General features: G+C 32.9%; 1 protein-coding gene across 1 annotated transcript; it reads left to right on the top strand.

Moving 5' to 3' along the window:
- Nucleotides 1-42,112: 42,112 nt before the first annotated feature.
- On the top strand, nucleotides 42,113-59,110 carry LOC124368604 (neuroligin-1-like). The gene is made up of 5 exons (XM_046825844.1): nucleotides 42,113-42,358; nucleotides 50,328-50,476; nucleotides 54,386-54,489; nucleotides 56,632-56,772; nucleotides 58,647-59,110. Exons 1-5 carry the CDS (start codon nucleotides 42,113-42,115, stop codon nucleotides 59,048-59,050), a joined length of 1,044 nt encoding a protein of 347 aa, XP_046681800.1. The 3' UTR covers nucleotides 59,051-59,110.
- Nucleotides 59,111-72,089: the final 12,979 nt, after the last annotated feature.

Raw genomic sequence — 72,089 nt, 5'->3', positions numbered from 1 at the left:
GCCCACCACATATATCAGACCGCCGAATCAACGGTTAGAACCGGTCTTTCTGATAAGCAGCGTGCGGATGGAGGACCGGTGGTCTGATAACGAGGAGTCGAGATTGAGTGACGGAAGAGTGAGGACGTCTGATCGGCGAGTGGCGGTGACGGAGATTCTACTTACCTGTCGCAAGTCTTAATTATTATTTGTTTTAGGTATTGTGTGTCACACTATGGATTGATTTAATAATCAGGGGGGGGGGTTAGGTGCCGGAAAATTATAGGGGGTGATTGTAAATTCTAAATTGTTAGTATGTCGGGGCGGGTTTTGTCGTGATGGGAGGTTGGCGTGGGGTTGGTGTCGGTATGTGTAATTTATCTTTGGCGGTTAATAAATTGTTTTACGATTTACCTTTACTGATTCGTCCTTAAATTATAACTTAAAATTCTTATCAAAGCTGGCAGGAGGATATTGTGTAATTAGGATTATGGTCGCTCCACGGTCTTCATCGTGCAGGCGGCTACAAGCCTGGTCCTGCACGGTGACACGTTGCTTCCAAAAAAAACCCATACAAATCGTCACAAAGCAAAAGGTACTCAGTCCTTGTATTATTATGAATAATGTAATCAAGAAAGTAAAAATAAAAATATACAACTACTCCATCAGTTATTCACTTTGATTTATAACATTTCATTGACCAAAACTTTTATTTTTGAAAATATTTTATTCGAAATGTTTTATCTTTATTCTAGACCTATATAATTAACCTTACTATATGATAAAAATTTAATATTTTCTGTAATAATAATGAGATTTTATTTTATTTTCTTGATATGTTAATATATCATGATGCATTAATTAAACATTAACTGTTTAAAACTATTTCTTTGTAACTGAATAAAATGTATAATTTTTTTACGTTTTATTGATATTAAAATAATAATCCATTAATATAATTTATAAACATATATAATAACTGTTTTCTTAAACTAAACTATAAATTTAATAAATAAATATAGCAACGGTTTATTTATTTAATACATTTAAAGGAGCGACTGAAGTTTGCAGGAAAAGACAACCTTGAAGCTTTGAAACTGTTTCCAACAAATATTTGTGATGTTTCACATGTTTCATAAGTGTTTTAGGTTATAGTCAAGATTTAAGCATAATTTTTCTAAGTTAATTTCTGTAAGAGGGAATTAATTTATGTATACTTTTAAAAACTGTTTAGGTTGTAGTTTAATACCTTAGTACATAGTTATTTGATACAGTTATTTATATTCTATGCTACTTGGTTGCTATAATCATATTTGCATGTACGTTTATAATCTGTTTAAGGCAGTACTTAAATAGGCAAATATTTTAATATTAAGTCGAGGTTATGGCTTTTTAAGGTAATGCCTTCGGCTTTATTATTAGCAAGATATGAGTCAAACAATGTTACAAATTAAGGCACGAAAAAACTGCCATTTGTGGAGTGAGATGCATAAGTAGCTCAGTTACTAAATATTTTAATGTAACAATAAAGTCACGTGACACATATCTGGCGTAGGTCCTCTGAACTTACTGAAATAAAACACCGGTCCTCTTCACACCTCGTCCAGATGAATGATTTGTCTCACGTTACACTAATGCAATCTAAGGTATTGGTCAATGTTAACTTTCTGAGAAGCTCAGTTGTTCTTGTAAACGTTATTACAAATTGTTAAGTTACACGAGTGTTTGAAAGATTTGAGTATGAAATACCAGTTTTTAATCTACATATTTCTCATTTATAATATTAGTCTTTATATCAGGACTTACTTAACTACTCATCTAATTTTTGATGTTGCCAACATGAACACTATTCAGTCACAAGCACTTAAAAAACTCTAACACATTAAGAATAACTAAATAACTCATCTACTTCTTTAAGCTGCTAACAATAACACTATTCAGGTACAACTGTAATTCATTGAGAATAATTCAACAACTCAACTCATTCGTGATATAAGAAAGAAAACTTTTCAATTCCAAGCACTGAACAACTGTAACTCAAGGCAAAGTCAACATCTCATCCCACTCGTAATGTTGACAACAAGAATACTATTCAGTCACAACTGTTACTCATTGACAATTGTTCAACAAATCATCTCATTCTTAATGTTGCCACTAATAATATTATTGGCTAGTTACAAGCACTAAACTGTAACTAATTGAGAATAATTCAACGCATCATCTTATTTTTAATGTTGTCAAAAAGAACAATACTCAATCTCAAGCACACTGTAACTCAATGTGAATCCAAAGCGACGAGAAACTAGGTTATTAAGAGTTTTTATTGTAAACAAAGAAATTACGGTCGCCTGTGCGTGACCGCGACCATCTATTGATCTACCATGATTTAGAACCAGAGACTCAAACTCGGAATATTCATGTCCCACACTTTATCTAGTAATGGCTGTATCAGGACCTACAATGAATTGGTCGCTCATCCAGTCTCGTGCAATACACTTACCTCGCATCTAATTGCCAACACCATACACTAAGTATCTCTAACATGTGGGTGTATTACAAGGCGTAACATACACTGTTGTATTTAAGAACCCCATAGTTTACTGAGCTTAACGTATATTGGTTACTTATTCAACAATATATTCTGATTATAGAATGGATAATCAAGTTACATATCAAATAGTAATGAAGCCTTCATACTTATATCCTTAATCACACGCAAAACCAAACTACACAGAGGCCAACACATAACTGAACATTAAACCCACACATACTGATTATCATCCACGTGTGAGTCTTACTGAAGCCCAACAGCTGCACCATATCTCTAACCATACTTGTCTGATATAATAGTGCGCATATCTGGGTCTGTGTTAGCGATCCATTTGCCTAGCACTGTCAATACTATTGACCTCCGTCTCTAATGGAATCAGTCTCATAGTGCTGCCATCGACCAATCACCCACCGTCAATTAAGCTAACACCTAAATCATTTATGCTATATTCGTATTTCTAACCATATATCCTTTATTAAACACACCCTTTAATCGAGGCAATCATAAAACCCGCTTTATCAAGTAGGGCTGACTTTTCAATCGACAAGTCTTGTAACAAAACACATATGCCTTAAACAGTTATACTTAACGATTAGAAACTCCAACCGATTTTAATGGCGCCCAACTTGCCTACATATATAAATAGTAACATTATTTTTGACTGGACCAAAGAGAAACTCCGTTTTTTAATCCTACATATAAATTATGACTGCTTGCTCAACAGATAACACAATACATTTTCGATCCAATTGAAACTTTTAAGATCCAAATACTATTGCGAAACCACTAAATTGTCGTAGATCATGAGAAATTTAGTGTAGTATAGTATTAAAAACTGCACCTAGTCAATGAAAATTTTAATTTTGACACAAAATAACCACTACACCACTATCACACTGCGTATGCCTACCACAGCACGGTCCCTCGTCTTATGCGCTTGGGAAAAGCCTCTCTACTGTAGTTCTTAAGACTGCCCCTCCAGACCTACAGGAGGCAAGCCCTCTCGCTTGCATCTGAGTCTGATCCATTTACTTTCTAAGTCGTTATATTATATTACTGCTTATAGTGTTGTATACCTTATATTCTATATTTTGATATTGTTACTTGATTCGATTACCTTATATAGTCTATTAATTTTATTTATCATCACGAGCTTATTTGTTGCTTTATATTTATATACATTGACATTGTTTCATTGTACAGTTCAAGTCCATAACTGTTCGAGGGGACAGCCACGCTCGCCACATCGCTGGACTCGTGAAGAAACAGATCGGTCCTGCAACCGCGGTGAGCGACGTATGTGTACCCGGCGGCCGGTTTCTGGATATTGTTCGAACGGCATCGGAGCCCCGGCCCTGCTGCGAGGTGCTGATCGCCGGCACTAACGACCTGGCGGTCGGCGGGCAGCGGAATATTAACCGCCATCTGGAGGGGTACATCGATGCTGGATCTTCCAGCACCGAGATCATCCTCACCACACTGCCGCACCGCCACGATCTGGACCCGACCCACCTGTCTGCTATCAGACCGTGCTCGTGAATGCCTACATATTAGAGTGTTAAACTTCGATGACATCAGCCGTAGGTATTTCACGAGACACGGCCAACATCTCTCCTGGCGGGGCAAGCGGTTACTGGCTGGGATGATCGTGGCCACGATGAGACCGGCCACTCAAGAACCAGAAATGAAGGCGCAGCCGCGACTCTGGGGGAATCCTCACGCAACGGCTGCTTCCACCACCAGCATGCCAACGCCCGCTGCTGCCCGAGGAGAGTCGGCGACCACCCCTCAACGGCCAGCTAGCATACAGGATGTTTCCTACGCGGACGCCGTGAGACGCTCCCCCACTCCAGACATTCTGCAGATCAAAGGATGTTCTGCAAACTTAAAAGAAAATTCATTTTTTTAGGGGGCCCACTTTACAGCAAAGGACTAAATTGACAGACCAAAATCGGCAAAATCAGACAAATTAAAAATTACATGTTCACGGTTTCCTAAGACTACTCCACCAAAACGCTCGGTACGCAACCAACAAATTGGATTAAATTCAGCTGATGTGTTAGGAGCTGAAATCAGATATACTCGTCGTAACCGAGAACGGTTTTAACAACGAAAACCTTGAACTATGCAAAATTCCAAATTACAAATTGGCAGAAGCGTACTGTCGCCAGACCTCTAAAGGAGGCGGTGTAACAATTTTTCTGGGACAAAATTTAGTTTTCACAAAATTTCCAATCAAAGAAACGAATGCGAAAGATTTCGAAGCAGTTGGGATCAAAGTACAAACTAACAGGTCAACATTATTTGTGATAGGCTTTTACAGGTCTCCCAGTGGAAATGAAGATCAGTTTTTTTTAAATTTAATTCGAAGTGTTACTCACTGACCTGACTAACCATCAATACGATTAAGTCTTGATGGCAGATCTCAACGTGGATGCGATGGACAAAAACCATCCATCCACCAAGCGACTAGTCGATCTGCTGAGGTAATTTCGTCTTGAACTGTTGGTCAAAACTCCAACGAGAGTGACGGCTACAACACAGTCGGCTATTGATAACATCATCACATACGTTGAAAATGTCACAGTATCGGTGGTCAACACAGCTATCTCAGACCACTGTGGCCAAGAGGCTATCATTAGTGGAAAACAAATCGATAGAGAACCAAGAATTACCAAAACAATAAGAGACACGAGGCCAGAAAATATTGCTCTCCTCAACGCTTCTCTTTCAAAATAAAAGTGGAATTTTCTAAATTCTTCACACCCAGTAGAGCAGTAGTTTCAAATTTTCAACACTTGCTGCCATACAAAAACGATCAAACCTCGTCCCAAACCTCGTCCAAAAAAAAGGTAAATAATACTTAGGTCACTAATGGCATTCTGGTTTCGAGAGAAAAACTCAATTTTCTCTCCGAAATAAATAGAAAAAACAGCCAATGAACAGTTCAAAATCTTTTTTCGAAATTATAACAAAAATTTCCAGAAAGGTGATCCAAGCTGCAACAGCGTATGATGTCTCAAAATCAATTATTTCTTCAAAAAACGTTTCTAAAACTGTATGGCGCATCATTAACAATAAACTTCAAGAATCCAAGCAAATCACAGTCAAAATTGGGGACACCCTTGTGAGTGATGCTTCTACGGTTGCCGACGAGTTTAACGGATTTTTTACGTCTGTAGCTTGTGGTCGGTGGCCTCGTCCATCGCTGCCACAGGGGAATCCCACGCGTAGTCAGAGTCCAACAGCCTCAATGGCTCTGACTCCTGTAGTTGAAGAAGAGCTCGATAAAATCATTCAATAATTCCCAGCTAAAAAATCAAATGATCTAGAATCGAGATCCATGTGGTTAATAAAACAATGCTCAAGGCATATCGTGAAACCACTGACTCTATTGGTTAATTTGTTTTTCAACTCAGGAGTTTTTCCCTCTCTCCTAAAAATTGCAAAAGTGCATCCAATTTTCAAGAAAGAAAACCCCTCTTCAATAAATAACTATCGGCCCGTCTCAATTTTACCTGTATTGCCTGCAAATGTTTTATCAATCTATAAAATACAACAAATCAAATCAAACAAATATTGCAAACACTGCAACAAATCAAATATTTTTGCAATTTTGCCTGCAAATATTTGAAAAACTTTTTCTAACAAGAATACTTTGTTTCTTAAATAAAAGCAACCAGCTTTCTGAACTCCAATTTGGATTCAGGAAAAATAAATCGACGATAGACGCAGTGGTGTGTCTGGTTGATATGGTTGTAGAGGGACTAGAACGTAGGGATCACACATTAAGTGTGTTCCTTGACCTTTCTAAAGCATTCGACTGCTTTGACCATGAAATACTGCTTGACACACTAAATTCACATGGAATCCGAGGTGTGCTGCTCTTATGGCTTAAATTATTTTTAAGCCAGAGAAGTCAAGTGGTTCAGATCTCAAACCAATTTTCTAAACCAATTCAATTGAGTTATGAAGTCCCTCAGGGCTCTATACTCAGTCCAATCCTTTTCCTGTTATACGTCAACGACGTACATTCATCGCTGCTGCATGGTAAAATTGTGCAGTATGCTGATGACACGACTCTCTGTTTCAGAGATTACACACAAGAAGGTTTGGAGCTACAATCCTTTGTCGATATCAACAATTGTGTGCAATATTTCAATAGCCTCAACCTTCAAACAAATTCTTCAAAATCCAACGTGTTGAATTTCACACTGCGTTCAATGGACTCTCAATGTGAGTCAGCCGTCATGTTGGCAGATTCCATATTGGAAAAAGTCTACTGCTCAAAATTCCTTGGAATACTCGACCGAGGGTTGACATGGAATAATCACTTTGGCCATGTGGGCGCCAAACTGTCCTCAGGAATATATGTTTTGAGGTTCTAGGCCCGGTACTGCTCCAGTCAGTTATTGATTGCGGCATATTATGGGCTAATTCACTCTCACCTTTCCTATGGAGTGGTGTTGTGGGGGGCCTGTGCAGGCAACAATTTCCTGAGGGTGTTCAAATTGCAAAAAAAGCTATTCGTATCATCGCAAAGTTGAATTTCAGACAGTCGTTCAGGACAGCATTCAAAACTTTGCAACTGTTGACTTTGCCCAGTCTCTACATTTTAGAAACATCTTTGTTCTGTTTGTCTAAATGTGCACTACCCAGGGGACGTGACATACACGGGTATGAGACTAGAGGCAGAGATAACTACCGTACTGGAAGCCACAGAACGGTGGTTTATGAGCACTTGCCTCCGCAGGCAGGTGTTCATTTCAACAGTTTACCAAATTCTATTAAAAACGCCCACACGCCCATGGCGTCAAAAGCTCATCTTAAGCGCTTCCTGGTGTCAAATGCATTCTACAGCGTTGACGAGTTTCTGGCGTTTAATTGGGAGACCGCCCAATTCGATGACTGACTCCAGCGCTGGTAGTGGGTTGAGATTGGTGATGGATGAATGAGACTGGAATACATGAAAATTATATAAGTTTGGACGTGGTGATAATGTGGTATGCGAGTTTTAATTGTATAATTACTTCTAACGTTTGCCAAACAATGTGTAATTGTGACGAGCAATTAAAGATTTGATTTGATTTGATTAGTGTTATGTTTGCTATATTGATATTATTGTTAATACTATTATTGTTATGATCATTTATAAGATTTTCCTTGTATTACCACTATTTATTGAACCACTATTTCAGTATACTAAGTTTTGCATATTGATTTGGCTTATTGTTGCACATGTTGGTTGGCGTGCTTGCAACATGTTATTGTATTGTTCCTTATTCATACTTTCATATTGTTTTTCTATAACTTATATTACCATCTTAATATTCTTATCTGTACAATGGTGTATTACCGTTAGTAAATAAAATAAAAATAAAATATTTTGATATAATATTTCTATCCTATCCAATTCGTATTTTCTTGACAGTTCATAAATTTATTTGTATCAAAAAACTCAATTAAACCCATTAAAGCTGACTTTATACAACTAATGAACCAAATGTTACTCAAAGTTCATATGCACTTTTATTTCCAGTTCCCGAAAAACCTATTACAGGTCGATCCCATCGAACTAAAAACTTCCGCTTTAAGTTTTTTTAGTAGAACTTATTGAAGATTGTTCTGTACATTCAGTTTAAACAGCAATAAATATGAAGTACTGATGTAATTCTTTTGTTCCATAAGAATAAAAATCGTGAAAGCTAGCTTACAAATTTCCTCCCATTATATAATGACGTATTCCTTGAAGATGAAAAGTCTCACTGCATTTGATATAATTAAAGTTACAGTATTTGATTATTTTAATTTGAAATATCAGTATTATCAGTATTTGAATTTAAGAAGAATCACGGACTCACAAGCCATAAAACTTCGCAAAGTCGCAGATAGTTTACATCAACTTCACTTGCTACAGGAAGAGAATTGCAAGCCGTTATAGAGTTACACCAGTGCGGTGATCTGTGCAGTACATGCCCTATTTCCAGTTTGTTGTTTCTCTGCAATGAGGTTCTTAAATGATAAAACTGAATCCATCTTAAGCAAACTATCCAAGGGCCAGTATGAGATATAACTGGTTGTATTATAGCGAAAGTTGTATCCTTCTAGAATGCTGTTTTAGTAATCTCTAGCACACGTCTTTGTAAACCCCGTGTTTTGCATTTACCGAACCATAGTGCAAATGTAGAAAGCAGTCGTAAATTGGATAGGGTGTACATAGAGTACTTTATTAGCTTTCCCGCCGTAAAGGCTAGTATGCACTCTATAGACGGAATTCATTGCAAAATATATAATCATTCATTTGTTTAGTTTATGACAAGTGATGAAACCATTAATACTGAATTTCCAACTAATTATATCTGCCCTACTTGTCACCCACTTAATGCTATTTTAAAACTGTGAATGAATAACGTGTACATATCGCGCTATTACCAATGAAAAATAATAATTCAAATTAATATAAGGCTGAATGTGGCTAAAAAGTTAAGATAAAACTTTAAAGAAACTTATTCTGACAAATCATGGTAGATTGCAAAGGCAGGCAGAAATCACTGTGATGTAACGATGGATAGAATAAAAACACAAAATAACACTACTAAGCATTATAAACATATCTTAGTAGCATAGCTGCATGTCAATTGTTTGTAACACATAACAAATGTTCATAGCAGCATTATTAAGTTATAATTACATTTTTGGACTAGACTATATAAAGTTCATGTATAATAATTGTTATAAATTTTGCAACATCTTACAAACTTTTATATTGATTAATTTCTTTAGTGACATATTAATTCAAATCACATTAAACTGTTTCTTTTAAATCCTTTATTGTTATTGGTACTTTTTATCATCTTTAAATAAAAAATCAATTTTTAGATGACAACTTATTGACATAAACGAACTATTGATAGCGTTAAATCAGGGAATGACTTATGTGTACGAGGGCTTTGTATGTACCTACAATCAACAGAAACTATACCAATGTAATGAACTTTCCAATATTTGCTTCAAAAAACTTTCCTTCATGTGATGCATAATGAAACATATTATAATGGTTGTGGCAAGATGGGTAATTTAAGAGTATTCATTACCAACCAATGGCTCATGCAGTACATGCGACTTGTATTGGAAGAACTAAACCAATTACTCACATACAACAAGATTCAATATACATTTCAGAAGGCATTGACAATTAAGCTGCCATTTACAGGGTAGTCGACATGTGCACGATTCTTATTGTAACTGAGCGTTTCGGGAGCATCAAGTGAGTTTTAGTATACGAAAGAAAAATATTACTTAAAACAATAGGCCTTATTTTATTATATTTTACATTAATTCTAAACAGTTTATTTATATTTTCAAAATAATAATTATTAACTTTTCACTTGATGCAAATAAGAAACGGAGATTTCAAGCATTGAAAAAGAACTATTATATTCCAAACTAAAATTTGTAAATTCTGAAACGCTTTCATAGTGAGTTTGGTCCATAGGCCCTTAAAGCATTCAGATTTGGCCACAGGTATACTCAAAACTAACTGATCACGACGAGGTGGATTCGCTGAAATTAAAATAAGGGGTAGGCTCGCCAGAACCTTGTAACGTTTTTAGGTTAACTAGATGTACTAGCTTAGCCTTAATTTTAACATTTACAGCGTTAAATCACTTAATGAAAAGATTGATCAATGCTAAACTTGATGTCGATACGTCTTTACTAATACAGTAATTCAAGTTTTTGAAGTTTTGACGGGTGTATCAAGTTAAAGTTATTCCATTACTAAATTAAACGTTATTCTAGGAACTGAAATATATGGTTTATTCTACTCTTTAACACTGCAGGTTTGATCTTCTACATACTTCTTTTATGAGTATTGTTTGTTTCAACTCTGTTCTATTGATGAACATTTTACTTATTCTTCTAACTTTCTATAATAATCCAGGGAGAGAAGGGATGAAAATAATCACAAATATATCTCTATTCTGTTTTTCTCCTTCTCGGACAATTCATTCTTTTGTTTGCACTTGTTTATAACTGAACGAGGATCTCCATTCAGTCTAAAATCCGATTCAACTTTCTTGAATTGCTCTTTTAATTCACCTTTATCTGAGTACAAGCTCAAATATCGATTGTTGAAATTCCTTCTTTGACAGGTTCGATGGTTTGTTTGATACTTTCCAGTGCGTACGTATGTTTCTAAGGAGAAATAAAATTTGCGTGGATTAAAACATGTTTCCTCATAAGATGCTAAACTGAACGGTTTTACAATGACATGTACTTTTTAAGCTGTCGCATTATTAACACTGTGGTGTTGTTTCTACGAGGTTATAATGTTACATATATTTCACTGTTATCGTGTACCAGTGACTATTTGGAGTATTCAGAAACCTAATTTTAGGAGAGGAATAAATGTATTTTAGTGGTTTCTACTTACAAACCACCGAACAGTTAATATTTAAAACTTTTTGCAAAACGAGATTAATTAAGATCGTTTTATTTAATACTTAAATGAAAATTCTTACTTGTTTATTGGTGCAGTAGCACTTACATAATAAATGCATGCAGTAATCAGGGGTATTTTATGATAATTTGTAGAAAACAACTAACTAAAAAAAACATTACATTATATTGTTTAACTTAAGTGGTTATGGGGTATTCTAACGGGTATACAAGAACAACTACTTAAGCTTTTAATTCTAAAATCTGAAAAACATTTTAATAAAAAAATTAATGATTTAGTCAAAACTGTTTGATTACATAAAAAAATACATTTAATGTAACATCCATACCAAAACGTTATTAATACACTGTAGATAGACCACAAATCCACAAAATATCCACTGACAGTCACCACTAAACAGTTTATAAGCTGCGAGACGATTCCCGGAATATACATTAAGCTTGCCTTCTCCCATCACATACTATAAAAAACTATTATACATTTCTCTACTGGAGCTATTTATTTTTCAGTAGTTGGATTTTGTGGAGATTAAATGTTAGAAAGGGCAGTGTGGCCCTAATTTCGCCTCTGTACTCATGTATAAATAAATAAATAATGACTATGACTATCAATATAAGAATACTGATTTAAAAATTTATCAACAATCAACAATTTAAAATAATATAAGATAGTAACATATGTTACTCAAGTTCCGTACAGTAGTTACTCAAGGACCTAATTTCACATCTGTACTCATGTACTAATTAATAAATTACAACATCTGTAATGTGTAAACCTTTTTAAGCCGATAAGATTTTCACTAATAAATATTCTCGTTGAATGCTAATAATGGAGGACTGCCATGGGTTAACCCAAAATTATTAATGTTACATAGCTTTAAAAATTTTAATTTATCCACTAACACTAGGAAATTAGCTGCTTCCAATAGAAAAAGTATATATTATATTTTGTTTACTAATTTGTGTTGTTTACTATTATATTTTGTTTACTAATTTGTGTTTACTAAAGTCTCGCCCTAAAACCAGCGCGTATTTAAATGCTATTTACTGTATCAGGAAGGGAATTCCACAGGCTATAGGCAAAACTGTGTAAGAAGTGTTGAACATAGCTGTTCGATGGACAGGAATAACGAGTCGATAAAACCCATGGTGGGTATTGTGCGCACTTACATAAGACATAAAAACACATCGCTTGGACAGGTAACTAAGAGATCCAGTTTTAAGAGTTGCGTGCAGAAAAATAAGGATGTGATAGTTACTTAGCTCCCTCAGTTTAAGAATGGATAATTGTTTAAAATATAGCGTTACCTGATTATCCCATCATACATTGAAAATGTAATGGAGACAATAATTGTGTGTACATTGAAACTTGTCAGTGATTATTATCACATTGCTGTAATATAAATAAAGAAACATAAGTGACTTATCATCTATAAGCATGAACCCTAAACGTTTGAGGATATGAACTCAGGCAGAATCACAACTGGAAGTTCCATTAACCTGATCAGTCCTACTTAACGTTTTGTTTATCAGCAGCCTAAAAATGTTCACCTTATCACAGTAGTTAAAATCTTGACCATTGAAAGTGAATTTCTTAGTTATTCAAAGTCAATCTGTGTTGTCAGTTTACAGTTTCCTATGATGGTTTTGTCTTGCCATCATTAATTTTTCAGCGATGCTGTGTACTCATAACATTAATGGTTTAAGTCAGAATTGATTAAAGTAATACTCTTGTCAAAATCACTAATTGTATAATAGTTATAAATTTGTAGATCATCTGCGTACAAGTGACAATGGTAGTTTGTAACAGAAGTAGTAACAGTATCAATGTAAAGAGAAATCATAACAGGAAAAACATAGTACTAAAGAACTCCACGAGAGACGGATATTCATCAAGAATACCTGCCACCAGCTTTCTTTCACACACGGCAGACAAGTAAGACCCTACCAAGTTAACGCAGCCATTCAAGAAACAAACCATTTACAACTAGAAAAGAAGAAGACGATGATAAACAAAATCAAAGACGTTAGAAGAGTTACATAATAACAAAGTGGTAGCTTGTCACCTTTCCAACACCATACGTATATCTTCTGCTAGTTTAAGGAAAGCATTAACAATACTGCGATTAGTTTGGAAACCAGATTGAAAATTAGAAGAATATTATTTCTGTCAACGAAATAATTCATCTGATTGTAAACTAATCGTTCACGGCATTTTGACACAGAGGATGTAGACTGATAAGACGGAAGTCAAATGGTGATTATTGAGACGAATTATGTGCAAAGGAAAAACAAGGACAGCCTTCCATAGTTGTGAGAAAATAGAACTTAGTGACTTGTTGAAAATGGTAGTAATCGCTGGAAGAATAAACGGCAGAGTAACTTTAATAAACTTGATACACACGATCGCATGATAACTTGATTCCATGAGACACGATGGCAATGCTAGTTGTTCTCAAGACAGCTCACATCACTCAAGACTCTGTAACTGTAGTGATACTAATTTGACAAGGAGGGACATCACAAAGGGAAGTAATAAGCTCATAATAATATTTTTGAGCGCTAGATACATCTACTGATTTTTTTACAAAGAAATTATGTATGGAATCGAGATTATAGGTTAACGGATCAGAATTAGAGAAGTTTCCTACTCCAAGCTGTTTTAATTTGAACCATAGTGACTTTTTTGATAGTTTCTTAGAAAATAAAAACTACAACAAAACCTTACGTTTTTATTTCAGAGTACTTTCTGAGCTCGATTTCTCAGTTGTTTATACATCAGCCAACCATCAGGATTGTTGGTTCTTTGATCTTGCGGAAAGCGAAGTTACTATGGCTTTCCAATTTCCAATCCAAACAGGGTCAAGCAATGTTACTTCGTGCCAGGGAAGAACGTCAGCAAACGGAGCTTCAAAGTCTATAAAATTATAGTGTATGTAGGAAATAAACTGTGGTTTCACTTTGTAAAATTCAGAGATTAAAATATTTACAAACTCAAATAGAATATTAAAATTATCATACTCAAATACTAACAAATCCTACTTGAAAATTTATTTAAATAAAAGTAAACAAATTCTCTACATTGAAAGTCAGATTACAACGCCAGCTGAGAGTGAGAACCTTATGAAGTAGGAATTAAAGTTATTAAAATTAATTATTAAAATTAGAAGTTACAGAAAGAAAAATATATTGCAAATAACCACTCAAACACTGCATGTTTTACAAAGCAGCTCATAATAATCTATGCTCAGAAAACCCAGGCAGCACTTCCTATGACATTATTATTGTCATAAACCCAGTTTATTGTTCCATAAAGGGACCATACATTTTTCAAAAAGTGCAATGCAAAATCCCTTTTGAACAGTTCCTAATCATACACTCTCAGGTCTTCCTGTACTCAAGTTTTATTTTCTCCAAATCTTTATTTTTACATATAAAACTACCCGACGGCTCCAGTAGCTTACAAATTTGATAATATTAGACCCTGGTCTCATTTTATATTTCTCTTATCTTTCAACTTTGCTCACTCGATGTGAATGATCAATGTCATTGAGAGATATGTCCTCATTTAGTTTATTTTTACAAATATCACTTATGACCTCATCTGCATTTTTACAAAGCTCTTCTGGTAAACCAAAAACACGTGACATTCGCTTTTCAAAGTTTCTATTTCGGGCTCTAAAGCCTAGACCCAGTCGAAAGCGTGCTTTCATTACGTGCTCAGCTGTTCATTGATTGATTACGATATCTTTGTTGCTAATAAGTCAAAAAACTTCGAGATAACAGCCTCATCGCATATAGCTCTCTCCACAGCACTCTGCATAGCAGTCCTGATATCAGGGCTTATCTTTGTGGACAATGAGCTGTCTCGTAAGGTCCTTAAAACTGTAGCTGGAATCTTATCTTTCCCGATATTGAACTTTGAAGTGTTTTTTGTTTGAACCGGTGAGTGATCAGATTCCAATCTAATGTCTTTTTATCAATTAAGCACCTGGAAAATGATTATAAAAGACTGTTTTACATTAATAGTCCTAAAGATTGGTATTAAGTGTTAGAAAACCTAATAAAATTTGCCCATGAAAACCACTTTAAAAAACTAAATATCATGAGCAAAGCAATAGCTTGTGAACTCTAGTTATCCATACTGAATTCTATAGGAGATCCAATAATATGCTTACTAAGAATGTTTAAATAATTCAAACTTTGATGCAATAAATGGACGGAAATAAAATAGATAGGAATATATACTCTTTCATGTTGTCGTAGGTTTTATGAATAAATTTTATATTAAACGGCTAATATTTAATTTACTAAATCTAATTTAATTAATAAAATAATTTTCTTCCCGATCAGCCTGGAACTCGTAGGTGGATGACTAGATGCTTTGTTCATTTTGATTCTTGTTGCATCTCTAATATCTGGTTTAGCTAGGAGATATAAAAACATATATCGAACTACCTACTTACAAATATTTGTCAATTGGTAATATCAGGGGCAATGATTTCATATGTGGATATTATCACCCCATACCTGCCCCATGACAGTGTGCGCACCTTACCACCTCGCCATTGAAAATTCACTATTCACGTGTGTCAGGTCAAACTCACAGTAACGTAAACGTATTTCTATGCGCGTCCACCGAGGCAGACAATAGAAAGCACGATTTGTGTTCACGTACCGATCCAGCCAACAGATGATTAATATATTCCACATCATTTGATTTCAAATACGGAAGATTTATGGATTAGGAACGTATATTTCAAATAGCAAAAACCGGGTATGACGTTTCATAAAAACGATTTATACATTTTGTGCAAACAAATCTTCGACGACCCATCATTTCCTCTCTTCTAGCTAATGCATATATTTTGTATTTCCTTAATAATGAAATATTTGCTTCCTTAAGTTTGTTAATTGTAAGATATATTCCTAGACCTATATAAACTTTATTTACAAACATTTTTCAATATTAGCCTATAATCTATTTAATATTCTGTAAAACATTATCGTGGCTATTCGCAGATTTTATTTTCCTACATTCATTTTAATCAGGGAGCGTGGAAAAATATGATATGTGTTCTCTAAAATACTTATTGCTGTGTCAAAATAGAATATGTGTTAAACCTTCATTTTACTAGCTATTATTATTAAACCGTCTTAAATACTTTACTATGACGTATCATGTTACCGTGAAATTACTTAATTCTATGTATTCTTGTTATATTATAGATTTAAGGGTTGATAGTATTTGGTGTAAAGTGTGTAGTTTAATCGTTATATGCCTCTAGGCATTTTTTAGTTCTTTGCTCTTCACAAACAGTGAACATAAATACACATATAAATCGTACAAAAAAACAACAAAACATTACTTTTTACCCCAGAAACTGTTTATTAAGTAAATTAACAACAGGAAACTCTGTCCTGATCGCGGCGATCGAAAAACATTACTCGAGGTAGTACCTATGAGGTAACATAAAACAATTCCAGAGGGTCATTTGTGAACGTGAATTGCAGAACTTTCCGAGAGGGAAGTACAACAACTGTTTGTGACCACGGACGGTTCTAATTCAGATAGCTCCAGTTTGTCATTATTTAAGCTAAGGCTTAAGGTATAATAAACATTTCCCGAAATTTAAAATCGTGTTTTCACGGGTGCGCTATCTATCTCTAGTAACAATGTGCAATATTAATACTACTGCAGTTGAGGTACCTCATCCATCTAATTACCATAGTAAATTGTGAACGCGTTCAAGGACGCGAAAAGTCCTATTTACTTTCGCCTTGTTATACCGGCTATGCTGTTAGGGAGATGTGAGGGGAAGGTACTGGTTTTTGTTCTGTTGTTCTGTCCACAAAAGTATGAATCCCTTTGTTTCTTAATAAATAAATATATAAATTAATTGGTTTTGAAAACGCTTTAAGGTTTAAGTAATTTAATAACAATTTATTAACTTATTTTAATTTATTCTTTTCGTAGCACTGCTAACACCTGCTTTTAATTTTGTGTAAGAAGTTTTTCGATTCGATAATGCTTGCTTGCTAGATACCAATATATTTATGTTTAAAACGTGTACGGTAAATTATGTAAAATATTGAAATAGTAGGGAATACAGAATTATTATTATGTTCGTATTAACTCAGACAGTGATATGAATACATGATGTTTTGTGAACGTGCCCACCCTGCCAGTGACAAGAACAGAGTTTATAGGCACGTATCGATCAAGTTTGTGATGATGTATACGCACGTAACCTTTTGCGAGAACTCGATGTTCGTAAACGTGCCACCTAGTCAATAAAATGAACATTATTTCCAAGCAGATGCTACACAGTTCACGATTTATACGAACGTGTTCCTCTGGCTAGTGATAGTAAGGGAAATTGCAAGATCCTGCTCAAGTAGCATATACGAATTACATGAATTTATATGCCTATAGAGCGAGTAAGATGAAGAATTGGTTATCAGGTATGTTCCTACCTAGCTAGTAATGAGCCTATACGATATAAGCGTATGTTCCCACTCAGCTAGTAATTTCAACATGAAATACACACAAATACGCACTCTGACAGTATTAAAAATAGACGGTTTTACCTGCGACGCCTGTCCTACCACAAACTAGAAAGAAACACGATTTATGTTTATACGAGTCCACCCAAGCCATCACAAGAATACAATTACGTCCCATCTCAATGAACAAGCAGAAGAAGACAAAAGAAGCCAGTGGTAAGAGCATACAATTGTTACGGTTTTAATAATAGTTAAAAAAAACTTGAAATTTTCTAGCAAATAAGGCCTATGATAAGAAAAGATGACTACCCAAGTAGCGCAACGTAAAGAGCATTATTTACAACTTATATGTACAAATAGCCAGTGACATTACCACGATGTTCATATAATTAACTACCCAGTCAGTGAAAACAACGCCATATACATGTACATGTTTAGCAATCGAGCCCATTAACAAGAACATGATTTACGTACAGCGGTCTGTAAACTGTGCTTCAGGGATATCAGTTATGTAAGTTATTTTAAGTTCTCAGTAATAATTAAGGTTTTAACAGTATCACATTTTATTATCCTATATTTTATATTTTTATATCTTTATAAATTTTTATATTTTTTATATCTATATTTTTAGAACAAAATAAAATAACCTCTTTCTAAGTTTGTAAGAAGCATCAATATTTAACGTACAAACCCCCCCCCCCTACCGACACCGCATTATTCCTTTTTAACCCTCTCCCGGTCGAATTACCGCGATGCGCTTTTGGCGCTACTGGGCTGAATTAAATAACCGCTCTGCCGCGAGGGGACACCTATTATTTTAATAAAACTATTATGTATTATACATCGTTACGAAGATGATTAAATCCTCTATAATAACGTTGTATTTATAAAAAAAGTATCAACCTTATGAGGAAAATTAAAATCAAACAAAAATGATGCTATCACGCTAACACCTTGAACCTGCCATCTATGAAGTACAGAACCAAATGTAAAGACTGCGAAAACAACTAACGAAATGATTTCAGTAAATAAGTGGTTATAAAAAGTCCCAAATAGTTCATCAAATTACGTAAGATAGCAGCACAAGTCAGAAAGAATTGTACTACTGAACAACTAGATCACCGTCAATGAAGTGATCAATGAAACGTTTCAAATTATTAATCCTAGATAGCGTCCAAGTCATAAAACTATGAATAAACAAGGCAACAATGACACTGCCAATAGATATTTCCAGTATTAGTTCCCCAAACAACCGTAATGACATCAGCACAAAGCAGAGGGCGTTGATAAAGCAGTTGGAGGCGTTTGGACTTTAGCGCCAGGCGCCCTGCCGAGGCGTTTCGAGGCGTTTGCCCGGGAGAGGATTAATAACCGAAATTCAATACTCAAAGTTTCAATACTATAAAAAGAGTCTACATTTTTAATACTTAAAGTGCCTTATTTTCTGATATAGCAATTCCTCAAATATTTATCAGATAAAAAAGTTGAATTTCAATAACAGCAACTTTCTATTGAGGAAAGCTATTAAAGGGTGCTATAACATAAATTAAAACTAAGAAGTTGCACAATAATTTTTTAAATAAAAACACATCTTCTACTCCATGGGTATTTGAATCCACTTAACCATGAGGTGTTCAGTCAAAATCAATGCACCAAAGAAAAAACATTTCAACTAGAGGGTCAATATTATCTGTAATATATACAGGGTGAGTGGCTCTTGGTGTGACAAAATGTTTTGGGTTATAATACAATGTAAGTGTGATACAATGGCGGTTATAAAAAAGTCTAACTCCAAAAATTAGGTCTGAAATGAATTATGTTCAATTTTTCTGAAAACCCCGTGTTTTTGTACGTAAATCTGATATTTCTCAGTAACGTGTAGGCATATGTGAGCAAACTACATCATTTTTAGATTCTCCGTTAAATTTTCAATTTGAAAAATTTATCGGATCAAACGGTAAGAAAAGAAAATTAAGCTTCAGGTCGATTCAAATGGCAAATAAAAACTGAAATATCATTGAACCCCATTTTTTTACCACACCCTGTACACAAGAATGTGTCAAGTGATATTAAAAACTTTGCCATTTAATAGGCTTTAAAATGGTATGCCATATGAACATAGTTAAGTATTCGGTTACCTGCTTTTATCGGTTTGAATATTAAAAAACATGCAAACTACAAAGAGATTAAAACAATTAATAACAACTGTACCTAATTTGTATGTTTTATAAAACTGCCTCATAAAACAAGGAATTGAAGATTACAAAAAAGTAACGCAGTTTAAAATAATTTGTAGTTGCTAGTTACGGACTAACGGTCACATCCTTTATCAATGTTTTAATTCCTTATCTTATCACTTTCACCAGTATTGTACATTCATTCCTTATCTTGTTTTGTAAGACCAGTGTCCACATGAATTACTTCTACCTCCAATAAACTATTTTTCTGCTCAATTTAGTCAAGTGTAGGCTGTCATGGAGTTCACTACTCGAGAATACGCTGATATTCACTTTATTTACGGGTTTTGTGATGGAAATGCGCGTGCTGCCCAAAGAGAGTATCAAGCTCGCTACCCTGATCGCCGACTTCCTAGTCATTCTGTGTTCTCAAGACTCCATCAACGTCTTGTGGAGGGAGGTACAGTTCACAAAAGACCTAACGAAGTTCATGATTTAGGATTAGATGAAGTAGTTCTAAATTCAGTTCGGAATGAAGTTAGTAATACACAACTTGCTAGAGACGTAGGTGTATCACAATGGAAGGTTTTGGACATTTTGCTTGAGAATAAGTTCCATCCATACCATTTCACGCCTGTTCAAGGTCTGAAAGCAACTGATTATGCTCCTAGAGTACAAATTTGTCGTTGGTTGCTAAACAGAGACATAGAGCAGCGTCATTTATTTCGAACAATTCTTTGGACTGATGAGTCATTGTTTACAAGAGCAGGAATTTTCAATTGCCATAATATGCACCACTGGGATCTACAAAACCCACACAGGTTTGCAGACCTACGTGCAAAAACACGGGTTTTTTAGAAAAACTGAAAATAATTCATTTCAGACCTAATTTTTGGAGTTAGACTTTTTTATAACCGCCATTGTATCACATTTACATTGCATTATAACCCAAAACGTTTTGTAACACCAAGAGCCAATCACCCTGTATATATATTGTCCCGAGTTAGCGAAACTAGACTTCACCCGAAGTCTCATCAACCGCAACAGGAGGTCTCGGAAGCGCGGCCCTCTCAAACTCGGAGCAAAGCATAAAAAAAACAACAACATGCCACTAGTGGGAAGAGAGACAAAATTTCCAGTAAATAATATAATTAATTAGGTGGCAAACATTTTTACACAAAAATACAATAAACTGCAGCACAACGGTACACCGCGTTAACTTACAAACTAAATAACAAAGATAAATAGAATTCTAATATTGCCAATAACATAATAAATAGAAATTTGACATATAAATAACATAATAAATATAAACATAATAAAGACGAGGGGAGTAACCGAGTAGCTCACTATTATTTTGCTGACTCAATTTCTTGTTTCGGTAAATTATATATTTGCCTAAATAAGGTAGGTAATAGAATAATCGGTCTAAAGATACTGTTTTATACCAAGGCCAACTGATTCTTCGTATACATGCATTTATATGGACTGTATACGAGTTATCAACAGTATTTTTTCTTAGATTCTGTGTTTAAAAGTCAATATAGTTAGGCCTACTGCTTTATTGACTAGCAGAAGAATATAAGTGTTACATTTTCTGTTAGGTATACGTAATCCGTAACCCTGGCTTGCACTTTATACGTTAATTTGAATTAGGGATGCACAAGTGTTTGATTTTATTAAGTTATTTAATAATTACAGGCGAGTTCGTAATAAGGCGAATTCTGTTTATGTTGGTTCATTTAATCCTTTGTCTAGTGGAATTTAGCATTTCCAATAGGCTAATTATTATGTAAGGTATAACTGTTAGTTTACACAACCTAAGCTCCGATTGCAACTAGCAGTATGAAACAGGTTGGTTGATACAAACAACTATAACTGAATATTTCAGTTATAAACAGGTATATAGAGACCCCCTTGCTTATCTTGTACTACCGATGTACAACTTTTCATAGTGACACGAAATTAAATTATCTTTGATTGGAAAGTAAGTATATATAAACATCATTTGTAGAATCCATTATAAACTATATTTAAGTTTCAGATAAAACATACAACTAATCATGAAACTAAGGATTGGTGCGTTCTTCGTGAGTAAATTGTTTGTACATTATTGAAAAACATATAAACATTAATGGTATGCGAGATATTTAAAATTGTTTGTACAAAACAAATAATTATTACTTGCATTCGGGGACTGAAACCCTACAATATTTTCAATCGTTATAATTAAATTGTTGTAAGGTTCTATTTTGTTTACATTTTTAATTAACAAAATATGAATTTATATTCTTTCATAAATGTTAGTGTATACACATAAAGCTCCTAATTTAAAAACCTCTCTTATTTAGTTTGATCAAATGATGTATGTATTTTACCAGGAAAACGTTATCTTATAAATCGTCTGGCTGTAGAAACTATTCGCTTAATTTTTTCAATTTTTCATACACACACATTACTGCTATTATGTGGCTTAAGTGTAGTAAACAATTTAAACCAGTTGTATGGAATATAGCTAATATTTAAAGTAAGAAAAATAATAATCAAGTGATTGACAAGATGTATATCTAGACAAAGGTGTAAGGTACAGTTAGAGTTTTGTTATCATTATTGTAATCAATGTTAAGAGTGACTGTAATGCCAGTACATTTAATTATTATATTACATGCACCAACTTATAAACTAACAAAATGATCTCTTATATTAGAAACACATGTCGAAATTTGTATACGTACGTAACTATGCAGATCAATATATAAAACCCACGAGATTGCCACGATACTACGAGTAGAAAGGGTAATCGAATCCCTTTTCGTTCGTCTACTGTAACCAGCCCAGGAAACTTCCAAACCATCTGCATAAAGTAATTTCCTTTCCACAGCCTCGATCGTTATATCTTGTAACCTCTGTCCCTATTCCAATAATAGTACCATAATCAAGATAACTTTGGACCAAATAATTTTAAGAGGATTCAATCCCTCTTATTTCCTTATGCAAAACACCCAGAAGCTAAGAACACTAAAATTGAGGTACAGAACCATTCTAATTTTAAATACACACACTTGAGATTATTTTAAGTATAGAACATTTTTAAATTCAGTAAAAAATTTTTTCTATTTTGTTGAAAAGTTCAAAAACCGTATATAAGCCTTTACTTCTATCAATCGAGAAATAAACTTGTTATATATTTAAGTTCGTCATCAGCAGTATCATAGTAACTAAAGTTTAAATCAATATTTTTATTTGAAGTAACATTCTATATTCATATTATTACGCACAGAGATAGTATCAGGACTGGGTTTAGGAGGAACAGACGGCCTACACACGTTTTTTCTGCTTAAACTCACGTTCCCGTTTTTTAAATATGTAAAAGTAGTTTAAATCTTCGTGCAAGGCTCGGTATTTGTAAATGTTCTTTTCAATTTATCAATTGATGATTTTCCTTTAAATATTGCTGTGATATATGCTGATGACACAACGGTTTTTCATCTGAATCTTAGTTGAAATCATCAAATACTATGGGAATCAGTGTATTGTGGATTAGTTGTGGGTTGGTTCTAGTCTAGTTATCTGTTTAAAAATGTAAAACAAAACGATTGATCCTTATGTTAAAATCATCAAGATATTTTCAAATCAATAAAAGTATTGAGAATTAATTTAGAGACAAATTGAATTGGAACGCAAAAATGTTGCAAATATATGTAATAAATTATCTAGAATGATCTATTTATTTATGGAAAGTGAAACTATAATTTAATTTGGTTGATTGGAGTGCCGACGCCCGGACATTCTAAAGACATCGAACTTTCGATTTGAGTTAGAGATAGCGCTGGTTCTAACCTTGAATGTGACCATGGCACTTTTTAATCTGCACCATCGATCTTGTACTGTATTGATTCTCCTTTTTATTGTGTTTTATAATATATCCTCACACAGGGCAGTGACAATTGAAGGTGGTCGGAATAAGGCTTAAATAGGGAAGGGGGGGGGAAATTATATATATATATATATATATAGATATATCTGGTGAACTCTTTTATGTTACTTTAAAAACTCTTTTAATCGAACTATCAAATGCAGTATTATTTTTTAAGGGCATTGCCATAAAGTGGCAAGATTTTATAATTTTCCTATTTATGTAACTATTCCAATTATGTCAGCATCCGGTAAACCACTTTTTACAGATTTGAAATATTGAAATGAAAAATATCTTTTGTTTAAGGCTGGTTAAGGAACGTAAATGATATACGTAGTTACAATACCCTACTTTGACTGATATCCCTCAGGAAACGATTGACTAAAACAGGTGTAAGGCATTTTAAATTTACTGTGTGAAAGTTTATAAATAACCAATGTGTGTTGTAGTTTGTGGGTCTTACGCAACGGGTTTAAATCTAATTTATACGAATGGGCTAGTTAAAGAACCATTTTTCACAATTTATGGACTTTTTTGAAACAGTAAGTGCATTTATTGCATATAAAATGAGTAAGGTATGAAACGTTTATATGACGTCTTGAATACTGAGTGTGTGAACTTTACTAAGTAAGTAAATAATCGGAATTTCTGAAAGTTTTAGCTCAGGCAAATAAAAACGACTTACTTGGTGAATTTGAATTGATAATTTTTTATACCAACTTTACTCACTTACATATTCGGTTTTTAAATATTTTTTTATAGAAATAGTATACCAAATAATTTAGAACAAATCAAATACATAAGACACTTTAGCAAAGTTTCAAGAACTATAGAGAGAGCGCGGACGACGATGTTACCTACATGTAATTTTAACACGACTTCTGACCACCTGCTCAGCAAGTCAAAGCAGCGATAATTGTCCAGCGGCCATGGTCAATCAAAAAGGACTAAGGTCTGTATGAGAGGCTAGCTGTATGGGGTCAGCAATTTTTCTCAGCATTGCAGGAGACTAGCTTCACAATTCCAGCTCCAAAATTTGTACAAGTTTCATTATGATAATATTAGGTTCTAGTTTTAAGCTCAAACCCTAAATTACAGTGTCTTATAGACTGTAATTAATTATGAGACCAATAGTGATACATAATATTATTAGTGGACAGTTAATATACATTTTAGTTAGTAGTAACGATTTACAGAAGGGGCGTTACAAGTGTTTTCTACAATGACTGAAAACTACTTGTAATTATAACTTTTTAATTGAGTAATGGCTGTATTATGACTGTATATTTAAGCTTTAAGTAATAAAAAGCAACAAATATATTTATTCTTTGATTACATTTTGGCAATTTGATAACACTGACAAACAAATTTACTAGAAGTAACCGTACACACGAAAGCAAAACAAATCACACGTCAAAATCAAAACACGTTTTCGATTAAAAAACTATTTCTATTCAACTAAAAGGTCAATAGCTGATGTAAAATATATAAAAAGTAGGCCTACTGTCAGCTGAGAAAACTATATATATTTATATGACATAGTAATGTGGTGTATTCGGTTGGTTTGGGTGGGGGGCTGTTAAATGCAGTTGTTTTTAACAGCATGTAAAAGCAATTCTCTGCATTTACTGAGTCTGAAATAGAGAGAGTACAAAATATAGCGGTTCATAAAAAATTGTATGAAATGAAAAAAACATAATATTTAAGAGTAGCTACAATATAATAAAAAACAAAAACTTAAGCACTAAATTATTATTGCAGTACATTTCTACCGCTGGAACCTCCAAAATATTCATATATTAAAAATTTACCTTCTGGCGTTCTTCAATATTGCGATCTCAAGACACGTATTATCAACGATGTGACATCTGCAGGTTTCCATGTTTAGTAAAATATTTGTCAACTTTGCGCTTCAACGAAATCTCTGTCACATATGTTTTAGGTTATATCCACAAGGTCAACATCATATCCAAATGGATACACTGCGGCATTAAGTACTAAAAATAAAATCAGTGACTTAATAATTCTCAGTAAAATACGAAACGAGGATAATTTCGATGGCAGTGAAGTTATATAACATACAGTGTAGTGATTGTCCCGAATACTAGGCTACCTAGATAAATGGGTAGATCATTATTTAACTTATATAACATACAGTGTAGTGATTGTCCCAAATACTAGGCTACCTAGATAAATGGGTAGATCATTATTTAACTTATATGGACATACAGTGTAGTGATTGTCCCAAATACTAGGCTACCTATAAATGGGTAGATCATTATTTAACACCCGTTTTAAATAACACCATCCAAATAATACTACTACACAATGTTCAAACTTCGCTAAACATGTAATACAATGTGGACACATATACTGCAATATAAATTAGAGTCTTAAAATAACTCACAAATACAAGAAAAGTATTTTAATGTTCTTTTCCAATTTGCAGAATATTTTGACAATTGTGAGATATATAAAAGCAGTGAAAATGGAAATCCAACAACAACGTACTGAATGATAAGATAATCTCTCAAGCCAATTTATTGTTTGACACGGCTATGTACCTGAAAAAACGGGCGTCAACATGTAACTATCACGCCATAGCGATCTTTGCTTTTTTATTATTAACGTGTGATTGTCCTGTGTAAATTAGTTGTAATTTGAACGTGCAACGAAACGCTAAGGCATAAATACCTGAATTCATACTCCGAATAAATTTTCACAGAGACAACACAGTTGTTGACGAAATGTGTTTATAACGTTACAATATTAAGGAACGTCAGGAAGGTAAATTTATAATTCATTCCTGATTTATTCTCCTTTACACAGGCAAATCCCATTTAAACAAAATGATTTTTGTTGTTAAAAGAATCGGGTACACCTCCTAAGAAGACCCAAGAAACCCCCTATTTTGAAATTATGTGTCCTCAGAAGATTTACTTGGAACCTTTTCTACAAAAAAAATCAATGGCCAATTGCAGAACAAAATTATCAAGCTACAACTACGATTTTTTTCGATTCATCTTGTATCATCAGCATAAATCTTTACACCCCACTTCATATTAAATGTTTGCCCTATAAGGGAAGAAATTCAGACGTGTCCGGGCCAGCACTGACGGTCGTTTTTAGTTAGCAATTAAACTGTTATAATAGATTCCACCACCTAATACTCTACATTTTCTTTTTAATAGGCCGTATTTACCCGGTGAAGTACATTAGGGAAGAGTACAACAACAAAACTTCTTCAAAAAAGATGATGCAAAATTATGAATTAAAACTATTTTTAAACCTGTAAGGTAAAAGCGTATATTAAGTACATTAAGAACTAAAAATATTGCTTCATGTATAAAAATTTATTTAAGTTTTATAAAAATAAAATAAATATTAGATCATTAAAAACTTTACATTTAATGACTAAACCAGTTACTCTATTTGTGCTACTGGAATAGTCACACTTGAGCATTGGTCGTATTAGCCCCTTTATATGTACCCCTTATAAGGGTAATATTTCTAACAGTAAATTAAGTCCAGCTACGGCAAGGAATAGTTCAGGAAGAGGCGTAAAAGTTTACACGAAGCACGTAGCTCCAGTTACAACACATTTACACTGACAGCGGTGACTAACTTGTTTTAAACCCGTACTTCACTGACAACACCAATTAAGGGGAAACTCCCACCTGTGTGTCACTGTCCTGACTCCTAAGGGACCACACACACGATCAATCTAGAGGTACCTCTTCACGGTTTGTAAATAGTGACCATTCTCTTTTTGAATGTAACATCTATTCTTATCAATACTGCGTCGATGAAGTGTAAAGCGGAAACGCAAGATTCACTATGGTTTCCTTCTGTCGCTTAAAAAATACCAATAATGTAAAAAGGAATTGTTACTGGTTAAATATACGCTACATCCGATGTTCTTGGAAACTAAATTCTTGGCGGATTTATTTTATTTCTCCCGTGAACTAGGTAGCTGACTATCTTGTTCCCGAGTAACATCTCGCGCGCCATGTTCGCGAGTTCAACCGGTCTTTGAATCTGATTTCAACTTCGATTTTTATACTTCTAGTTTACCAATCTTCACTTTTTCTGACTACAGCTGCAATGTCGAGTCATGATGCTGACGGCCCGCGCTCGTGAGTCGACATCAACGTGAAAAAAGTCAATTTAAAGTTTTTAAATAATTATTAAGTTCGTATGCGAAATCCTCATAGAAACATTGGAACCATTAGGCCCACCCCAATGATATCATTTAGTTCATAATAACTCAATTTGGCAGCAACGTGATAATACATTATTTTATTTTTAACATCTAGAAGTGGTGCTTTTATGTTTATATGCCACAATTAACACAATATAATTATATACATGATAAGATATATGTTATAAGTAAACTTTGAAAATAGAGTATTCATTACTACGACTTCACGGTATCCAACCCTCTGTGTTTCATCCATTCGGTACAAATATTATCACTATTGTAAATATATAAACAATTATGTTAAAGATCTGTACTGTGTATAATTATATTAATAGACCCTATCAGATCAATCATAAACTAAATAAATGAATATTGTATTAATCTCAGAATCTTAAAGATTAATATGAAACAGTAAAACCTTTAATAATTATATTCATTTGGTGGATTAACTTGAAACTTGAAAACTAGAAAAGAAAATCTGAGCATTTCTACAGTACATTTAATCTTGACTACGTATATATTTTATACTCTACAAACAATTTTTGGTATTCGGCCATTTGGTTTTTTATTTCATGGCCAGTGGTTTTAGACACTGGTACATTAACACACAACCGTAAGGTAAAAATTGAACGTTAATGGTAACTGAATTATTCCCATTCAGTATTTTCTCATTAATCACTTAACACCTCAGTTTATAACCTTGTTAATGCTGTTTGTATCCTTGTTAGTTTCTGAGAGGGTTATTGATTGCCATACGTCCTAGCATATCTTTTTCATAAATTTCAATGTATTGAATTCTTGACGAGCTCTTAACCTTATGTAAATGTTAAATTTTGGAAACCCATTACTGGTTCAAGGAGGAGGTTTAGTTTTTTGAATTTTTTAAAGACCTTACCTTTTTGGAACATAGTTAGTTTTGATTTAAATTTATCGGGAAAATATTCTGTATGTTTTTAAGGGTTTTGGCTAATTTTTTCCCACATCGTTAACGCTAGATTGATCTACATCGCCTGTTTGTCAGCGTTCACGTTACTGCGGCTGTTACTAGAGTACCGGTTCCTTTGTCTGATGCTCACATTTTTACCAAACTATAATCCCCAGGGTTATATATTTATATATGATAATACAATCCCTGAGTACGATTTAATAATATTTATTTTGTGTGTCAAGATGCTATGTTCAGTAAGAGATCAGCTTTCACAACAAAACTAGTCACCATGCTCCTGAAATATCAGAATGGCAGCAGATTCGTTTTCCAGTCACTAACTCCACAGCTTTTGTCTGATTTATGGCCACGTAAAAGCTTACCCGTTTAAATAAATCAGCACTTCCTGTTTCAATTAATACCCCGGATTATATATTTTCAGTATTTTGGGTTTTTTAGTGTTTTTCGGTATATTTTGTTGGTGGGAGAGGGGGTAATTTCTAGGGAGAGAACCTTTTGGCATTGGTGTGGTATCTCCCAATTAACAATGAAGTATTTGGAGGTTTACAATCCAATCAATATTTAAGGCATTTCAATCATAAACTGCAAAAATGTTAACCAAGCAATACCAATAGTATGAACAAAACCGCACTCCTTAAGTTGGTAACCTAGATAATAATCGACATTGTTTATACACCGAACTAAAAACCGTTGTTCTTAACTCTGTTAATGAACACCGAGACGAGAAGAAACAAACCCCATTATGGATCTGCGCAGCAATATAACTATAGAATATTTTAATTTTGTTCACGAAGCAATAAGAGAAAAGAGCATCAACAAAAAGACTGCTTTATTGTCTCAAGCGAAATGTGAGAGGCGAAGTAAAGAGAAAGACTTTTGTGTTGTAACGCGAGAGCCCCTTCGTTTTCACTGGTGCCGTTTTCCATGACAGTACAAATGGCTATTCTATATTTCTGTACAGTTAGCTTTGCTCCGTTCATTTTTAGTGTTTTCGAAAGCTATTTAAAAAATGTGTGGCGTAGATTTACAAATTAAATAAATCACATAAAACAGTCATGTTAACTGGCGGCCTTTAATTTACATCTTGCTATCTCTATATGGCAATATATGAACAATATAACATGTAAATAGTTACATAAGTATCATGAAGCAATCAATATAGCTGCTTGTATTACATTTATTTGTATAAATATGTTACAATTATCCAGCAAGTATAAAAATGACACCGCTTATTTAAAGACCAACATGTTATGTAACAAATGTGTGTTGTTATTAAATCCCAGTGCATTTTGCCTTGCTGTACTGTGCTCGGTTTGTAACCTTGTCGGTAGGTACTTGTGTGCTGTCCCCAAATTCTATAGCATGTTATAAGAGCCATTCACTTAGTAATGAGGTGCACGCAATAAATATTTAATTGGTTAATACAACATTTTTTAATGTATATTCCAGAAACAATTTATATATCAACTCAAACTATTGTTCTAACTTTCGTGTATACCATTGCATAAAATTTGGGTTAAGTTGTAAAATCTGTTACATATACTTTTAGTTTTTTCGTTAAATCGAAAGATTTTTTCTCACATAGCACCTGTATTATGATTCCATAAATGTGCAAGGTACCGGCTTTAGAATTTAAGTGGGATGATCTTTTATACCCGTTGTTAGTATTTCTTGATTTAATACTATTGCTACTTCCTATTAATTCCTGACTGTTTCTTAATGCGAAATCACACGTTACTTAGCAATGGCATTACCTGCATATTGCCGAGTTTTGAGTTTTTTACAGGGAAAGTCCTTAGGCTTTTCAATAAAGTTTTTACCATTTTGACTTGGGCACGTCTTCTAATTAGAAATCTTTCTTTTTCAACTAAACAACGATTTTTACCTATTCATTATAGAGACTTATAACTTTCGTAAGCTTTATGGAACTATTTCCCTACAAGTTCACTTATAATACAGCTCATACGGAACTGTGTTATTTACAGTTCCAACGTTTACGTGCCATCCTGAGCTATCTACTACTTGTAATTATAACTTTTTAATTGAGTAATGGCTGTATTATGACTGTATATTTAAGCTTTAAGTAATAAAAAGCAACAAATATATTTATTCTTTGATTACATTTTGGCAATTTGATAACACTGACAAACAAATTTACTAGAAGTAACCGTACACACGAAAGCAAAACAAATCACACGTCAAAATCAAAACACGTTTTCGATTAAAAAACTATTTCTATTCAAACTAAAAGGTTCAATAGCTGATGTAAATATATAAAAAGTAGGCCTACTGTCAGCTGAGAAAACTATATATATTTATATGACATAGTAATGTGGTGTATTCGGTTGGTTTGGGTGGGCTGTTAAATGCAGTTGTTTTTAACAGCATGTAAAGCAATTCTCTGCATTTACTGAGTCTGAAATAGAGAGAGTACAAAATATAGCGGTTCATAAAAAATTGTATGAAATGAAAAAAACATAATATTTAAGAGTAGCTACAATATAATAAAAAAACAAAAACTTAAGCACTAAAAATTATTATTGCAGTACATTTCTAACCGCTGGAACCTCCAAAATATTCATATATTAAAAATTTACCTTCTGGCGTTCTTCAATATTGCGATCTCAAGACACGTATTATCAACGATGTGTGGACATCTGCAGGTTTCCATGTTTAGTAAATATTTGTCAACTTTGCGCTTCAACGAAATCTCTGTCACATATGTTTTAGGTTATATCCACAAGGTCAACATCATATCCAAATGGATACACTGCGGCATTAAGTACTAAAAATAAAATCAGTGACTTAATAATTCTCAGTAAAATACGAAACGAGGGATAATTTCGATTGGCAGTGAAGTTATATAACATACAGTGTAGTGATTGTCCCGAATACTAGGCTACCCTAGATAAATGGGTAGATCATTATTTAACTTATATAACATACAGTGTAGTGATTGTCCCAAATACTAGGCTACCTAGATAAATGGGTAGAATCATTATTTAACTTATATAACATACAGTGTAGTGATTGTCCCAAATACTAGGCTACCTATATAAATGGGTAGAATCATTATTTAACTTATATAACATACAGTGTAGTGATTGTCCCAAATACTAGGCTACCTATATAAATGGGTAGATCATTATTTTAACTTATATAACATACAGTGTAGTGATTGTCCCAAATACTAGGCTACCTAGATAAATGGGTAGATCATTATTTAACTTATATAACATACAGTGTAGTGATTGTCCCAAATACTAGGCTACCTATATAAATGGGTAGATCATTATTTAACTTATATAACATACAGTGTAGTGATTGTCCCAAATACTAGGCTACCTAGATAAATGGGTTAGATCATTATTTAACTTATATGACATACAGTGTAGTGATTGTCCCAAATACTAGGCTACCTATAAATGGGTAGATCATTATTTAACACCCGTTTTAAATAACACCATCCAAATAATACTACTACACAATGTTCAAACTTCGCTTAAACATGTAATACAATGTGGACACATATACTGCAATATAAATTAGAGTCTTAAAATAACTCACAAATACAAGAAAAGTATTTTAATGTTCTTTTCCAATTTGCAGAATATTTTGACAATTGTGAGATATATAAAGCAGTGAAAATGGAAATCCAACAACAAACGTACTGAATGATAAGATAATCTCTCAAGCCAATTTATTGTTTGACACGGCTATGTACCTGAAAAAAAACGGGCGTCAACATGTAACTATCACGCCATAGCGATCTTTGCTTTTTTATTATTAACGTGTGATTGTCCTGTGTAAATTAGTTGTAATTTGAACGTGCAACGAAACGCTAAGGCATAAATACCTGAATTCATACTCCGAATAAATTTTCACAGAGACAACACAGTGTTGGACGAAATGTGTTTATAACGTTACAATATTAAGGAACGTCAGAAGGTAAATTTATAATTCATTCCTGATTTATTCTCCTTTACACAGGCAAATCCCATTTAAACAAAAATGATTTTTGTTGTTAAAGAATCGGGTACACCTCCTTAAGACCCAAGAAACCCCCTATTTTGAAATTATGTGTCTCAGAAGATTTACTTGGAACCTTTTCTACAAAAAAAATCAATGGCCAATTGCAGAACAAAAATTATCAGCTACAACTACGATTTTTTTTCGATTCATCTTGTATCATCAGCATAAATCTTTACACCCCACTTCATATTAAATGTTTGCCCTATAAGGGAAGAAATTCAGACGTGTTCCGGGCCAGCACTGACGGTCGTTTTTAGTTAGCAATTAAACTGTTATAATAGATTCCACCACCTAATACTCTACATTTTCTTTTTAATAGGCCGTATTTACCCGGTGAAGTACATTAGGGAAGAGTACAACAACAAAACTTCTTCAAAAAAGATGATGCAAAATTATGAATTAAACTATTTTTAAAAAACCTGTAAAGGTAAAAGCGTATATTAAGTACAATAAGAACTAAAAATATTGCTTCATGTATAAAAATTTATTTAAGTTTTATAAAAATAAAATAAATATTAGATCATTAAAAACTTTACATTTAATGACTAAACCAGTTACTCTATTTGTGCTACTGGAATAGTCACACTTGAGCATTGGTCGTATTAGCCCCTTTATATGTACCCCTTATAAGGGTAATATTTCTAACAGTAAATTAAGTCCAGCTACGGCAAGGAATAGTTCAGGAAGAGGCGTAAAAGTTTACACGAAGCACGTAGCTCCAGTTACAAACACATTTACACTGACAGCGGTGACTAACTTGTTTTAAACCCGTACTTCACTGACAACACCAATTAAGGGGAAACTCCCACCTGTGTGTCACTGTCCTGACTCCTAAGGGACCACACACACGATCAATCTAGAGGTACCTCTTCACGGTTTGTAAATAGTGACCATTCTCTTTTTGAATGTAACATCTATTCTTATCAATACTGCGTCCGATGAAGTGTAAAGCGGAAACGCAAGATTCACTATGGTTTCCTTCTGTCGCTTAAAAAATACCAATAATGTAAAAAGGAATTGTTACTGGTTAATATACGCTACATCCGATGTTTCTTGGAACTAAATTCTTGGCGGATTTATTTTATTTCTCCCGTGAACTAGGTAGCTGACTATCTTGTTCCCGAGTAACATCTCGCGCGCCATGTTCGCGAGTTCAACCGGTCTTTGAATCTGATTTCAACTTCGATTTTTATACTTCTAGTTTACCAATCTTCACTTTTTCTGACTACAGCTGCAATGTCGAGTCATGATGCTGACGGCCGCGCTCGTGAGTCGACATCAACGTGAAAAAAGTCAATTTTAAAGTTTTAAATAATTATTAAGTTCGTATGCGAAATCCTCATAGAACATTGGAACCATTAGGCCCACCCCAATGATATCATTTAGTTCATAATAACTCAATTTGGCAGCAACGTGATAATACATTATTTTATTTTTTAACATCTAGAAGTGGTGCTTTTATGTTTATATGCCACAATTAACACAATATAATTATATACATGATAAGATATATGTTATAAGTAAAACTTTGAAAATAGAGTATTCATTACTACGACTTCACGGTATCCAACCCTCTGTGTTTCATCCATTTCGGTACAAATATTATCACTATTGTAAAATATATAAACAATTATGTTAAAGATCCTGTACTGTGTATAATTATAATTAATAGACCCCTATCAGATCAATCATAAACTAAATAAATGAATATTGTATTAATCTCAGAATCTTAAAGATTAATATGAAACAGTAAACCTTTAATAATTATATTCATTTGGTGGATTAACTTGAAACTTGAAAACTAGAGAAAAGAAAATCTGAGCATTTCTACAGTACATTTAATCTTGACTACGTATATATTTTATACTCTACAAACAATTTTTGGTATTCGGCCATTTGGTTTTTTATTTCATGGCCAGTGGTTTTTAGACACTGGTACATTAACACACAACCGTAAGGTAAAAATTGAACGTTAATGGTAACTGAATTATTCCCATTCAGTATTTTCTCATTAATCACTTAACACCTCAGTTTATAACCTTGTTAATGCTGTTTGTATCCTTGTTAGTTTCTGAGAGGGTTATTGATTGCCATTACGTCTAGCATATCTTTTTCATAAATTTCAATGTATTGAATTCTTGACGAGCCTCTTAACCTTATGTAAATGTTAAATTTTGGAAACCCATTACTGGTCAAGGAGGAAGGTTTAGTTTTTTGAATTTTTTAAAGACCTTACCTTTTTGGAACATAGTTAGTTTTGATTTAAATTTATCGGAAAATATTCTGTATGTTTTTAAGGGTTTTTGGCTAATTTTTTCCCACATCGTTAACGCTAGATTGGATCTACATCGCCTGTTTGTCAGCGTTCACGTTTACTGCGGCTGTTACTAGAGTACCGGTTCCTTTGTCTGATGCTCACATTTTACCAAACTATAATCCCCAGGGTTATATTTATATATGATAAATACATCCCTGAGTACGATTTAATAATATTTATTTTTTGTGTCAAGAGCTATGTTCAGTAAGAGATCAGCTTCACAACAAAACTAGTCACCATGCTCCTGAAATATCAGAATGGCAGCAGATTCGTTTCCAGTCACTAACTCCACAGCTTTTGCTGATTTATGGCCACGTAAAAGCTTACCCGTTTAAATAAATCAGCACTTCCTGTTTCAATTAATACCCCGGATTATATATTTTCAGTATTTTGGGTTTTTTTAGTGTTTTTCGGTATATTTTGTTGGTGGGGAGAGGGGTAATTTCTAGGGAGAGAACCTTTTGGCATTGGTGTGGTTATCTCCCAATTAACAATGAAGTATTTGGAGGTACAATCCAATCAATATTTAAGGCATTTCCAATCATTAAACTGCAAAAATGTAACCAAGCAATACCAATAGTATGAACAAAAACCGCACTCCTAAGTTGGTAACCTAGATAATAATCGACATTGTTTATTACACCGAACTAAAACCGTTGTTCTTAACTCTGTTAATGAACACCGAGGACGAGAAGAAACAAACCCCATTATGGATCTGCGCAGCAATATAACTATAGAATATTTTAATTTTGTTCACGAAGCAATAAGAGAAAAGAGCATTAACAAAAGACTGCTTTATTGTCTCAAGCGAAATGTGAGAGGCGAAGTAAAGAGAAAGACTTTTGTGTTGTACGCGAGAGCCCCTTCGTTTCACTGCTGCCGTTTTCCATGACAGTACAAATGGCTATTCTATATTTCTGTACAGTTAGCTTTGCTCCGTTCATTTTAGTGTTTCGAAAGCTATTTAAAAATGTGTGGCGTAGATTTACAAATTAAAATAAATCACATAAAACAGTCATGTTAACTGGCGGCCTTTATTTACATCTTGCTATCTCTATATGGCAATATATGAAACAATATAACATGTAAATAGTTACATAAGTATCATGAAGCAATCAATATAGCTGCTTGTATTACATTTATTTGTATAATATGTTACAATTATCCAGCAAGTATAAAAATGACACCGCTTATTTAAAGACCAACATGTTATGTAACAAATGTTGTGTTGTTATTAAATCCCAGTGCATTTTGCTTGCTGTACTGTGCTCGGTTTGTAACCTTGTCGGTAGGTACTTGTGTGCTGTCCCCAAATTCTATAGCATGTTATAAGAGCCCATTCACTTAGTAATGAGGTGCACGCAATAAATATTTAATTGGTTAATACAACATTTTTTAATGTATATTCCAGAAACAATTTTATATATCAACTCAAACTATTGTTCTAACTTTCGTGTATACCATTGCATAAAATTTGGGTTAAGTTGTAAAATCTGTTACATATACTTTTAGTTTTTTCGTTAAATCGAAAGATTTTTTCTCACATAGCACCTGTATTATGATTTCCATAAATGTGCAAGGTACCGGCTTTAGAATTTAAGTGGGATGATCTTTTATACCCGTTGTTAGTATTTCTTGATTTAATAACTATTGCTACTTCTATTAATTCCTGACTGTTTCTTAATGCGAAATCACACGTTACTTAGCAATGGCATTACCTGCATATTGCCGAGTTTTGAGTTTTTTACAGGGAAAGTCCTTAGGCTTTCAATAAAGTTTTTACCATTTTGACTTTGGCACGTCTTCTAATTAGAAATCTTTCTTTTTCAACTAAACAACGATTTTACCTATTCATTATAGAGACTTATAACTTTCGTAAGCTTTATGGAACTATTTCCCTACAAGTTCACTTATAATACAGCTCATACGGAACTGTGTTATTTACAGTTCCAACGTTTACGTGCCATCCTGAGCTATCATTTCATCAGTAATGCGCCGGTTATCATGAATTAAAGTATTAGTGCGATATTGAAAAGAAGAAGTCTTGAGTTTACAACTCCAAAATGTTACCTTCCTTGTTACTCGATACAGTCATCCACACAACCACTTGAAACTGTTCAACACACTTCCAAACATATTATACAGTACAAAAATATTTATTTGCGTGCACTTTCAGCATTCTTTCTTTGGATTTCGCTATCTTCGCAACTAAAAACAGAATCAACGAGTGTTGATTTTTCCGCGATGAAATCTTCGTAGTGGATTCACCACTGATAACTACGAGCAGTTTCAGTTATGCTTTCTCAAATACTCTCAAATAATTTAAAAACAGTACAACGACTAACGTGGTGTAAGGAAACTAGACGCATTATTTGAACAATCTATTTCTGGAGATCCGCAAACTGTCATTTGCCTCTTAAATTAATATCGCATTATGTAAGTCTGTAATCTGTCCCAATTGTTAGAAAATAATATACCAATTTGGTTGCTCATACCAAGAGCGGTACTTTCTGTGACATTGTGCTTGGCTACTAGAATATCTGAATGGAATTGTAACAAAATTATTCTAAACCTGCAGCCGACCACTCAGGGAGATTACAAGCCAAGCCTTTTATATATATATACATATATTTGTAGACTTTCATACAGTTCATGTATTTTACACTATGGAGGATAACTCTAAAGGTATAAAATTACTTTTCTTGGTATTTTCACCGATAATGACAAAACGCCTTCTTAACACTAGACATTTACATTACCTTATGCTACATACTTGTATGTTCTATATATAAGATAGTTAACTATTCTCATAGAGTACATTTTGATTTAAATCCCTACCAAAACACGTTTATTTTTTATGAGTTAAAGTGTTTTTGTAGAAAGTTATTTATAAGTATTTCAATGTTATTAAAAAATATACATCTTTTATTTCATTTAATTTGCGATTTTCCTCGTAATCTTGTTTTTGAAATCTCTCTGTATATCTCCTTTCCAAAGTCACAAACTTTTAGCCTTGATCTTTTTGTTATATTTTAATGAGTTTTTATATGATTTTCCGACGAAAATGCTCAATGCATGTTCTAACAGTTTTAACCTTTCAATAGTAAAAGCGTAGTATAAGAATTGTGCTTCATAATTGCCGTAACCTAATCTCATCTAAGTCATAAGCTAAAGAGATATTGATCTGCATCTTGGAAATATGTATTTTAATCTGAACATTTTTTTCATTTTTCTGCTAATAAGATATATAGAGATGACTTTATTTTACATACTTCAAATTAAACCACTTACTTTGAATTTTAGTTTATGAAGAAACACGGACTCTAAAGTCAGAATAGTTTATATCAACTTCACTTACTATAGGAAGAGAAATTGCAAGCCGTTATGGAGTTAGACCAGTGCGGTGATCTGTGCAGTACGTGACCAGTTTGTTGTTTCTCTGCAATGAACGTTTATAAATGGCAAAACAGAATCCAACATAAGCTAAATCTCCAAGAGCCAGTATGAGCTATACCTACATTGTCTTATAGCAGAAGTTGTATCCTTCTAGAATGCTGTTTTAGTAATCTCTATTGCATTTCTGTGTAAACCTCATGTTTTGTTTAAATTTACCGATTCATACAGAAATTGTAGAAAGCGCTTGTGCATTTACAGAATAGGGTGTACATGGAGTACTTTATTAGCATGACCGCCGTAAATGGTAAAATTGAATTAACTTAAGCAAACTCCCCGAGGGCCATTATGAGGTATAACCAAGGTGGTACCATATCTGAAATTGTATTCTTCTGGAATGTTGCTTTAGTAATATCCATGACATGTCTGTGTAACCCTCGTAATTTTGTGCAAACATTTACCGCGTCAGAGAGCAAATGTGAAAATCAGTCGTAAATTGACTGGGTATAGTGCACATAGAGTACTTTATTAGCTTGCCCGCCGTAAATGCCAATATCAAACTCTATGAATGGAATTCATTGCAAAATATAACCTTTCATTTGTTTACTTTATGATAAGTGATGAAACCGTTAATACTGGTTTTCCATCCAATTGTATCTACCCTACTTGTCAGTGATTCAATTCAATTTAAAAACTGCGAATGAATAACACCTACATATTGCGCTAGTACCAGTGAAAAAGATAAACAATTCAGATGAATGTGAGGTTGAAGGCGGCTTAAATCGTGAATAAAAACATTATTCTGATGCAAAGCATGTTAAATTGCAATGTCAGACAGAAATCGCACAGTATAACGATGTATAGAATAAAAACACTAGTAATACTGTTAAAACAAAAATAATATAAAACCTCTCTTACTAGCATAATTGAATGCAATTGTTTGTGCCACAGACCAAACCTTGTAGCATAATTATTTGGTTTACAAAATAATAATTTTCACGTCTAAGCGGGTGTTTTAAGGTTTGAAATATCTTACAAAATCCATTGGTTATAAATATATTTGGTTAAATATTGATTAAAATCGCGTTGAAGTTTTTCTTTCATAACTTTAATTATCAATGTAACTTTCAAAATCTTCCAATTTTTGGAAATAACTGTTTGAATTCACACGATACAGGTTTAAAAATTACACATGTACACAGGATGTAATTTTTAGTGACTTATGAGTTGAGGTAGGACTCGGAGAGGTTTATATATGCCTACAGTAAACAGAAATTACATTAAGTATGTTATCTAGTGGGGCTACTAGAGAGAGACTGAGTTTACTGAAATAATACATTTTCTAATACTTGTTTCAAACGCATTTTCCTTGATATTGTGCGTAGGGAAACATTATGATGGTTTTTTGACAAGATAGACGATGGCTAAACATAACCTACATATGGCCCGCGGGGTACATACAACTTGTATTGGAAGAATTAAACCAATTACTCACACACAACAATATTCAATATACATTTCAGAAGGCATTGACAATTAAGCTGCCATTCACTGGGTAGTCGACATGTGACACTATTCTTACTCTGACTGAGAGTTTCGGGAGCACAAAGTCAGTTTTTACTATGAGATAAGAAAAACATTCTTTCAAATAATATGCATTATTTTAGTTGTATTTAAAATTAGTTCAACACAGTTTAGTTATATTACTATAACGACTTGGATTGTAGATATTAATATTCCAGAGTATTCATATTTAAATTATCAATGAGACATCCAAGACGATATAAAATATTTTTTGATTAGTAAGCTCCTAGTGAATATGCAGTACAAGTTATTACTAAATTGTTTAACTATTAAATATTATCTGGTTTGTCTAAAATTAAAAATCACAGTTCTAAATAAAAGCAATACCACTTGGGAATAACTAAAATAAAAATGTTCACTTCTAAGTACACTCACAAAATTCAAAAAATACAAATTTAAACTTCTCTTTACACTAGTTGAACCTTAACTGTTAAGTCTCTGCAATTCAGATTAAAACTCTCTCAAACAATTATTAATGTTCAATTAATTTCCAATTAATAATTCACAATAAAAACAGTTCCAGTTAAATATTAATTAAATTAATTACTTTCTCCAAAATCTCAATTAAAGTTACTAACGGAAGTTCAATTGTTAATTCCACTTTTCTTGGCTAACCAAAGAACCAAATGTAACCTTGTATGATTCTGTTATGCCTCTATTGTTCCTCGAGAATAAGTTATTCAGAGATTGCTCGGTTGTAGTTTCTATGAGATGAATTTAATCTTTTTACCTCTATTCAAAAAGAACAACAAAACTAATTTAATTATCTAATCAGGAAGGACTATTTGATATATAAAAACGTTACAATAAATTTAATACTTATCTCAAAATCTCTCGCGGAAAACAAATTTAAGAAAACCACGGCGCCACTGTAATATTAACTTATACTTACAAAAATTTAACCTAAAGAAGGGTGCCGAAAATTATGAGCGGGCGGCTTTAAAATACTTCCCTTTCCAACTCAACTTTTGCCAGGGACATCCCCGGTGTTTTTTTCATCTCATTGGGTCCAGCTGTATCAAAACAACAAGAACAATAGATCGCAACAAGACAAGTTCTAATCAATTCAAGGGCAGTCAACCTGCCTTCCTTATATAATTTAAAACTACCAGTACTAACTTTGCCAAAAAGGATTCACATGGGTTCGTTTTTTGGGGGGGGGGTGGGGGGGGGGGGGGGTGGGGGGGGGGGGGGGTGGGGGGGGGGGGGGGTGGGGGGGGGGGGGGGTGGGGGGGGGGGGGGGTGGGGGGGGACGAGCTTTGTAAGACAGATTTTACATAGTTTCGACATTAGAGACACATTGATTACAAAATGCAGTGTATTATAGGTGAATAGGAATGAGAACTGGTGGTAAACTAAACATTCGCATTAAACCTGTACGATATTTAAGTATTCTTCACGTATAAGACTCTGGTTAGACTAAATTAAAATTTTTTTTGGTACGTATTTGACCTTGAATCCTAGGTCCATTATTGTAACCAAACTTACATGTACAGATATAAATAATAAGATGAATATAAACACATCCTGGCATTATATCTTTATAAAAGTTAAAAAAAATACGTTGAGAACTGTTTTTTATCACTATTATGTCAAAAACTATTAACAAACAGAACAAAACCGATTATATTTGGAAAAATATAACAACTTTGGCAAACACTAAGTAAGTTTATCAGAAGTAAATTAACCATACTGTATTGCCACTCAGTTATATATTAATCATAATTGTATACTATTACAGATATTACACATCTTAAAAGTGTTTTTAAAAAATATAGCATCACTGATCATTGTTGTAGGATATATATTAATCCAACAACACAATGATCAATGATGCCGTGATTACTATGTTGTAAGTATCCGTCATTTTAAACTGGTGTCGAATAACGGTATTTGGGTATAATATATTGTTGCAGGATGTTCGTTAACAATGTGTACTCTCATCACTTAAATGAGATCTTCTCGGTAATATCTTGTTGCAGGATGTTCATTAACAACGTGTACTCTCATCACTTAAAGGAGATCTTCTCGGTAATATCTTGTTGCAGGATGTTCGTTAACAACGTGTACTCTCATCACTTAAAGGAGATCTTCTCGGCTGTGAGGAATGAGTACTCGGAGTGGAACGAGACAGCGGACACTCCACTCATAGTTCGGGACTCACTCCTGTTGGCTCTCAGTGATGGACTCACGGCGGCACCCCTTGTGAAGCTGGCCTACCTCCACTCCAGACGTGGTTCCACCACATATCTGTTCCACCTGTCCCACCAGGTGGACAAGGACCTTCGCTCTTTGGTGAGGAACACTTTGTATTTTTAACATGGAGAAATCCATTATATTTATAACACATCATTATCAGATTTAAAACTAAAATGAAGTTTTATAACTCTAATCTATAAAAGTGCAGAATGCCTTGTTTATATTTCTCCACTGATTTATTGCAATACAGAACCATACAAGAGTGCGAGTGTCTTGTGTAAACACACACTTAATATAAACTTCAGTTGAGAACATCGCTGAGTTTTAAATTACATCCAAGATTCAAGATTCAAGATCTTTATTCGTAAATGAAAAATACATTTTTACATTACACGTCAAATACTAAAAACTATATCTAACCTAACAAATCTCTTACACAGTAAAAACATTTATCAAGAAAGTGTGTCTTTAGTTTGTTTTTAAATAAACGTAGATTTTGCTCATTTTTAATATTCAATGGCAATGCATTGAAAGCTTTTGCACCAAAGTGGTATGGACCCCTCTCAAATGCGCTGGTACTATGTGCAGCCACAGATATCAGCTCTCTTGATCTGGTCGGATACTGATGGTAGTATCCATTGCTTAAAAAGCTTTGGATTGCCCTTAACAAAAGAGCATAGCTCGTACCCCACCAGACCCGCCAGAGTAAGTATTTTTAATTCACTAAAAAGGGGTTTACAAGTCTCTAATCTCCTACGTCCTGAGATGATTCGCAAACACCATTTCTGGAGGACAAATAATCTATTGAAATTTACTACGCTGGATGGACTCCAGAACATTAACCCGTACCTCAATATCGATTGAACGTGAGAAAAATATACTGTTCGTAGAAAATCTTGGCTACAGACCTTGGCTAGACGGTTGAGAGCAGATACCATGGTTCTAAGCCTTTTGCTGACATGTTCCACATGGCCGCTCCATGTGAGCCTATTATCGATATATAAACCCAGAAATTTAACTGAGATTTCTTGCTTGGCTTCCTCGCTTCCTAGTTTGATAAGACCCTGAATATTAAACTGGTTTGTGTTCCCTAGATGAAACTGGATGATATTAGTTTTGCTGATGTTTAATGTAAGTTTATTTAAATTGAACCACTGATTTAAACTTTGCAACTGGATGTTTGAATTCGATATAGCCAAATGTGGGGATTTATTGGAAACAAGAAAAGAACAATTATCAGCAAACATCGTAACTTTGAGGTATGTTGAAATTTTTGGAAGATCATTTACATAAATGAGAAATAATACAGGACCAAGAATAGAGCCTTGAGGAACACCACAAGTAATGGGTCTATATGATGAGGAAATTTTATTTTGGCCATCGACGGTTTGATTCCTATCAGACAAATACGACTTCATGAATTGAAAAGGGTGACCTCTAACTCCATATTTTTCTAGTTTTCCAAGGAGAATATTATGATCAACGGAATCAAACGCTTTGCTTAAATCACAGAAAACACCAAGGGAATGAAGTCTATTGTCTAAAGAAAGCGATAGTTCGTTTATAAAATTGAAGATGGCTGATGTAGTGGATTTCCCTTGGCGGAAGCCATGCTGCTAAGTAGAGAGAATGTTGTTGATTTCTAGGAAAGCCACAAGTTTTGACAGACTATTGATTCAAGAATTGTTGAGAAGGACGATAGAATTGAAATCGGTCTATAGTTTTCAGGTAGTTGTTTACTGTGAGATTTGTAGACTGGAATGATTTTACTGATTTTTAAGAGGTTTGGAAATATACCTGAAGATAAACTGGAATTACAAATGTGAGAGAATACTACACTTATAGAAGGAAACATTTTCTTTAACACTGTGCAAGGAATCTCATCCACTCCAGCAGCATTTGTACTCCTCAGCCGCCTCACCGCTGTCTCAACCTCTGAAACTGACACCTCGGTAAGAAACAGAATTTCTTATTCGTTTTGTCATTGAAACTTAGTTCAATATTTTCCTTATTTTTTTGTGGTTTCAATTTCAAGGTATCATTGACTGTTTTCCAAATTGATTCTGAACGATTTTTTGAATCTATGATTCGGTTATGATGAAAAGATCGCTTTGCCTTGTCAAACTCAATTTTGTACTCACGTTTCCTCTCATTAATTGTTTGTTCAATTTCAGGTGTCCGTGATAAGGAGAGTAAAAAACGAATGTTCTCATAGTCACGTTTTAAATCCGGAGTTATTCATCTCTGTGGCTGTTTCTTTCTAACATTGATTTTTTTGTTTTAAGCGGGAAAGCTATATCAAAATACAAAATTTTTTATTTGTGTCAGTAGCATTATAAACTTTGTCCCATCTCTCCGCCTGCAATAAATTTGTAAATGTAGCAAAAGCATTGTCAGTATAGTAACTTTTTTTTATTTGAATGTGCTTTTTAAATGGCACACTTGGTGAAATATTAAAATATACTACTTGAGCTCTATAGCCTGAAAAAGATATGTCTTGATTTTTTATCAGCAAGATTTGATTAGAGTTCATATTAGTCACAATATTGTCAATAATACTGCTACCAGTGGATATTCTTGTGAAATCTTTTATAAGAGCTACAAATCTATATAAATGAAATATGCCATTAACAGTTACACACTCTTGATTAGTCAGATTGTGAAAGGGCATATTAAAATCTTCACATAAAATTGTGCTCTAACTAGAACACTCAAAATAAAGAAATAATTCATTTAGTCCATTTAAAAAAATTGAAAAATTACCGGTTGGAGGTCTGTAAATAACAACTACATTAATTCTAAGGAAAGAGATTGATACACATGTCAACTCTATATGAGATTCCACTCTCAAGCTTTTTACATTTTCTATGATTTCAGTGCACAGAAAAGATTTTGAAAAAATTGCAACGCCTCCACCTATATGGTTCCTTCTATTTTCAAAAGAAACTAATTTATAACTATGAAAAAAAGCATTATTTAAGTTATCATCATGTAACCATGTTTCAGAGATGCAAAGTATATCGGGATTCGTGTCGTCCAAAAAAACATTTATTTGATCAATTTTATTACAAATGCCCCGTGCATTGAAATGGATTAAGCTAAAATTTTCATTCTGCTTTTTATAAGGAATACATTTATTGTGAAGATGAAGTCAAATTTATATTGTCAAGTACAGATTGTCTAAAAAAGAATGAGAGTTTTTTGCATTATTAACCTAGTTACACAGTGAGTATTTTTTTGTTAGAGTAAGAGAGCTATTCACATGTACAGGGCTTAGGCCAAGAGGAGGAAAGTCCACAAGCGATTCTATTGACACCATAGCGGAAGAGTCGGAGACCATCGGCAGCGGCAGGTTGGTAGCGGGCGGTCCCACTGGGTCGGGGCCGGGGCAGGTCTCTATGCGGTCGAGATCCACAGTCTCTCTGCGGCAGGTGGTCGTGCTGGTAGATTTTGAAGCCTCAGCATTCAAGGATGGACAAAGTCCTGAAGATGAGTGTACAGAAGACTGGACTCGTGACTGGACAGTTTTAGCATTCGCACAGCTCAGAACCTTCTTTCCACGCTTGTTTAGATGGAGTCCGTGGCGTGTGTAGTGGTTTCTGTAGAGAATGCAGTTCAACTCGCCATACGTCAATCTGAGTTTACCCTTGTATTCTCGGATGAATTTTGCTATTGCCAGGTTAGCATAGAAGATTACATCGTTAAGATGGTTTAAATCATAACGATACGGAACACAGAAAGCTGACTAGGGTCATGGTCACTAATGTTGTTTGTTCCGGCTAACAATATCACAAAGTCATCTTTGCACAAGTCTTTGACAAAAGGTTTACCCTCAGAGATGATTTCCTTTAACTTAGCTCCCGGCTTAGAGTACACGAAAACATCATAATCTCCAACAAGGTCTTGAATGTAGGGATGTATATCCTTCCCCTGGCTGTCCGTCAACACTACGATTTTTTTACAGTGTTTTGGATCACATGTCTCACGTGTTACAGATGGTGGTGGGGCATTTTCAGATCGATGGACTTGCGCTTTGGTAGTAACCTTACAGTCCTGACGATCCTTTTGCGCTAGGGAATTTTCTCTGTCCAAAGAAGAAAACTGATTTGATGTTTCAAGTGTAAATCGTTTTGAGGGTCCATTTTGTTGTTTGAATGTTCTTCTTGGCGCTAGAAAGATCGACTTATTTTAAGAAGTTGCATTATTCTTGGAATTTTTTCATTTCGTAGTTTAAACTTTATTTCCAATTTATTGTAGTGGGATTGTAATGTAACAATTTTTTTATTTATTGAGTCATTTTCTTGCTTCAAAACGTGCTTTTGATTCTTTAGATTGTCAACTTCTTCTTTCAATTTAGCAAGCTCAGTGTCAACCATCCCTTCCATTACTAAAGACTCTTCTAAATCTTGTTTTCGTTTCATCTTTCCATTTTCTAAACATCTTTTGAATTGACAGATTTCATAACTCATTTCTGTAAGGTTCCCTGTAAGGTCATTTTTTGCTTTTATTGTTGCATCAAGTCGATTTAATAAAGTCATTAGGTGGGGGATTAGATCTACTATGGCATCAGTTGTATATTTATCCAATATTGTATTCAATATTCTATACAGATGGACGGCTTGATAAATGACCTCTTCATTTAGTAAGTCTTCCTTCAGATTGAGGATTTCATCTTGGCCCCCTCGCATTAGGTTTCCCCGTACCCTACGAGTCATCATTTTCAAATGCAGTATTTTCTTGCGGCTGAAATTGCTGAGTATGTGACACTAAGACTGGTGTGTAGTGCCAGGCAATATCATAACAGGTAATAAATTAGAATAATTGCTTAACTTGATTCTAGGCGGACTAGCTAATTCTGGGAAAGTGAAACTCCTTCAACCTTTGCCGCCGCTATCACCGCAGCGCAAGAAACAGCCTTAATTCCCTGAGTAAAGTAAAAACGGAAGGCGTTCGTGTTAATTCACAGCGACGTTCCGCCTTGCACAGCAACAGGGGAAAATGAGGGTGAATCCTTTCCCCGCCGCTATCGCACCTGGACGCTCAGTGCGCATGCGTGAACTCAGACGACGCTACTGAACCGGACTCCTCAGACAGCGTTATCAATGTCTATTTAGAAACACGACTGACAGAGTTATTTAGGTGGAAAACTCACTTGCGTGCAGCACTGTGGACGCTTTCCCGGAAATGTCAAACACTAAAACCTTTTGCAGCAAAATTTTAAAATAGTGTTAATGTACTTGAAGTGTCACAAATTTAGATATTTTTATGGAGCGAAATATTTTCCTGTTGACCATTTGTTTACAGGTGTACCAGCCTCCTTACAAACATACATACATCTTACAAGCATTGCGATATTCAAATATTTTACCTTACTAATTTAAATGAAATGCCTTTCGTTCTTAAACTTGTTATATAAAGAAATGTTTTAAATAACTACATGGTTTATATTTAAGACATGTCTTTAAAATGGCTATAATTCATGTTAAAAGCTATTTTTTATTTTAATATAAATAAGAGCTGATAGCAGAATAACTTTTATTAAACAAATATTGAAATTGTTTGGTATATTTTATGCAATATGTATAAATGGCCAGTCAAAAAATAAAAATAAATTCAGTAATCCATTGAGTTCCTTATTTTATTGTTTGGGAATTATCTTAAGTGCTCTTCCATTGGCATCTGAATTTGAGGAAATGATGTTTGACATAATCTGTATTCTCTTTTCGGAGTAGCTTACAACACTGTTCTTCACGCTGTTTTAAGTTCATTATGTATTTTTGGTCGAAGTATGCTAAGCTTCTTTTCCTGAATATGAAAAATGAGTTGCATAAAAATAATTGACTACTGAATAATGATAAAGCTTCACAAAATAGTACAACGTTTAATATATATCCATCGGAATGTGATTGTCACACTCTATAAAGATCAATCGTAATACTAATAACCAAATAGAAATAAAATAAAAAACGTTTTAAACAATGGGAGAGCTTTTTTTACTAAATAATCTGCACTTTTATTCAGTTTGAAACACTCTATTTCAAATACAATTATTTTCATTACTTACTAAAAATCAATTATAAATTATTTAAATATTAATTTTATAACATAACTTAACAATAGATCGCATAGATCAGTATTTACCTTTTATGGGCGCACCAACTAGAATGGTGAGAAAAGACTGTAAATTTACGACATTATATTTAATTTAATCGTATTTAAGAAAGTAAGGAACCGAATAAATGAATCCCAAAATTAAATAGATCCGTAGACACCTACCCTAAGTACAAAGTCACACAGGCTAGCTATTATGAAATACCACATGTGTATGATACAAAAACTCGACCCAGTTGATAGTGGGCAAAATAACAATCGGCACTGATTTACTAACTTGTCACAACGCTTACTTAAGAAAGATAATCTCTGGAAAGTTTTACAAGCTGTTAAATCTCAAACGTTCCAAATTTTTGCAGCAAGCATGCGGGATTACATTTTGTTCTAAAATCTTATGGTCTGGAAATATTTTAAATATCAACGTTCAAATATTTTATTGAGTTTAAATTTTATCATTTGATTACACTAAGGAAACGGCACACGATTCAGTAAAAAATAGTTATTCGGTGTACATAAATTGTCGATATGCGTTATTTAATATACGAGTGCTTTAGAAAATCTATTTTTCTATTATATTTCGTTATAATTTGGTAACTTAGTCGTCAAGCTGCTATCCAAAATATGTTTCCTGGTTTCTTTCTTGTTCTTGTAAATGTGTGAATTGTGCTAGATTAAGTATTTTCTTTCTTCTTATCTTTTTAAATCTCACGTACAATTTCGTTTTAATTCTACTATATACAACCTTCATGAACATTCCTGCTATCTTGTATTTATGTTTCTCTTTTTATTTTTTACATTAGTGCCAATATCAACGTGAACATGCTGCTGTATCCATACTGTAGAGAAGGTTTTCCATTTGCAAAGTATTAATGTCAAGAACTATAGCAGCATAATTTTTTCTCCTCATAAGCACCACATCGTTAGAGGTGTGACGTTGCAACTGTCACTGCTACACTTCTTAACTGGAACGGTTATGGAACCGCAACAACAAAAATAAAAGTTCCATTGGAACTGTCACGACAACGAAACTGTTGCAACGAACCATCCCAGGTTCTGGTACAGGAACGAGAAATGGAACGATGACATAGCAGCGATATTATACTTTGCAACGAGTCTAAAGTACAGTAGTGTTCCTGCCCTTTTCCTTCAATTCAATTACTTAAAGATTAGGAGTTTTTTTACAAAACTATTGTAAAACGATGCTTTAATATTTTACTGTTTGATATAATTATCGATATTTAATTTTGAAATCTATCAAACTATACATTACTATTTGTAATATATTATTATTATTTCGATTGTAATATTTAACATTAACTAAACGGAATAAGGAGCAATAAAAATATTTTTATTTCACGCCCCTGTAAAAATCGTTAGACTACGAAATATTGATTAATGATTAGTTTTTAAGCTATCCACTTTCCAATTACACAAATCAAATACACGTTATGTAAAGAGACGTTACGAAATAAAAATAGAATTTTCACAGGACTGTTATCCGAAACCTCTGGACGTTTGTCGCTAATTCGTTGCAGCTGTTCCGGTTCTGGAACGGTTTGACACTCTATTAGAACACATTGCACTGTCTGAGAATTACACTTGTCTCATTGGTCATTCTCCAATGTGTTTAATACTCGCATTTGATAATACCCATTCAAAAATATGTAATAATACAGGATTATGTATATAGTAATAATATACGTTTAATATGTTATTGGTAATATAAATTTGTGCCCAATATTCTTATTGTTTTTCCAATGGTCTCGACAGTGTACCAGGAGACAACTTGTCATACATGCTAGGGTATCCACTGAGAATGTATCACAACGAGCATGAAGAACAACAGACAGTGGCCATCGCAGTCGCTCACACAATCATGCGTTTCTTCACCAACTTCACTAAGACTGGGTAATCATCCTAAATTTGTGCTCAATATTCTTTTTGTTTTTTCAAGGGTCTCGACAGTGTACGAGGAGACATATTGACATACATCCTAGGGTATCCACTGAGAATATCTCACAACGATCATGAAGAACAACAGACAGTGGCCATCGCAGTCGCTCACACAATCTTACGTTTCTTCACCAACTTCGCTAAGACTGGGTAATCATCCTAAATTTGGTCATTTTAATGTTTTAGGCTATATGGGTAACGAAGGCTTGAATATTATAACTCGACTAATTATTCAAGAGAAACAACTGAGGAAGAATAATACAGACAAACACACAACTATTTTGTATTGTGTATTTAACAAATATGAATACGATAATCTAACATCTACTTATCTGACATATAGTTAACAATAACATTTTTAATGTCCACTTCCCTACTTGTATGTTTAATATACATATGCATTATTAGGTTTTTATATCTGTATATATATATTTTAGTAAAACCATCGCTCTTCGGAGTCACAATCATACTTTCGCTTAAATTGCTTAGTTATATAAAACATGTTATATTCATAAGTGTTAGAAATTACATCATTACGGGAAAAAAACATAAAATAAATAAGTTTATTTGTTACTAGTTTAAAAATAAGGTGTTATACTAATTAAATATGATGAAATTAGTGTTAAAAATGAAGTTCGTGTTTTAGTTAGTGTATAATGAATATATTTATAATTATATAAACCGTGGAATAAGTTACCATATTTAAAAAATACGAGTATATTTTGTATATTATTTGATTATATTATACACATTTTTGTAGGTTTTGCAACTGTATCACCATAGCCAATTTCACCGTATTATGTAATTTTGTCCGTCTGACGCATACACCATAATGTTTTGGAGAAATAAATATTTAATATAACGGCAATTAGTGAACATTAAACAAATCCAGAATACTTTCAAAATAGGCTATTGCTTCACACATTTTCAAAACATGTTATACAGATTTCGAGCAAGTAAAATTGCTTGTAAGATTTAAAATTTATATCTAAATGTCATAAATAATATCATAAAATACTTTATTAATAACATGATCTAAGTATATTACATAGCACCAGACAGTGAAAAACTCAACATCTTGAGATAAAGAAGGCATCTTTTAAAAATGGTTTAGAAATTGGAAGTATCGAGAAAATTAAATATAAGAAAATTTAGATGATAGTCATTAAGTATAAAAACATGACACTAGTTAAAACATGCCAAACAATTAGGTATCTCAATAGGTAGATCATCCTATTTATAGTAAAGTAATCCTGAAATAAAATATCTCAATTGATTCAAATTCGGAATACAGGATTAAAGAGGGCTGCAGTATCAATAGGCATATGTACAAACCTTTTAGCTATTTTGACTCTATACTTATATAATTCCTATCTGGAGACTGACCGGGCAATAAGAGTAGCACCCAATCATGTGATGTGTTTACCTGCTTAACGAATCGATTTGACTACAGTTGAACCAAACAGTTTCATCGTTAACAATATCTTTTACGTGACCACTCAAGAAGACAAAGCTGGACTATTAGAATTTCAAAGATGCAAGAAATGCATTACATATGAAGAAACCTAACAGACAACATAATTTTCAATGGGTAAACCTCCAAGTCTCATCTAAGCGCAATGTCTCATCTAACTCTCCGAGGACAGAGCAGTGATATAATGTAATATAACACTTGGAATATATACCGGGTGTCCCAAAAGTCCATATATATATATATATATATATATATATATATATATATATATATATATATATATATATATATATCTGTGTTATATACCCCTCAATCCAAAATGGGGGGTTGGGGTGTCAAGTCAAAATTTTTAAATGCAATCCCCCATCAAATGAAACTTCATTTTAAAGGTATTTATAAAAGAAGAACATTGCCACAGACTAGTGGTCTCTATCCCAATCCAGTACGAAACAACGGCTTGTCAAAATTAATTAAAAAGGTATACTAATAAACACTATTTTTCTTAACTCATCTGTTCAGACTTATTCTTAATACTAAGTAGTGCTAAATTAAACTTAAATAATTAAACTAAACGTTGAAATCTTACCTCAGCCTTTTTAAGCTTAAAGAAAATGCTCAAAATGGCCCCCATTTACATCTTGGCAAAAATAAAGTCTTAATTCAAATACAAAACAACGACTTTTCAAAATTAATACAAAAATAAAATTAAAATCACTTTAAACAATTCTCAAATTTTTGGAATGAAAGTAGGAATAAGGCATGCTTAAAACATTTAAAGAAATCAAAGCAAACTGATTTATATCATGTAAGTACAAAGGTCATTCTAGACATAGGAGTAGTGTAGCTCTTATCTTTGGTTCAAAGTTCAGTGACTATGAGCACCGTTGTTGTGTCTTATACTGCCAGTTGTGACATTCGTTTTGTGAAGGGTGGTTGTAACTTTTAGTATCCTTACGCTTCAAGATTTGTTTAGTTACAAATATGGTTAGATCTAACGAAGAAAAATTTGAAATGATACTGTGCTATGGTGAATCAGGCAGAAACGTTCACCAGGCAGTGCGCCTTTATAATGATAAATTTCCAGATATGGTAGTGGTTCGGGCGTACATGAGACGTTTGGTTTACAAGTTTACAACTACATTTAATTTAAATGATGCCCCACGATCAGGCCGACCAAGTACTTTCACAGAAGAAGTTGAAATTATGTTGGCACAGTTTACTGTAAATCCTCGTTCGTCACTTCGTATGGCCGCGTCTGAAGTTATTATTTCAAAAAGTACCATTCAAAGTGTGTTGATAAAAACATAAATTTCACCCTTACAAAGTTGAACTTCATCAGGAGTTGAATGAAGATGGTTTTGACTGAAGGATTCAGTTTTGCGAGCAAATACAGCACAAAATTGAACAAAATGCTGAGTTTATTTCTAAAATATGTTTTAGTGTCGAAGCCTTTTTTTTATTTACATGGAGCAGTTGACCGCCACAATAGTCCATACTGGTCAAACCAAAAACCACATCGGATGATTGAAAACCACACCCAGCATCCTCAAAAGTTAAGTGTCTGGGCATGAATTTTAGAGAATTCTGTTGTAGGACCATTTTTTATTGATGGGAATTTGAACGGCCCACAGTACTTAGAAATGTTGCAACGTAACATTGTTCCTGCCGTATACAACATTATGCAAGGCATTTACGATCCTTTTTTCCAACAGAACGGAGCCCCTCCTCACTATTATATAAACGTAATAACATTCTTGGAACAGGTGTTTCCTGAGAGATGGATAGGTCGACGGGGTGCTGTGGAGTGGCCAGCTCGCTCACCCGATCTTACTCCCCTAGACTTTTTCTTTTGGGGATTTTTGAAAATAAAAGTTTACGATGCCAAAACTCAGAACCTTGATGAGTTAAGGATGCGGATTGAAAACTTTTGCCGACTTATCACACCAGAAATGTTGGAAAACGTAAGGCATTTACGAATCAAGACTTTATTTTTGCCAAGAAGTAAATGGGAGCCATTTTGAGCATTTACTTTGAGCTTGAAAAAGGTTGAGGTAAGTTTTCAACGGTCAGTTTAATATTTTAAGTTTAATTTAGCACTACTTAGTATTAGGAATAAGTCTGAACAGATGAGTTAAGAAAAATAGTGTTTTTTAGCTTCGAAAGTTAGAAGGGGGTGGGACTTTTGGGACACCCGGTATAAGTGTTAGGACCACCACTTGGTATGTATACGAATCTGTCAAAGAACTCACTGTCACAATTGGTAATCCTCCAGTTCTTATCAAAATACAATGTTTAAAGGAATCCAAACTCTCTAGAGGCAGAGCCGAGCTACGAGAATAACGAGGGTTAGAACCATCACTTGGTATGTATACAAATCTGAGGAACAACACAGTATTTCAATTCTTAACTCTCCAGTTCTTATCAAAATACAATGTTCATAGGGACCCAAACTCTCTAGAGGCAGAGCCGAGCTACGAGAATAACGATGGTTATAAACCATCACTTGGTACGTATACAAATCTGACAAACAACACAGTATTTCAATTGTTAACTCTCCAGTTCTTATCAAAATACAATGTTCATAGGGACCCAAACTCTCCGGGGGCAGAGCCGGACTACGAGAATGACAAGGGTGGCACCAACACTTGGGATATGTACGAACCTGTCAAGCAACTCTATCTTGCAATAGGTAAACTACCTAATTTTATCTGTTAACCTAACTTAACCAAAAACGTAACTTATTAATTAATACCTAATAAACTTTGAGTGTGTTATGAATTATTAATGTGTTATTAACAGTTCAATTTCAAAAGAGTGTTTTGTTATTTCTGTTATTCGTTTATTATAAAGTTGAATATTAGCAATAGAATGTGTAAAGGATACCACGATTTCGGATAATTTATATTACTTGGAGGTTTGGAATATAGTATATTCTATATTATCAAAAAAAGTTAAGGCATAATGTTAAATACGTCGAGCGTGGCTGCTGCTTGGATGGATGACCACTGAGCGATCCTGTCCTTGCAAGCGGCCCCGCCTGCCCAGCCATGGTGGTGGTTCAGAAGTCACCTTTAAGCCGTTGGTCCCCAGGTTGAGTGTAAGAGAGAGCTTCTTAGCCCCCTTACTTTAAATTTACTTTTACTTTACTTTTACTTTACTTTTACTTTACTTTTACTTTACTTTTACTTTACTTTTACTTTACTTTTACTTTACTTTTACTTTACTTTTACTTTACTTTTACTTTACTTTTACTTTACTTTTACTTTACTTTTACTTTACTTTTACTTTACTTTTACTTTACTTTTACTTTACTTTTACTTTACTTTTACTTTTACTTTTACTTTTACTTTTACTTTACTTTTACTTTACTTTTACTTTACTTTTACTTTACTTTTACTTTACTTTTACTTTACTTTTACTTTACTTTTACTTTACTTTACTTTACTTTTACTTTACTTTACTTTACTTTTACTTTACTTTTACTTTACTTTTACTTTACTTTACTTTACTTTTACTTTACTTTTACTTTACTTTTACTTTACTTTTACTTTACTTTTACTTTACTTTTACTTTACTTTTACTTTACTTTTACTTTACTTTTACTTTACTTTTACTTTACTTTTACTTTACTTTTACTTTACTTTTACTTTACTTTTACTTTACTTTTACTTTACTTTTACTTTACTTTACTTTACTTTACTTTTACTTTACTTTTACTTTACTTTTACTTTACTTTTACTTTACTTTTACTTTACTTTTACTTTACTTTTACTTTACTTTTACTTTACTTTTACTTTACTTTTACTTTACTTTTTACTTTACTTTTACTTTACTTTTACTTTACTTTTACTTTACTTTTACTTTACTTTTACTTTACTTTTACTTTACTTTTACTTTACTTTTACTTTACTTTTACTTTACTTTTACTTTACTTTTACTTTACTTTTACTTTACTTTTACTTTACTTTTACTTTACTTTTACTTTACTTTTACTTTACTTTTACTTTACTTTTACTTTACTTTTACTTTACTTTTACTTTACTTTTACTTTACTTTTACTTTACTTTTACTTTACTTTTACTTTACTTTTACTTTACTTTTACTTTACTTTTACTTTACTTTTACTTTACTTTTACTTTACTTTTACTTTACTTTTACTTTACTTTTACTTTACTTTTACTTTACTTTTACTTTACTTTTACTTTACTTTTACTTTACTTTTACTTTACTTTTACTTTACTTTTACTTTACTTTTACTTTACTTTTACTTTACTTTTACTTTACTTTAATGTTACGCAGAATATATGAGGCAATAAATTTCTTAAATCCATGAATGAATTTCCTAGTACTAAATAAGATCTTTGAAAACCTTCAATCCATTTGTAATCCATTGTGGTTTCTTAAATTAAGGAGTTTGCCTAGGATGATTTAGTATTGTAACGCTTCTATTAAAAATGCAGATTTTTATATTTTTTTTGTTATTAAAGTTGAGAGATTTTAAGCTTCTTATCCAGTTTTTTAAAATAAAAATTGTAATATATTGCATATTCTGTATTTTAGACTTTGAATTGACTTATTTAGTTATAGTTAAATTATTGTCAGAAAATAAATAACGTTTAATATCAGTTAAGTTACAGGCGGTGAGACATAAATCATCTTTCCTGTCATTAATTCAATTAGAATAGAAATATCTGACATATCATATATCTTTTATATGATATTTAGAATTATTCTTACCAAAATTCTTCTTGCGTATTGTCACATCAGATTCAGTATTAGTATTATTACGAAGTAAGTTTCTAAGTAGAACAGTAAGATTGATAACGTACAGGAGAGGTGACTGAGGTGCAGAGTCACTACCGTGGACACAAGATGGCTCTCTGGCTGAACTTGATCCAGCAACTCTTGAATTCAGAGAATGACTTCCTAAGTTACAGGGAGTTCGAGGGAGATGAAGACAATTTGTACGCTGGTAAGCGAAATTTTTAAAACATTACAAAATACTATCTCTTTTTGTCTGATAATAACGTTGTAGTGTTTCAAATTCTAGGAATTGATGGTTCTATGCTTGTTATGTAGTAAAACTTGTAAATGATAACATTTAATTCTCCACATATATTAACATCTGTTAGATAAATCTCAATTTCAATTAATCATAGTAAATTAAATTTATTTTACATCATATATATATATATATTACATAATGGGTGGTAGCACATAACTAATGGCTATAATTTTGACTAGTCTAGTCAGATATTGCTTGTTACGGCCGACCGTGTTGGGGGTGTACCTACAAAGCCACTGAGAGATGTTGGCGTACAATTGAGAATTGAATTGAGCAGCTCCAACTTCAATTAATTTAGTGTCGAGATCCCAGTTACATCATGAGCATGTAGCAACCACATACCATGCTTTTGTCTCTTATTACTTGTAATTTGTTCAATTAATACAAAGTAGCAGTAATTCAAAAAAAATTAATGACTAACTCATGACATAAACTTTTATTTTAGACTGTAAAGCACACAATTATGTCTGAACTTGAAAGTGAGAAAAGATTGGAAATACTTTACGTGTAATTTCCTTTGATACATAAATTTATGTTTTATTACAAACTCAGACTAATGTAATGTATATATTGAACACTTTGCCATAAAGTCTAATGGTCATTTACAACTCGGGAATTTATTTAAATCTTATGCAGATAGTGGAGTTTATTTTTTTATTTCATGAAGAATGCAAATAAAATCCCTTTTGTTACTTCTATACAGTATGAGTTTAGCTATAAAGCAGAAGTTATAACAAATATGTATTATTTACTAACATATTTATTTGGTAAGACACTCAAAGTGCTCACTCTTTAACAAAAAAAGTCTACTTGGTTATGTAAAACGAATTTTAAATTATTGAGAATCGAGATACTAAAAGGAAAGGGTGTAGAAAATATTGTTTAGTGCGTTTTGTATTTATTTAAGATTAACTTCATTGTATATTACCCAACGGCATCTAAATACAACAAAGTCTGAGGAATAAAGCGTATAAAGAATAAAATATTCAATGTTGTAGAAAATAAGAAACTTGAAGTAAGGAAGTAGGGCATATCGTCTACGATTTAGCGTTTTTTTGCGGTCTTACTATTCACTAACATATCTTTATTAGGACTTAATATCAGGACTGTACCTATCCGCAGGTGTATGAACCATTCACTATTTACTATTATGTAAACAATTAAACTTAAACCAGCTAGCGAAATAAAGAGTTAATCTTGTAGGTAGCATTAATTTATTTATATACATATTCTTTAATCTGTCTAGTCTCAGTTGGTAACTTACTCGCTATATACCGCCAAAAAAATTATTAAATCAAACATTTTACATGCCTTTACATTTTACAAAGTAAGAGTAAAATGGTGATTAAGTTTCTTTAGTTACTTGTTATCTATTTACACAGCATTAGTCCTACACAGTCGCCACCATCACTACTCTCCCTATAGTACATATAACAAGTATTTTACGTAGGCAATGTTATTTTATGTTTAGTAAAAGGTTTAATGCTAAACTACTTATGCGCCTACATGCATTAATTCAGAATGCAACTTCATCTCATATAGAAAGGAATTTAAAACTGACTAAAACATATGTTCAAGTTAAAATGATTAGCAGTTTCACAAAGGAGTAGAAGTTATCTTGAATTTGATAAGTGGGTGCAATCTGACATAATTTAATCAATCTTCAGTACACAGTAAATGTTTACCACATTTTTCAAACAAATTGGCAATACTATGTTTTGCTTCTCACCTCTGCCAGACTTTATTCAGAGAAAGTTACAGGAACCGTTGTATATGTTCAGGAGTGGTGAGGCCGAAGACCTTCACTCGGCCACCCACCCCGACCCCGACCGTGACTACCCCCCAGGGCCAGGATTGTGTCTGGAATACCACCTCTGTGGAAAGGCCGCTACCTCCACCTCTACAAGATGTGTTCAGGTTGACCGGTCCCTGGGGTGTCACTTTCGCTATCGGATGTCTGCTACTTCTCTGCAATCTCCTTCTGTTCGCTAGCGTGTATCGCCGTCACTTCAGAACCAAGAACAGTTTCGAGCTGCGATACCGAGCGGCTGCAGACGGAAGTTGTCCGGAGGAACGACTCATCGCCAAGAGCCAGTCTGCTCCAGAACTCGCTACTACGTCTTTCCTCTCAGAAAGAACATCGCCAAAAGTCTTGAAAAGGTCCCAAAACAAATCCTCAGTTTAGGTATCTGTTTCACTATATAGTAGCAAAACCTACATTTAGGACTTTAAGACTGTTAAATGTAAATCAATAATTTTTTTTTAAAGAATAAAATGTCTTTTCATTTAATAATTAGGTAATAATTACTGTGTTATGTTTATCTTATTTTTAGACCATACTTTTCTAGAAAGATTGCTACTAATTAAAATAAAAAATGGTTTAAATACAAAGTTGTAGAATTTTTATCTTTTTAAAAAAATTGTATTAAACTCAGTAACACGAATGAATAAATTTTCTGGTAAACACTTACTACTATGAGATGGTAGATTTATGTTGTGTTTAGTAATATAACTTTTAAAAGGCAAATATTCAATGATATGACAACTAGCAAGTGATACTAACAAGAACCATCAATCCATCGATACTTATGTTCTTCCTACTATTTTCTTAATATACTTAGCATATTTTTGCCGTAAAGAAAGTAGTAAAATGCATCTCAATAAATATTTATTTGCAATTGATTAATACGACTTTCAAATCAACGTTCGATAGAGTTTCAATGCACAGGCGAAAGATTCCAATAAACTTGTCGATAAACTCAGCTAGTGAAAGGAAAACCATGAAATATGGTATAAATATCGTAGATATAGAATGGACTTATAAGAGGATGAAGATTTGATAAATAGGAAATCGATGTATTAATGTGTGTCCGCTGCCTCAAGATCCCTAGAGGATTACAAGGCGACCCTTGTAATCCCCAACTAATTGTAGCCTCTCTTCCTTTAGATTCAAGATAGCACTATGTGTCCTATTTTCCAAGGACGTGGTCTAACTAGAGTACTTCACTCTTAAGTACGACGGAATCACCCTGAATGTAACTCTCTGGACATGCTCGGCTTAGTGATTTTCTAATCTCAATCACTTGTTGCAAATGCCATGCTAGATCATTACCGGCAGCGAATTTGGAAAGAACACTGAGAAGCTGTCATAATGCTCCTCGTAGCATCGTCTACAGTTTATGAACTTCCTAAGCAACAATATATTGCTACTCCTGTTGAGGATGTTGTGTGCTGTATATCTTCATTAGTCCTCATAGAAAACTGTACGATACCAAATTACTGTTTCGCTGATTCTTGGATTTGGCACAGTGATGAATAAGCTGAACAAATTTCATCTTCTGTAAGCCTTATCTTTAATGATGTACTTGGAAGGTCTGTGGTTTGGGCCTTAATTTTTAATTCTTTAAGAGAAAAGAAAAAGCCCACTGTTGTTCCAACCTGACTAAATATAGGCTATGGCCTTCATTTCCGACCATACACGACGAAAATCATAACACTACCTCCCAGATCAGGTGGCCCCTATACGCGAAAACGGTCTCTCTGAAAGCATCTTCTCGCTCTCGATTAGGAAAGTCTTATTAGACGAATCATTAAACAAAATTTTCTAAAGCCACATGCAATAGGCAGTTGGAGATTTCATCATCACTAACATCTCTTGCTGATCAAATTATTTTTTTATAAACTGTTAAGAGAATTTTCTCAGAATTTTACTTCTAGAATTTGAAATATTCTCCTACCAATCCAGAGACTTAATATACTCCAATGGTTAATGAATAATAATACTGTATACCACTCTGTACGACCGTCTTCGAAAAATTGTATACGTTCGTTTGCTTTTAAAAAAACAATATCACCTCTCAATTTCTATCAAACGTTTCATATTTAAGGCTATTTAAAATTTTGTAAAATTTAGGGACAATAGGGAAACATTGTATTTAATTGACTTCCGGTTAGTTAATTTTTTTTGTTATTTGAATTATTGTATTATTAACTACTGAGAAAGAAAGGGAAAAGGCGGGAGAAATATGATTTTGCCTCTTGTCACACAAACATAATATCTATATAGTATGTTAAATATACTAGTAATGGAAATCTAATATTATATAGTATATATATATTATATACTATATATATATATATATATATATATAGGGTGTCAATTAAGTCTGGGAACCTCTTTTTTAATTTTTGAATCCATAATTAGGATAGAAAGTATAATACCAAAGTTCACACGTGCTTACTAGGTGATAGTAACGCACATCATCTGCCAATTACCGACCGGATAATCCCTTTTGGGACGGTCCACAAGGAGTAGGTCAAACTTCTTTATAAATTAGCAGCATAGGTCAAGTTTGGTATCAAATTATAGGTCTTACTTAGCAGATACAATATTCCTCTTCACATATGGATTGGTAGTTCGTGGTGCAAGACGTGGTGCAGTAGAGTGGCCTGCTCGTTCCCCTGATTTGATCTCCGCTGGATTTTTATGTTCTTTGGGGGATACCTCAAAGATAAAGTTTATCATACTAAGCCTCGAGATTTTGGCGCACCTAAGAAATCTCATAGTCCAAGAAGCTCAAGATATTCCCCGTGACTACCTTCAAAATGCAGTGGATGGCTTTTACAACCGCCGTAGGACATTGCTCAGACGATGGTAGGGGAAACATTTTGAACAACTTAATTTGATCACAGGTACTTAAAAATTGGTGTTTACTTGTTATTACTTAATAATTTATTACATTGTTCAATTGTTTTATAAAATTCAAATACAGCTATAACTACTGAATGAATCCACCTTTTTAAGTCCGGTTTGCAGCATTGTAATCTGCTAAGTAAGACCTTTAATTTGATACCGCAAACTTTACCTATGCTACTGTATAAGAATTTTGTCTGACTCCTTGTGGACCTATCCCCCATAAGGGATTTATCTGGTCGGTAATTGGGCAGATTATGTGCGTTACTATCACAGTAAGCACGTGTGAACTTTGGTATTTTTTATATTGTGGTTTTAAAAAAATTAAAAAAAAGTGGTTCCAGACTTAATTGACACTCTGCATGTATATATAATATAATATTATTATAAGTAAAAGAGTAATTTTACTAAATCCAAAAATTGTGTGTAAAGATAAAAAAATATCGTACAATTACACGACCTATAAAAAGATAAAACTCCCAATTTAAAAATTTTTTGTACCATATTCTAACTAAAGTTAAAAATGACTAACCAAAAAGACATTTAACAACTTTAAAAAATAACAAATATATTATTAATTGAATTAAATTATAAAAAGCTTAATATTTTATTAAATGTATAAGAAAGTTATTGAACTGATTCATTTTAAAATACGTTTTATATTCATTTATAGATCTCAAAAAATTGTACTATGAAATAAACAAAAAACAATTGTATAACTATAGTTGAACGATTATATAGAACCAGACCCTAATATGTGACTAACTAAAGAGTATGATTGATTATGCAGGAAAGTTAAGCCCCATATAATGTCATTAATTTTTTTCCAAACAGTAGAAATGTATTTAAAAGGATTTTCATTACAGATACAGATCATGTTTTTAAGGCCAAAAGAAATGCCTAGGTATTTTGATTGTATTATTTACGTTTTATCACCTAAACCAGCAAGATTATCTTTCCTCAATCCGTTAACTATAACTATGTCTGGCCGCATTATAATAAAGACTAACTGTGGAAACTGAGAATACATAGTGGTTAGTGAGAATGTACAATGGGTGACCAGACATGTACCGAGATCTACAATATTAATTATCTCCAGCTTGATACCTTGGTCTGTGATTACTGAACCATCCGAAAAAATATAATCTTATCGGTGTTATATGCGACTACACTGTATCAAGATTAAAAATAACTTTTATCCTCTTAAACGATATCCATCAGTCCTGTGATTACTGATCCATCCGAAATAGTCATCTTATCAGTATTATAGGCTTCCACCATACCGAGATAATTTATTTATTCATATTTCTCAACGATATACCTTGGCGCTCCATTAAATTTACTGATTACTCTGACAACTTAACTCACTCGTGTTTTATTTTGGCATCATATCCAGTTAATTTGCAATTTATTTTACATTTATGGCACGCATATCAACTATGACCCTGTATAAATATTATTTCTTTTTTTACGAGACCATGAGGCATAATAAATAGCAGGTACATAGTTTTGAAAATATTTATGAACGCTTTGTCGTACGGTCTTTTTAAAACACATTGATTTCATTTTCCCTCTGTACTAACTCTTGCAATTCCTCCATTAAGCTTAGTAATATTTGTGAAATAACCTAAATGCTGTCCAGTCACACTTTGACATTGGAAGTCAGGATGGACTTAATAGTAGAGTAGTAGTACAAGTCACAGTCAGATAATCATTGATCATATCTACCTCAAATTATTCATGAGATTTAATTGTCAGTGATTAGTGTCCATAACATCAATATCTGTAGAAGAAAACCAGCCCCCCCCCACACCCCCCCTCCCCGTAGTACTGACTCATAAATGTGGTTTGCTGCGTGCAATTTATTTAATTATTCTATTACCTCATGTCTTTGCCCCACACCTCTTATTATTAGTATCAATTCCGTCAATCGTTAACTATATTAACAGCCTAATTAATCTTAAATTACGCTTGTCTAGTCATCTAATAAGCTTTTAGACGACACATATATATAAAATTCACTTAAATCTCCCAATTTACATTTTGATCAAAATCAATTGTAGATATATTTAATACGCGAATTAAAGTTATATCTATAAAAAATTGGTCAATAGAAGTTCTGAGCAAATGGAAGTTATGAGTAATGCTTTCTAATTGTAAAAGTTGGACAATGCCAGTAAAAGAAGACCTTTAATGGAAGTTGAATTTTATGAGAATCACTCATATTAAAAACGCTAACACCAATTGTGCTAAGCATAATACAAAAATCAATTTGTTTTGCAATCCGAAAACAATACTTTACCAAGTTTGTTGATCGTTTTCTTTTAATGATTCTTATTCTGAAATAAATGTATTCTCGTTTTGAATCGCCATCAAAACACTATTAATATCAAAGTCGTATGTAAATAAAAGTTATCTGTATATATCTCATTAGCAAAAAAATGAAAAAAAAATTATTTCGATTGAAATACATATTTGCAAGATGTAGATCGAATATCTCTTTATGCTTCATGACCTAGATGAGATTTGGTTACGGCAATTAGGAAGCAAAATTCTTATACTACGCTTTTACTATTGAATAAGGTTAACTGTTTTGAACATGCATTGAGCATTTTCGTCGAAAAATCATATCATATAAAAATCTCATTATAAAATATAACAAAAACAGATCAAGGCTAAAAGTTTGTGACTTTTAAAAGGAGATATACAGAGAGAATTAAAAAGCAAGATACGAGGAAAATCGCAAGTTAAATTAAATAAAAGATGTATATTTTTTTAACAACATTGAAATACTTTTAAATAAATTTCTACCAAAACACTTAATTCATAAGAATAAACATGTTTTGGTAGATATTTAAATCAAATGTACTCTATGAGAATAGTTAACTATCTTATATATAGACATACAAGTATGTAGCTTAAGGTAATGTAAATATCTAGTTTTAAGAAGGCGTTTTGTCATTATCAGTGAAAATACCAAGAAAAGTAATTTTATACCTTTAGAGTTATCCTCCATAGTGTAAAATACATGAACTATATGAGAGGCTGCAAATATATGTATATATATGGTATTAACTTGTACACGAATATAGCATTTATGAGTTTCCCTATATTTATATGTTTAAATTTGTAATTATTTGTAAATTAGTTAACATTCCAGAAATGTGTAAATACATTTGATAGAAAATATTATGTTTGTTTTCTTAATGTCTTCATTATTATTTGTAACATATTTAACAGATTTGTCGGAGTATTCACATGAGAGGATCAACACGTAGTTCAGATGACCCGTGCACCCCATTCGTGCGGCCTAAGGGCCGTACACATGTCCTTGACATTCCGTGATCTCAATCTCCATGGATTCTTCACCTATCATCAATACTAATGAGGACACTGTTTTTGTTTCATTAGCACCACAAAATACATAGCAAAGGCAGAAGGAGAAACTTGGTTGTTTAAATAGGGCTAAAGACAATTCTCTGTTTGCTTTTAGTGTTATTCATGTTGTCATTTTGTTTCTTAATATCACTTTGACCAAACATTGTCGAATAAATCCTGATCCTAAACGTGGAGCCATGCTACAGGGGTTTATTATATCTATGGCAGTTACATAATCCGGTGATCTAATGGAAAATGATTTTTGTTCATACCAGCACTGAATTGCGACTTTTAGTAATATTGCACTGCGTTACCAGTAGAAGATACAAGATTTATAAAGAATAAAGCTGAGCCCTCATGAAATAAATCTGGCCCTAAAGATGTTCACCATTTAAATTAAAACAAAATATGTTAGTTACTCATAATTTAGTAACATTTAAATAAAAACCAAGTGCGTGTACGTTTAAGTTATTACTTTTTACATATTATAATCATAACATTCTTTACTTTTCTGTGTAATTACTAAACCATTTTACTGAAACGGATAAATAACGATTTTTATCAACTGATTAGTTCTAAAGTTAATATAGTATAACTATTAACCTAAACCAAATTTCAAATTGAAAATAATTTTTCTTTTAAAAAACACAAACGGAATTCATTAACTTAAATAAATAAAAAGTTTCAAATATTACTTGCAAATTTATTTTCACCAAATATTTAAATTTTATGTTACAGTAAAGAATTTACAGCCTCATTAGTCTACTACAAACTCTTTTAAATGCGGCTCCTAATTTATTAAAATAAAAAACTATGTGTGATAAACAATGAAACTTAATTGCATGTAATCATCAATTAAATTTATTATTTGTAATAAATGGTTCTTCTTTCAAGAAACACCCCAAAAAATTGTTACGCACTAGTTATAGGAATATGTTAAAACACAACATTTTGTTCATTGGACAATAGTTACGAAGAATCAATCACCAGCGACGTACTGTATTTAAACAATTTGCGACTCTCCGACTATAAATATCTGTGACCTACAAATTCCCCTCTGGATGCTCCGAAACACAATCCTCTGCTCTCATTACACAATCAACCCGCGTCCAACCGAATAAACGCAGTCAAACAATTGACCTCACCTTGCTTACTGCTCTGTTCTAACCATTGCCTACTAAATAAACCAGAATCTACAAGAGAACTCATTGGTTTTTAATTTTGTATGGAGAATAATAAGAAGTTATGTAGAATAAAAATATTCTAAACTATACTTTCGCGCAAGTAAAGAATTATTCTAAATTATTTTGATATTGATTAATTTTTTTCAGATTTACTTTATATTTAATATGTAACTTTATTACACACCAGTTATGAGTAGCAATAGCATTATAATTAAAAAAATTCAAACTAAAATAATTTATTAAATTATTTGTAGTGAAATGGATACGTATACGTGTAATTGAGAGCGATCGAGTTTTAATAAGGAATTGTGGAAAGGATTTGTGCCTCCTTCTTTATCTTGCTATCAATCAAGGAAGATATATGTTTCTTTCGTTTTATGGAGGTATAGATTAAAGCTGTTCCCACAGTTGTAATTAGATTTTATACTTATATTTAGCGGAAACGAAGTTATAATGCTTCGTGAATAAGATTAAAGTATATTATTTCGTAGCTAATCAGTTTTGGGACTTTGTGTGCAGAGAACACGACTAGGAAGACGATTGCTATGACGTCTATGGATGGTGATTATGCTATGAGTCAGGAAAGGAAATTAAACGAAGGACCTATTAGGATGGGAATTTTTAATATTCATGTAATATGATACGTAATAATATTAGTAACATATTTTATGGGCTACTACTATCTCAAAGAAATAGGTTCAATTTAATGATTAATGTTACATCTTGGTGTTAATAAATTACCCAGTTATAGTTCTATAAGTACTGAGTGAAACAATCTATTCTAAATTTGAAAGAAATTTCGTTCCTGTCAAATACTCAAATTACTGTAATTTATTATTAAATCTGAGTAATAAGGCAACATTAAAGTACGAGAAACTACATAGGTGTTCTACTTGAATTGAAAATGTTATTATAATTATATTTTTACACAGAAAGATAATAGTATGGTAAAGGAATTATTCTTTTTACTAAATCTAACACCTTTAAACATTTAGCCGGTTTTCAATTTACCCCAAACGGGTTTTCAGGTAGGGAAAATTCTTTGAATAAAATCTATCAACTATGTCTTAGTTTTCTCAGGGTTTTTAGTTTTTTGCACTTGAAGATTAGCGGCTACCTTTCTAACCCCAATACGTGTATTTAAGCAGTTACTGAAGCTTGTCACGTATATCAATTTAAAATTAAAACATGAACATTCCATAAACTAATTCTTTAAACAAACCAATTCTAACTCAGATTATATACGAGATTATATACGATTATATATATATATATATATATATATATATGTCTACAATATTTACAATCAATTTAAACTAAAATTAATCAAACAAAGTTAGTTTTTTTTAAATAAAATTCTTTAACGCACTACACTAAATCAAATAAAATCCGGTTAAAAAATTAAAATGTACTTTTAATACAAAGAAATTCAAATGTTCCATTTTGACACCTATTTTGTAACTAAAACTTAAGCTTCTTGTACTTTTATATCTTAACCCGATAAAAAATGTGTAAACGTTTAAAATTATTACTTCTCAAATATTTTATTTTACATTTAATTTAAATAATCTTCTAGATAGGCGTATCATAGCAGACCAAATTGAGCGATGGAGGTAAAACTACCGGGGATTGTTTTATTTTACCGTACCTCCCACAAAGCTGGGGTCTTGGAGCATTTTCCCGAAATATGTTGTTATTATACTAACAATATAAAAACGTTTACAGCTTTGTGAAAGGATATTATTCTTATTTGCAAATAGCTGTAAGAACCGGTTATAACTTAATTAAAAATTTAACGGTTACACAAAAGAACTTAAAGTAAACGACACTAATATTAAGGGGTTTACAGAAGCTCCAGAAAATGGCTCTATCTTAAGAACTGCAAGTCACATCCTCTATCTTTTGCCCAATTTATAAATTATGAAGGTCTCCCTGAATACCATTATCGTTGATTTAAAAATATGGGCAGGTATTCGTATGAATTATAGTATTTATTGCACAAACAGTTTCTTTATTTAAAAAAAAAAAACGCGCAGTAACACTATTGGAATGTATATCGACATGTATTTTTTATAGAGGATATAATGTGTACCGTATGTATGTATGAAGTTTGTGACTTATGAATTATAAATTATGTGCTTTATTACTGCCGAGCTTTTGACACATAGGCGTGGAAAATGAATAGCAATAAACAAATATAACATTAAAATAGAAAATTATAACTTAAAATTAGATATTAATTGTACAGCAAGAGATCTGGTTACTATGGTGGTCTGATATTAGAACTTCATACCAAATATACGGCACAAAAACGTGTTAGAGATCTGTAAATAACTATCATAATAGGCTAATTGACTAAAGTAAACGTATATAAATGAATTAAAAATAAATATTATTTCTTTACTTGGAGATTTTATATTATCCTACTAGTCATACAAAAGAATATGATGGTATAGTAAATACTCCCTCATGGAAAACATTTTATACATGAATGAATGAGTTTATTTTCATCAATTTACAATATATACAGGAACAAATTATACAAGTAATAATTATTATCAATCTAAGGTTGCTCTAAGGAAATGGGTCTACATAGGCAATGTGGCATGTGCGTTGACCCGAGTTGCTCAACTAAAAACAATAATTGCAACAATGAGTTTGAACTATTTTTGTACGGTTTAATTGAAAGCCACAATACCTACTATATACAGCCAATGGCGATATACGTCTTGAGTCAATGTGACGGAGTGTGTCCGTAAGGAGGGGGGAGGTGTAGCGGAGAGTTAGCGGTCAAAACCGTCCATAGATGGTCGCTATCAGTGACTCGGCTTCCGATACCGTTAAATAAAAAATTATGTTATTTATGCGTTTTTTTTTATAAAAACTGAGGGCGCAGAAAGATATTAGTGTAATTTAAATTTGAATAAATAGTTCGATATATATAATTTAGGAGATGTAGTAGTAATTAGTAGTTGAGATTGATTTATTCACTCTAAAAGATCAAATTCCAGTATTATTGGAATAGCGAGTATTTTGTGAATGTGAAATTGGAGAAAAGAGGTTACTGGAATTTTTGTAAATATAAAGTAGGAGATTTTTTATAAAAATTTGTCTTTTGGTATTATATTTCAGTTTCTTTGTACACTTAAATACTACATTTATTAAAAAATCTGCTATATGCTCTTCTTCCAGCAAGCGGACTTACCACTGGTTTAATGTAAATCTGTAAAATTTCCAATTGACCTATTTAATCCCACAAAACACAGTTTAAGTTTGCTTTTTATTTGAATATCTGGATACGTTCAACTCTCTTAAACAGAGCATTACTACAGGATTCTTTTTCTTCTTCACGTATCAAAGAAAGTGTTTGAGATACATTCGCTATCTTTACTTCTTACTAAAAATGGTCTATTACTCAGGGATAGGGTGTCTTACAGTTTGGTTTGAAATTTATTAAGGCTAACCTTGCCCTAAAAAATATAAATACTAACATATATTTATTAATTTAATGTTATGTAAAATTTCATTAATTCTCTGAACTACATTATAACCAACTATAGATAAATAGTGTCCATGTAAATTTTATTTTTTTATAATCTACAAAATTTATAAGTGTTCCTTAATATTTAAGAAAAGCAGCGGCTTCCGATGAGTCATGAGCAAAATTTGACTATCTTTTCGATTTAATAGAATTAAGGTTTTGACGATGTCATCTACAAGGATCTGAGGCTGGATAAAGGTGGCATATTTGTGTCAAAGCTGACATACTGCATACTTTTATTCTTTGTTTTCTTCAGAATATTAGTATAAATTTTGTTCCACGTGGCCTTGCTGGTCGTCTGGGGTCTGGGCCGCGAGGGAGTTGTAGAGGATATTATCGGTCAAATAGAGAATTACCATTCTCTTGTTCACTAATTTATCACATTATTGATATTGCCTACACTTAAAGCAGCTATGGTAGGAAGGGCTGATTCAATTTAATGTTGAATCACCTATCAATCTTTCGACCTTTCTTCCAGATGCTGCACGTAAGAGGAAGGGAGACTGGAGCTAAATTCAACATTAACGTTGGAGAGACGGTGGTTAAATCGGACAGTGGGAACAACGGTAACTTGGATAAGCTCACCAGTTTTGAATTTGGTATAAGAATGCACTAAACTATTTAAAAAATAATAAGCAGTTTTATACTAAATATTACAAAACTGAAACTTTCTATTGGGTATATTGTAAATATTATACACTAAGTATGGTTATTTCAAGTACCTTGGAGAGAACTGAAACATTGTAATGAAATGATAATTTTTATACTTGTTTTATTGATTCTGATAGAAATATTTCACGATCAAAATTATGTTTTATCAAATACTGTTATTACACAGAACCTATTATTAAAAAATACATATTATTCAGAAGATATCATTAATCTGTCGCTAAAAAACTATTGAAGAGTATACAATACAGCATTTAGTATACGTTTAAAATTATTCTACACACGTTGCTCTGAGAAACTACTATGTTATATTCCTATATTGAGTGTTACATCTTAAATTTATGTCATTGTTATCATTTCAGTTTATTTGGAAAACCCCTTCACATTTATTCTTAGGATTAGAGTCATTCATTTTATATTACTTTTTTTAGCAGCTTGAGTCCCTTTTTTTAATACTTTACAGTATTGTTATAGCATGTAATAACGGAGATCAGTTTGAAATATACCGGGCCTTGCCAAAGCAGATTTTATATTTACGTGATTTTTTATTGCTTGGGTTAACTATAAAACTACTATTTTTATTCACTTATTATATCAAGCTTGGAAAAATAGTGGTATTGTAAAAAAGTTATTTAACGCTGCCATTCTCGAATGTCCAAATAAGAATAATCTAGACAATCTAACTAACCCTAAAATGATACAGGGTTCGAGTGAATTCACCCCTTATTTAAATTCTAGCAAATCCACCATTATCATTCCGTACTTCTGGCCAAATCTTAATGCTTTATAGGCTAGCGGATCAAGCTCAAAATGACAATATTTAAGAATCGAACAGGTTTTATTTTAGTATCTGTAAGAAATACTTTTCTAACGTTCGAAATCTAACTTTCTTATTTTTATGTAGTAAAAAATTACAATTAATTACTTGGTAATATAACTAAACTGTGTTGAGCTAATTTTAAATACAACTAAAATAATGCATATTATTTGAAAGAATGTTTTTCTTATCTCATAATAAAACTGACTTTGTGCTCCCGAAACTAAGTCAGAGTAAGAATCGTGTCACATGTCGACTACCCAGTGAATGACAGCTTAATTGTCAATGCCTTCTGAAATGTATATTGAAACTTGTTGTGTGTGAGTCATTGGATTAATTCTTCCAATACAAGTTTAGCCACCCTCTATCTTGTCAAAAACCGTCATAATCTGTTACCCTACGCATAATATAAAGGAAAATGCGTTTGAAACAAGTATTAGGAAATTTATTATTTCAGTAAACTAAGTCTATCTCTAGTAGACCCCACTAGATAACATACTTAGATGTAATTTCTGTTTATTGTAGGCATATATAAACCTCACGTTGTCCTACCACACCTCACAAGTCACTAAAAATTACATCCTGTTTACATGTGTAATTTTTAAACATGTATTGTGTGAATTCAAAAAGCTATTTCCCAAAATTAAAAAATTTTGAAAGTTACATTGATAATGAAGGTTATGAAAGAAACACTTTAACGCGGTTTTTCAATATTTAACCAAATGTATTTATAACAAATGGATTTTGTAAGACAATTCAAACCTTAAAACATCCGTTAGACGTGAAACTTGATTTGTAAATCAAAAAATGGTGCTACAAGGTTTGGTATGTGGCACAAACAATTACATTCACTTATACTAGTAAGAGAGGTTTATATTATTTTTGTTTTAATAGTATTACTAGTGATTTTATTCTATACATCGTTATACTGTGCGATTTCTA

Source organism: Homalodisca vitripennis, chromosome X, assembly GCF_021130785.1.
Source record: "Homalodisca vitripennis isolate AUS2020 chromosome X, UT_GWSS_2.1, whole genome shotgun sequence".
NCBI lineage: Eukaryota > Metazoa > Arthropoda > Insecta > Hemiptera > Cicadellidae > Homalodisca > Homalodisca vitripennis.
Note: the sequence above shows the minus strand (reverse complement) of the source record. Positions and strands in the feature narration are given on the sequence as shown.

What these genes read in the sequence shown, in the direction of transcription:
- LOC124368604 (XM_046825844.1), top strand. Translation starts at nt 42,113, where the DNA reads ATGTTCGTTAACAACGTGTACTCTCATCACTTAAAGGAGATCTTCTCG. An exon ending in ACAAGGACCTTCGCTCTTTG is followed by an intron (nt 42,359 to 50,327) that starts GTGAGGAACACT and finishes TGTTTTTTCAAG; the next exon opens with GGTCTCGACAGTGTACGAGG. An exon ending in ACCAACTTCGCTAAGACTGG is followed by an intron (nt 50,477 to 54,385) that starts GTAATCATCCTA and finishes CAATGTTCATAG; the next exon opens with GGACCCAAACTCTCCGGGGG.